A 72,089-nucleotide genomic window follows, 5' to 3' on the forward strand; every position below is an offset into this window, starting at 1 on the left:
TATTTTGACCTGGGACTTCATTATAAAGACATAGTTACTTTACTTGCAAGTCGTCACCATTATGTTGTGTCTCAAAGACATTTAAAACGAATTCTGAAGTCGTGTGGTCTTTCTCGGCGCAAGAACTACACCACTTTGGATCGCGTAGTTGAGTTCATTGAGGAACAGTTAAAAACATCTGGCCAGCTCTGTGGGTATAGGTGGATGTACAGAAAATGCATGAAGAATGGATTGCACGTCAAGAAAGAAGAGATCCGATTAATTCTGAAAGAACTTGACCCAAGGGGTGTTGAACTCAGAGGACTAAGACGTCTCCATCGCCGAAGGTATTTTGCAAAAGGGCCCAATTATATTTGGCACTTCGACTCCTATGACAAACTGAAGCCATTCGGTATCTGTATAAACGGCTGCATTGACGGGTTTTCCCGTAAAATTATCTGGATGAATGCATTCACTACCAGCAGTGACCCAAAAATCATTGGAGGCTACTACATGGAAGCAGTCAAGAGATCAGGTGGCTGTCCAAGGATTGCCAGAGCCGACCGGGGCACAGAGAATGTTAAAGTCAGAGACTTTCAGCGTTTTCTCCGTCGCAACATTCACGACGGCTCTGGTATTGACAGCTACATCGAAGGGGCAAGCACCGCAAATCAGCGAATAGAGAGTTGGTGGGGCTTCCTCAGAAGGGAATCAATGGAATTCTACATTTCTCTGTTCACTGATCTGAAGGACCGTGGTTTGTTCGATGGTACTTATTTGGACAGAAGTCTAATTCAGTTCTGCTTCATGGGTATCATTCAGGTGAGCTACAAATGTGCCATAGGCTATTGTGTTAAACATTCTATCATCTGAAACTTTCCAATGAGCAGGCACTGCATGGTGGTGAAAAGGGCCTACTGTATGGCACTCAAGTGTCTCATCCATGTGGTGTCCTACAGTAATAATTCCAATAATTCATAATGAAAAGCGAAGATGGCTCTAACAGCGTTTTTTTTGCATGGTCTGCGGTGCTTTTCCACGTCAGCTGAGCTACGAACCTGTCCATGGTGCTGACATGGCAAATGCAGCGCGACCAACTCTGATTTCCGATGTTTTGTTTATTACCAATAATTAACTTCATCAACAACTTTAACATTTAACATGATTAGTTTCAAATAATTTCATAATGTATGTAAGGCCCATGAGAATAACGAATTGTATTTTTCTAGGACGAATTAGATGAGACCATCAAAGTGGGATTCACATCGAAGAATAACGGGGTACCCAGTGGTCGACCCCGAATCATGTACATGTTCCCAGAACTCTACCGAAGTGAAGACTGCCTTTCCCCAGTGGACAGAGCTGATGTACAGTTATGTCAGAGTAACTGCACATTTCGACCAGCAGTGCCATGTGACACAGACATCTACAACATCTGCAACGTTCTGATGGTTGAGTCACAGCTGCATCTTTCAGCTGATGCTTATCAAGCAGTGGATTTGTACCTGCATTTGAAGAATGAGATAAGATCTGCTCTCTAATTTTAGATGGAACTACATTTGTTGTGGTATAGGACAGGAGCATTGTCATTGATGTTTTACTTTGACTTTAAATCAGTAATGAACAGGAAACAAACATACCGTAGCAGGTGGTTAAGAGCTGTCTGCTCTTGTGGATTTAGACTATCAGTTGATGGCTTTATCATCTGGGCCACTTTCTTGTTAGTTGGCCTCTTAGATTCGTAAAGCTCCATTATGCTCTCTTTGGTTATGAGTGCTGGCACAGCATTGTGAATACAGGAGTGGAAACAGTCAATTATGAATTTAGGCTCTTGAATCAGAGCTTTGTGCGCCATTGTTAAGATGGCAGCTCGTAAGTTATCTTTAGAGGGCAGGCAGTGTGAGCCCATTCTTGAGAAGATCTCAAGTAAGTCCTCTTCAACAGTTTCATCAATGTTGCCCTGTAGTGCTTTTTCAAGCGATGCACGCTCATTCCCTGAAAGAAATCTGGCAAATGACATCATCAAGAATTCTTCATCCACCGAACTAACTCCTTGACAACAGGCTAGAACAAAAGCTGGTGACAGTCTGATTGGCATGAAATTGTGGTCCAGGTATCCTTTCAACCACACTCTTCCAAGAGCTTGCCATTTCTTCTCGGGATAGTCTGGTTGTAGTCTGGGCACTCGTTCTTCTTCCCCCTCACACTGTTCCAAGAAATTTTCCCAGAACGCGGAGTATGCCTCTCTTGACACACCATCAATATCCACAGCTTTCTCATTTGTAAACTCAATTTTTAGATTAGCTTTCAGTACTTTTGGTTCCATGAAGACATTAAGGACATCATCAACTATGTTTACTCGTCTTATTTTCACAAGGACAAATTCTTTTTCAAATGGGTCTGGTGCAGCTGGAAGACTGCTTGATGATTCAGGTCCGTCATTCAGTGTAGAGTGCTACAAGATTTTAAAAAAGGCAGTTAGGTGTGATTATAGATTGATTCATCAATTAGCAAGTATAAAATGAATAAACATCTTGACAATCAATATATTAATTAGCATGAAAAGGTGTGGTTAGGTACGATTTTAGGTGTGATTTTGACGGCATGTTGGTTTCCAATACCGGAGCCTTCTTCTGGGTTGGCAGGAGTTTTCCTATGGTTTTCCCCAAGCCTCTCTCTTACTTTCTGCATGAGAGAAGACTTAACTGTCTCCACTCCTCCTGACTTCACAGTTTTTTGGCGACAAAATGCACGGATTGCAAGTCGGTCACCATATTGTTCTATATACTCTTTTAGCTGCTCATCAGTCATCACATCTATGACGTCGATGTCGATCTGAAAGGCAAACGTATAAAAATCTATTGAACGGAAGGTGCTTGCACCAGAAAGCTAGAAATAATACTCTATAGTGTATTGCTTACTTTATATTATAAATTAACATTCATTCTCACCTTATCTGCTTTTAGTTGGTTTATTACCCGGTCAGGTATATCTCTTGACTTCATGTACAAGTATATATCTTCCGCCATGGTTAGCACATCTGACTTCTTCTTTTTCTTCTTCTGTTGGGTTTAACGGCAGCTTGCATCCTTAGGGTTGCACTACTGCCATCTTCTGGATGTGTCCAAGTCTAGCACATCTGACGACTACTTGTTTTCGAAATACTATCGCGTGAGCACGAGAAAACTATCGCGTGAGCACGAGAAAACTATCTCGTGAGCACGAGAAACATTATTATTATTATTTTTTTCCCCACGTCCCTTTAGGGGTTCCGTATGCCTATGATACACGAGCAACGCAGCAGGCAACTCTTCGGGATCCTCCAATCAGAATACAGATTTTAGTCATGTGACTATTTTTTTTCGGCTGAAGAAAATCAACGAAGATGGCGGCCAATCTTGGAGAGGCAACTAATTTCATTCTTCTCAGGTAAATTGAACCATTAAAACATGTGGTTCCCATATATTACGAAAGTGTAATGTGTTGTTCATTGTTTTCAGCAACTGTCATGAACTGTATTCTCAGCTATCTTTATTTATTAGCTTAAGTTACTACTAATGTTTTCGTCCGTTTTCATGGTAACTATGGGCTCTGGCAGTAAAAATATGTAATTAAATTGATTATTAGACGGAAATCTATAAAAGTAACAGATTCTGGGTCATTTACATGACCTAATCTTCAAAGCTAGTACATTGAATAAGCGTAGTTTTTACCTAAGAAAATCGATGCTAATCATGATAGCTAGCTGGCTCACAGTCAGGCTCACACACATCTATGTTACCTATACGTAGTTTAACTCTTTCATCACTGACCACTGTGTAGCTGTTTTAACTGACTTTCTGTTTATATCTATTTATTTTTTATTTAATGTATTTGTTGATTTCTGTGTCTTTGTATTTAAGCTCGTCGTCACTGTAAATGAGGGAAACCTCAGTGCCTTACGAGTTGAAATAAAGTTTGAATGTTTGACTAAATTGAATGAATGAACATCTCATCCCTCTGTCTCCATTTTATTGTAGAACACCCATGCCGTTGGAATGTGAAGCTTGAGGTCTACAAAGACAAAGACATCTTAAATGAAGGAGGAGAACCTGACGAGACAGAGGATAACATCCTGTCCTTTTCTTCTGCTTCTAGCCCTAACATGTTAAATCAATTCGAATAAAATGTCATTTCATAATCACCTGTTCACTTGGTTTCATTACTTTTCTATGTGCAATGTGAATTAGAATGAAAAATTATTTTGAATAAATGCGTTATTATAATCATAATTCCTGACTGCGTTAGAAGAAGCTGGATTTCAAGTGAACTGCAACTCTGGAGTCATGGAATCATCTTCCAACACATATCAAGTCATAAACAGGAAACTTGCGTTGCAACAAAAAGTTGCCCGTGTATCATAGGCTTTAGATTTTGAACTTAAGATCACTCTGATCATTACGTTGTTATGAACCCCAAGAGAAGAGAGAACATTATCGATGGCAGTAGATACGTTTCCGATGACACAGTATACCTAGGCTCTGTTACATTGACTGTGGCAATTAGCTGCAAAAACTATTTTTTTCTTAAGAACGCTTTGTGAATCCGGGCCCTGGGCTCTGAGGAGGGCAAGGAAGATCATGGCCGACCCCTCCCACCCCCGCCACGGCCTCCTCACCCTGCTTCCCTCTGAGAGAAGGTTGCGGCTGCCTAAAACAGTAAAGGCCCGCCACAGGCTCAGTTTTTTCCCCTCAGCCGCCAGGCTGCTAAATGACTCTGGCTTCCCCCTCCCCCCCGCCCCCAAGTCTGCTCAGGACTGAATATGCACTGGACCCATTGAAAAACTCTGCACTGCACTTTATATATACGGTATATATAGCACTATCCAATGCACTGTCTGTCCTGTGTTGTCCTGTTTTTGCATTTGTTTTTGTTCATGTATACATGTGAAAAAATGTAATGCCAAAACAAATTCCTATATGTGTCAAGCATAATGGCAATAAACGTTATCTGAATCTGAATCTGAATCTGAATCTGAAGCCAGATATCTCGCGTGATCAAACGTGAACTAACGTAGTACCCTGACTGACCTGTACGAGGCAGCCATGTGCGACAGGGCAAATAAAGTGCAGAAGAACGAAAAGAAGAAGTCAGCTCGCTTCTTGATTGGCTACATTCCATCCACGTCACAATCGGACTCACGAGCAGGGTTGCCAGATGGGATTGACATTTTCCAGCCTAATCACAGTCCAAAACGGCTAATTCCACCAGAAAACTGAGCCCATCTGGCAACCCTGCTCGGGCGTTGTCGGGAGTCGGGAGTTGCCCACACACATGAGGATTTGTGGTCGTAAATATTGAACACGTATAATATTTACGATTGTCGGCCCCGACCATTTTCCGAGCAGATTGTCGGGATAAATTGACTCTTAACACACCTCACACCACAGGATAATCTTGTAGGATAATCTTTAGAGCCATCCGATAATCTTTAGAGCCATCCGATAATCGGGCATTTGCTGTCCTTGGTCGGAAGTGGGAAAATCGGCCCAAAATCGGCCAGATTATCTTTATGTGTGTACCGGGCTTAAGGGAGGATCAAGGAACAGCCTAATAAACACATTGGGTAATTGATTCATATTCAAACCATGGACCCTATGAAGACAAAAATATTAATTCATTCTGAAATCATACAATTCTTGCACTTCTTAACTCATTAATGATTTATATATATATAAATATATGTCCAGTAGGCTGCCGAGTCTCCAACAGTATGTGGAGCTAACCAAAAGTGCTGCTGCATCATCTGAGTTGTAGTCTTGGCCCCCTGGAGTGTTCAAAGCTGATGTACTCAATGACCGGCTCTGATACATTACAGCAGTCTGAGAAGAGGCTGTGCTAATCCTCGCGCTGTGTGCAGCACTGCGGCCGCTAGGGGCGAGAAGCGCAGTGCCACCAGGTCCACTAGGAGGCACTGTAGAGCGCCTAGGAGGAGCAGGGCCAGCAGGTAGCCTATGAAGAGCAGGCTCTGCCAGTTGCCCTCGCGAAGCGCACATGGGCCCTCAGGGTGCAGCAGGCACAGGAACCCCAGGACCAGGCTCTGGTTCACCAGCAGGGTGAAGGAGAGGTCAAAGGGCGAGGCGTGTGAGCCGCCACGACGGCGCTCAGCTTCTGCTGCCTTGCTCAGCCATGCCAGAGAGAGGCTGTGGAGGAAGAGGCCCAATGGGGCATAAACACACTCCAAAGGCCCCACCCCTGGTAGACACGGAGAAGCTGCAGGGAGAGAGGGAGGAAGAGGGGGGGTTGAGGTACAGCGTTACTGCAGTGTAATCAGTAACCAGTGTAATCAATAACATCACTTCCAGGCTGGTTGGAATGGAGAGTAGTCGTTCACACAGTCAGACTGAGATAGACACATTTACCTGTGATGGTGACGGAGGTGACGGTCACAGCAGCGAGGAGGCCTGTTACTGGGACTGACGGGGGTAGTGACAGCCCCAGAACATGGCTCCAGCCCACACAGAGCAGGGGTAGCAGCCTCATGGTAAGGGGGTACAGCCCAGAGTGAGCACTGGCCTTAGCCCACACACTCAGCACGGCCTGCGCACTGCCACAGATGGAGGGCACCAGCAGACGTTCACCCAGGGACAATGAGTAGGGCTTCAGTGGCGCTAGACCCAGCGCATGGAGGAGCAGCACGTATAGCAGAGCAACCAGCACCTGGGAAAGATATGTGACGGCAGCTGGTGAAAGAGGGAACAATTCCTTTAAAATACCTTTAGAAGAGCATTGATTTAAAACACATTGTTTTACTGAAACATTGTTGAACATCAATGACACACTCGTTCAAGCCAAAATATTGCAATGCGATGGATTCTGTGAGTTATATTTTTCAGAATAAAAGTCTGAACAGAGACATGACCGTGCAGTGTGACTGCCGCATCGGCGTAGAGGAGGTGGGGCCAGTTGGCCAGAAGAGTTGGAGGAGTGGAGTGAATGGGCTGATGTTTGGGGGGTGACCAAAACATCAGGCAGTGGTTGATCCTTTTGCCGCCTGGTAGGCGAGCACCAGGGTCTTTGAATCTGATGCGAGCTGCTATCGGGAGCCAGTGAAGGGTGCGAAGGAGGGGGGTAAACATGGGAGAAATTGGGGAGATTGAACACCAGACGGGCAGCAGTATTCGGGATGAGCTGCAGAGGTCTGATGGTAGAGGAGGGAGCCGGCCAGGAGTGTGTTGCAGTAGTGGTGGGGTAGTGGTGGTCTAGTGGATAGTGGTGGTCTAGTGGATAGTGGTGGTCTAGTGGATAGTGAGTTGGACTTGGGATCGGAAGGTTGTGAGTTCAAATCCCGCCTGAAGCCACACCACTACTAGTGTGCCCTTGGGTAAGGCCCTCAGTTACTCCAGGGGGAATGTCCCTGTAATTCGTAATTGTAAGTCGCTTTGGATAAAAGCGTCTGCTAAATGGCAAAATTATTAAATTTATTAGTCAAGGCGAAAGATGACCAGTGACTGGACCAAGAGATGAGCTTACATCTCTGGTGAGGAATGGACGTATCCTTCTGATATTGTAAAGGAAGAATCTGCAGGAGTGCACTGTTGTTGCGAGAGGGGAGAAGTCATGGAGAGGGCAGGCTTTCCCAGGGAGGAAGAGTAGCTCAGTATTGTCACGGTTGAGCTTGAGGTGGTGGGCTGTCATCCATGCAGAGATGTCAGCAAGACGTGCAGAGACACGTGTTGCCACATGGAGGTCGGAGGGGGGGAAAGTCAGGAAGAGTTAAATGTCATCTGTGTAGCTGTGGTAGGAGAACCCATGTGAGGAAATTACAGAGCCAAGGGTTAGGAGGGTTGAGGAGTTTGGAAAATGTGGAGAACAATTACCTAGGGTTAGAGGCAGAGGATAGTATTTTGGAATCGTAGTAGGATGATTTAGCAGCTGATGCAGAGGAGGCGTAGTTGTAGAGGAGAGAGTGATAAAGGTTTAGGTCATCAGGGAGGCCAGTTTTTCTGTTTCCTCTCAGCTGCCCGGAGCTCTATTGTACAAGCATGTAGGGTTTCAGAGAGCCAAGGAGTGCGTGGAGAGGATTGTGCTGGCTTCGAGGTCAGTGGACAGAGAGTGTCAAAGGATAAGGAGAGAGCGGACATGAGGGTGGAGGATGCTGAATCAGTGGATAGAAGGGAGAAGGATTCAGCAGAGGGTAGGGAGGATAAGACAGAGGAAGAGAGAGCAGAGGGGGAGAGAGTGCGTAGGTTGTGACGAGAAGGTACAGTGTCTGTGTAGAGACAGACTGGGAGACACGTGGATTTAAGGGAAGGATACAAAGTGATGATCAGAAACTGGAAGAGCTTAACAGTACGGTTGGAGGTATGGGAGGATCTGGTGAAGATAAGGTCGAGCTGATTGCCTGCTTTATGAGTCGGAGGAGAGGGGGACAGGGTAAGGTCAAAGGAGAGGAGAAGGTTATGTACTCCAGATGAGAGAAGCTTCTCTGACTGGATGTTGAAGTCACCTAGTAATGCGAGCGGTGTTCCATCATCAGGGAAGGAGCTGAGAAGGACATCCATCTCTTCTAAGAAGTGACCGAGCTGACCTGGGGGATGATAGATACTGTAAAAACAATGTGATGTTTGACAGGGCAGGTGACAGAAACAGCATGGAATTCGAAGGAGGATATGTACAAGTGTGACAGTGGAAGGACAATATTATGTGACCACTTAGGCGAGATGACGAGTCCTGTGCCTCCCCCTCGACCAGAGGGTATAGCGCAGGGGTGGCCAACCCACGGCTCACGAGCCGCATGCGGCTCTTTGCCTGTCTGTGTGCGGCTCTTCAATCCATTCATTAAAAGTGTGTGGCTGGCTCTCTGTGTCTCGATAGGCATCGTTTTGGTATGGCAATTTATGGCACTCGCCATACCTGGCTTTAAAAACCTGGCTTTTTCCCCTGAAAATTAAATCTGAAACACGTTTTGTAATTTTTTTTGTTTTATCCACACAACGGTAACTCAAAATCCTCCCGGCTCCTTCTCACCTATAGGCGCTGTAGTGGAGCGGGACATGAGGTTTCTGCTCTGGCTAGTAGCCTAGCAACAGTTCCTCAATAAACAAGCCATGAAGTAATGTTAATGTTAAAAACTTGTCCATGATCCTTGTTCATTCATGTGGGTTAAACAAACTGTATAAATAAACATTAATGATCATGTCTATGTCATGTTGTGTTAATACAAACATGTTCTAATATGTTATTTTAGTGAAAAATCCGACCTAACGTCACCCGCGATTGTGAAGCTAACTCTAACAAGCTAGTTAGTGAACGTTAAAGGGAACAACAGCTAGTTTAAGTACAGTATGTCAACCATGTCTCTATTCTCAATCATTTATGTAATGATTGTACCAAATTGGGGCCAGTAACAATAACTTTTGTGTGAGTAAGTCGTCTCACTTTTAATAGGTGAGCTGTAACACAAATATGCCAGGGAAAAAAAGGAAAATGGACATAACAAGGACCTTTTTTGGTCAAAGGGCAGCAGAGACAAGTACAGGGACACAGGTGAGGTCTTACAATACTAGTGTTTTAACTGTGCAGTTATTGTAGAGTTGAGAATAGCTAAATCTGTAATGTTTGTTTTTTGAGATTGAACCAGGTCCACCTGCTAGTAAAGATGTAGATTACTACCTGAGATGTGTACCATGAGATTACTACTGTAGTTGAGACCTTTATTCATTACCTTAATGTCATATAAGTGTCAAACTAATAAAAGTAAAACAGATTTTTTTTTAAATCCACTGAGAGAGTTCCAGACCTCCAGTGACAAGGAAGTAGTGGTCAGCTGAGCGAGGTGGATAGCTTATATTGGAAGGGTTGTGAGGGGGGGCGGGGGGTGAAGTGCCTGTGTGTCCTCCTGAAGGACAAAATAACAGGAATACGGAGAAAGCACATTGTGATATTGGTCAGTTGAGAGGTAAAGTGTAAAGGTCAAAACAAGATGCTGGTAGCACTCAAAGTAGGCAAAGACAACAATTCATTAAAACAGGGGGAAAGATACTTAATGTTCTGGCCTTCCTCAATGGACTCCCACAGATACTCCCTTGTCTTGTTGTCAGGCGTCTTAGGCTTAGTTCACACGGTAGTGAAATGTGACCCAAATCAGATTTTTTTGCCGGCATGTGACTGAGGTCGGATTTATGCATGACCGTGTGAACAGCGCAAGTCACATGAATTCTGACTTTTTAAATCCGACCTGGGTTGCGTTCAGAGGTGGTATTATATCAGATACATGTCTGATATTTAGCAACGCGCCCGCCGTCTGAACTGTCACGTCACGTTTAATGCGACTTTTACGTCACTCTAGCAGGGTTGCCAGATGGGATTGACAATTTACAGCCTAACCAGTTCATAACTGTTAAATCCAGTAGCCCATTCGGCGTTAACCCACCCCATATGGCAACCCTGCGCTCTAGACGCAAGTATATAATAGCAGCGAGTGCTCTACAAAAAGCCATAGCTAAGCATTTGGCTCTCTTTTTCCTCATCCTTCTTTTTTTGACCACTTGGTCATATCTTTGCCGGCTTCCAATGCACAAAAACTTGAAAATGAAACCAGTTGTAACGTTATCATGTTATCCATGGTTACTTCCGTAAACAGTGCGTGACATCCTGACATCATTGTTATTGTCCTTCTGCACATGCGGGTCTGTTCAGGGCCGTGGAATGTTCACACGGGAGTCAATGTAGGTCAAATATAGGTCCCATTTTAAAAGTAATGTGAACTGCCAAACCAAAAAATCAGATCTGTGTAAAAAATTTGAATTGAGCATCAAGACCTGCCGTGTGAACGAAGCCTTAGTGGCAGGAGGCTTGTCACCCCCTGAACGTCCAGATATAAATGGAGATTCTGCAGATTGCTGATGACTAACAGGCTTGCATCCACTACCACTTAACCATCAGATAATGACCAGACAGGTACCTCCACCCAGTGTTAGGGAACATCACAGATTAATGCTTGTTATATAGAGCAGACACAAGTCTAGTGTGAGATTCTTCTCTATCTTAGTAAAACTGACTAAAAGGGGACTTTTATCCCTATGACTTTTATTCCTATGTACCTTACAGGGATAAATAAATCACCTACCTGGGCAAAGGAAATTGGCACAGCATACGGGTAGTGGTACTGGGGAATGAAGATGCCAGCAACAAAGCAGCGGAGTTTGTCTCCTAGAGCATAGAGCACCAAGACCAGCAGGGCGGCGCTATAGCAGAGGAACGGGACCAGAGGCTTCCATGAAACAGGTGAAAGCATCCTTAGAGTCAGGGTACACTTTCTCCATCGTATCCACCAAGGGCTACACAGGACAGACAAGGAAACATATACTATTAGATCACATTAGATTGCATAATCCTCCAATTTATTTAAACCGCAGACATTAGTTTGGTTTGCTCTTGATTGTTGAAGTGAGTGGTATCACCATGGTGAGATCAACAGAGCTCACTGAGGTCTTCAGAAAGAAGGTTGTAGATTGTGTATGAGTCTGGGAAGGGATTTAAAGATATCTCCAAACAATTAGAAATCAGCCATTCCACTGTCCAGAAAATAATTTACAAGTGAAGAACATTTAAAACAACTGCCAACAGCAGACGGCAAAATGCTTAAAGAAGTCTCCAACAATCCTAAAATGTAATCACGGGACCTACAGGTAGCTCTTGCCACAGTTGATGTCAAATTACATGCATCTACCATCAGAAAGGTATGCAAGGAGGAAACCCATGCTCTCAAAAAAAAGAAACTTTGGGACAATGTGCTTTGGACAGATGAATGCAAAGTTGATTTTTTGGGCACAGTAACATACCACATACGACATGTTTGGCGCTTACCAAGGCAGCATTTGAGCACAAGAATCTCATACCAACAAGAAGCATGGGGATGGAAATGTCATGGTGCTTTGCTGCAGCAGGGCCTGGCCAACTCACCATCATAGAATCCGCTATGAATTATTTATTGTATCAGAGGGTGTATGCGGAAAATGTGAGACCATCTGTCCAAAAATTCAAGCTGAAGCGGATGTGGACCATGCAACATGACAATGACCCAAAACATTCCAGTGAATCCACCATGGAATGGCAAGAAAAAGAAAGAAATGGAGAGTTCTGGAATGGCCAAGTCAAAGCCCAGATATTAATACTATTAAGATGCTGTGGGGTGATTTGAAACGGGCTGTGCATGCAAGACACCCCTCAAACATCACACAGCTGAAATAATTCTGCATGGAGGAGTGGGAAAAACGTTCTCCCAGTCGATGTCAGAGCCTGGTAGACAGTTATTGGAAATGTCTAATTTATTTATTTATTTCAGCCAAAGGGAGCAATACCAGCTATTAGCGCATAGGGTGTCCTAACTTTTTCCTCAGTAGGAATCGGCATCTTTCTTTCTTTTTTGTTAAATAAATTATAACAAAGTTACATTTTCATTGTTTTTGGTGGTGGTTACCGAGGGTTACACAAAGTCAAGGTCAACTAGTCATTATAATATCCTACCTCATCAGACTGTTGGTCCTGAATATTAAGTAAGAATGAAAATGCAACAATGAAAGTCTGCATTGAAGGCCACAATGTGTTTATGAATACTAAAGAAGAGAAAAGAAAAAAAAGACATGACTACCATTCTGTGACCAGGGTAGCCCTACTGACGGAGTGGGATTCCCAGGGCTCCATCCCCATATTCCAGCTGCCTCAGAGCAAGGGGAAGACGGGCTGAGGTCGAACCATCACCCACCTCTACCAGAGCAAGTCATAGAGACACAGCCATCGCTCATCCGTGCCCTAAACATCAAAATAACAGTGAGCACATCCAGATCACAAATCACACTGACATTTGTATTTCTTTACACTAAATAGTGTTGCATTGTGACTCATTTTCATTTATTAGCAACTACCAAAACACTTGAGCAGAACTGCTGTATAAATGTGCATTCATAAAAGACTACTTAAGGACATTGCTGGTAGGAAATATCATGTAAAGGCCTACCATACTGTACATATAAATGTCTACAAAACATGATTTTTCTTTGTGTGTCATTAAAGGGCCAATCTGGACATGCATTTTTGGACTTATAAATGATTTATACATAGCCATTAATTCTTTAAGTTATAACTTATATACAGATATATACCTCATGAGCTTAGTTCAACTGTCTAACCCCATCATAACGCAATATATAAGCTTGTTTTACTGTAAACAAACATTGTATAGCTTCAATGCATTGGTTACAACTATCATATTGATCATGGAGTGTCAGTCCTTGCAGCTCTTTCTTTGAATTTAAGCGTGGCTAAACTCCAGCTTCAACCCTCAGCTGTTTATTAAAAAGAATGGTCGATAGGCTGTGTTATTTCTTTAATCCAAAAATGCGCACAAGTATAAAGTATAAATAATATGGTGGGATTTTAAAATGTATTTCTTCATGCTTTGACATTATTGAAATAATGAAAATGAATATGTGAATACGCCATACAGTATATATGTTATTAGTTACCTTGGTGAATCATTTATGAAGGCACATGTTTGCGTATCAAGTCAGCAGTGCAATAACAATTACTGCGAGAAGGATTTGTTCATCACACGCTAAAGCTAGAAAACGCAAATATGCTATGTAAAATTAGTCATTATTGTTAATGGATAATGGATAATGGATAAATTATAGACTATAAACCCTAAACTATAAACCAAGGATTATGCATCATAAAATGATTTACATTATAATTCATAAACAAAACAAGCAGAAGAGCTTGTATAACTCCTATTTTAGAGACTCTACACTGGCTTCCTGTTAAGTTCAGAAAAGATTGTAAGATCCTTCTGCTTGTTTATAAAGCTCTCACTGGCACAGCACCAGAATATCTTAAATACGTTTTGCTAGCATATCAGCCCAATAGAGCGCTCAGGTCTTCTGACGCTGGCTTTCCAGAGATTTGGTGAGGCTGCATTCTCATTTTATGCACCCAAATTGGGTGGAATGCATTGGGTGGAATGCATTGCCAGTTTACATTAGGGATGCAACCTCAGCAAATATGTTCAAGTCAAGATTAAAAACCCATATTTGTAATATTGTTTAATATGACTAAATAATTAAATTATGATTATATAATGATTAAAGCACTTTGAGTTGCAACGTTTGCAGGAAAAGGGCTATACAAATAAAAGTTTTTATTATTATTATTATTATTATAAATAACTAAATATAGATCATAAATACATATCAATTTTTATCTAATCTCTCTCTCTCTCTCTCTCTCTCTCTCTCTCTCTCTCTCTCTCTCTCTCTCTCTCTCTCTCTCTCTCTCTCTCTCTCTCTCTCTCTCTCTCTCTCTCTCTCTCTCTCTCTCTCTCTCTCTCTCTCTCTCTCTCTCTCTCTCTCTCTCTCTCTCTCTCTCTCTCTCTCTCTCTCTCTCTCTCTCTCTCTCTCTCTCTCTCTCTCTCTCTCTCTCTCTCTCTCTCTCTCTCTCTCTCTACGGATTATTTTAAAAATCTATTATACCAGAAATGGAATCATCAAATTTCGACTTACCGTCGTATCATGTCATTTCTTTTAACCCCTAGAACACCAATGCCAACGTTTCTTCTGCTCTCCAACTGATATATACCAATGAAAGATTGGGTATACTGTATATAATTGTCAATAAAACTCCTTTTCTTGTCCCTTGTTTCAGGTTTAGAATAACATTGTTCCTTTGATCTCTGAAGCAGCTGTTGACTGAGTGAGATGACACTCTGAGTTTAATGTATTCTCCACTATTATCTCCACTGAGCCCTCAGTTAGTTATTGATACCTAGATGGACTTTAGCCTTGGCTTGTCATCCCCTACACGATTAGAGAAGCTATAGAAGGCACTGAAGGATCTCTGCTGCATGGGAAAGTTCCTGAATACACATTCAGGAATTAAAAATGTTAGCTATTGAGGGCATCAAATTTGAGTCATTTATGTCTTTGGATATTTATTATCTGTATAAATTACCAGTCTGGCCATAGTTTTGAAGTTCCAAACAATAACATCTTCCATGATAATAATACAATATAACCGGCAGCCACCAGAGATAGATAGGTGAACATCAGTGAGTCCACTTCGCTAGAACACCCCTGGCCAATTGTAGGGGGGGGGGGGGATTGCACGGCACCGCAGTGACTGGTGCGAAAATCCATGTCTAACTTTTAATTCCATCTGGCCAAAAGATACTGTTTTGGACCGCAATTTCCATTATTTATCATATGCAGAGGATGCAACATTAATGCTTATTAACTGCAACCAGGCCCAGCACCAGGGAAAGGTAACTAAGGCTTCGTTCACACGGCAGGTCTTGATGCTCAATTCCGAATTGTTACACAGATTTTGTTTGGCAGTTCACATTACTTTTAAAATGTGACCTACCTATTGTGTGAACATTCCACGGCCCTGAACAGACCCGCATGTGCAGGACAATAACAATGACGTCAGGATGTCACGCGCAGCGCACTGTATACAGAAGTAACCATGAATAATAATAATAATAATAATAATAATAATAATAATAATACATTAGACTTATATAGCGAGTCTAGACACTCAAAGAGTAGTAAAATAAAAAGAAACAAAAAATAAATAAAAGAAAGTATAGGGGTCTGTTAAGCCTCATTATGTAATAACTGCGCATTATGTAACAAAATCCCCAAATGTAATAAAAGGTCACTTTCAATATGTAATAACATCGCATTATGTAATACCCTGCACATTATGTAATAAATCACCTGAACGCAAAATGTAATAACGTTTGCCTTATTATGTAATAAATGTATTACATATTGTGCAGGTTATTACAAAATGCGGGGGTTGCACTTTTTTGTAACACAATTGAATTCTTTTGGAAAAAATGGAAATGTAATTAATATATTTGACCATGAAAAGCATTTTAATTCTCCAACATTAAAATGTTCCAGAATTGCATGTTGTGTTGAAACTAAATAGTATTTCTATCCACCACTTATATGCTGATTTGGTTGCTTTATTCTCAAGTTATGAAGCCCCCAATGGCAATTTGCTTGTTTAGGAGACTTATTACACAATAAGGCAAACGTTATTCCATTTTGCGCTCAGGTGATTTATTACATAATGTGCAGGGTATTACATAATGCGATGTTATTACATATTGAAAGTGACTTTTTATTACATTTTAGGATTTTGTTACATAATGTGCAGTTATTACATAATGAGGCTTAACAAGGCTGTAAATTGTCAATCCCATCTGGCAACCCTGCTAGAGTGACGTAAAAGTCGCATTAAACGCTACTTGACAGTTCAGACGGGGGGCGCGTTGCTAAATATCGGATATGTATCCGATATAATATCACCTCTGAATGCGGCCCAGGTCGGATTTTAAAAAGTTTGATTTCATGTGATTTGCGCTGTTCCCACGGTCATGCGTGGCGGGTGGTGCCAATAGCAAAGGGGGAGGTGCCCAAATTAACGCACATAGGGGGAACGCCAGAGCGCAGCTGGGTGATCAGGTCGGAGGTGAGGCAGTTGCACACCTTACTCCATGCTGACAGGCAGGGAAAGCCACTGGGCAGAAACCAAGAGGTCACCTGCTCCCCTGCTGGGTAGTCGCTGGTAGATAGGACGTTGCCATCGACGTCCCCCACCATTGCCACTCACCGGGTTAATCCCAGTCCGACCATCAGGGCAGGTTTAAGTGTGCCATATTTATAAATGATTGCAGTGAATCCTATCACGTGTGTAAACTTGTTCACCCAGAGTGCCAAAGTATTTTCCCTACGGGTGTGTGCAGTGAACAAACTTTTCCTACAGTGTGTAGCCTACTGGTGTGCAGTGAATATAACCCCTGCCCTGGTAATAATAACTGAGGTTCTTTGGAAAGAGGTCAATGTGGGCCTGGATTGTGAAGCTGAACTAATGTAATAAAACTATTTGCTATTTAAAAGTACATTCTCAATTGTCATTCTTATGCTAGGGACCTATATGGTGGGTGTAACACATAAATCAAACCTGGGGGGTATTCCACGTACGTTGATTAGTATATCGCCGATTAAAATAAAAACCGCGTTCAGGCAACTCGTGATTGGGATTCAAGCCTCAGGTGATTCCTCGAACGAGGATCAGGCTTGTGTCATCAGTGTTCACAGAACACCGGTTTAGAAATCCTCGATAGGGGCGCATGCACGCAGACATGAAGAGCCCCAAAGAGTCGAACTGTCGAAATGAAGATACTACACTCCGCAGCGGTCCTACTTTTTGCGCAGCACTCCTACTTCTTGATCTTTATGAAGACGAAAAATAAGATGTAAAATAGTGCAATACTGCCGCAATTAACAAGGCGAGGGAAATGGTTTGGCAAGAAATTGCTGACCGATTAAATGCGTAGGTCATACTAGCCCCAGTTATTGTTATATGTTCATATTTTAATAAATGAATATTTACTACTGTGGTGATATCAGCAGCAGGCTACATACAATCATTTGGCCATGATGGCATAGTGGTATTGACCGCTGCCATAGTATTTATTTGTCATTTTAAGACGGTGGTTCAAATCCCTCTTCTGACACACTTTGTACTGCATTTCTTTGTCTGAATCTAATCTAAAATCTAATCTAAAAAAGTATGTAGGCTATAAAATGTTGGTGCAGGCTAATTTACAAGAACTGACACGATTACAATGGTGTTTGAAGCCTTTCTGAGTAGTAAATTATGTTCTTCTAACTCAGTGGTTCTCAACCTTTTTTGGGCCAGCGCCCCCCTGTCCATTATCCAGGTCTCTTACCGCCCCCCATCCAAAAAAGTAGGCTTATTTTCTTCCCTGAATATTAATGTTGACTAATATTCTGTGTTATATCACAGAACAACAATAACACAGCAGCAATTTCACACATGTCCGGTGCTGAACAAACAGTAGGCGACAAAACTGTACATTACAACTAACATTGTTTGTTTTTTAAGTGTGCTGGTGTTGCATTTCGCCAAATTGCTGTTTTATGATGCTAATATTTATTCATTTTTGATTGGACTTTGGGGGGGGGGGGGGGGGTCACAATATGGCGGCAAATGCTAGGGGGCTATTATTTAAATATTTTATTTAGTATTCTATGGTATTAATTTCATAAACTGACCACTTAGTTCGAATTTCTCATATCAAAACATAACAAAGTTCCAAAGTTCAGAGCTCTGCGCTCCGGGAGCGCTCAGAGATGGGTGCTCTGACTGAAAACACGGTTTTGCCCGAGCAAACTGACCGTTCGTGCATTTACGAACGTACCCGTAATAACACTGATGACAGCTGATCAATCGCAAGCAGAGTAGTGGTTTCCAACAAAAGACGCTGACAGCTGTTCGGAGTGCTTATGTGTTCGTTTCCAGGACATCACAAGAGGAGCAACATATCACAAAAAAGCGATCGTATATTTTAGTTTGTAAACGTTAAGACGAACACATCGCAATGCTAACCTCAGAATGGCACTAGGGATAACATCCACAACAACACTTAACAGTAATACATTTATGTAATATACTGTAATGAACCTGCGAGGGGAGGGGACATTCGTAGCTGATTTCTCTAGGTTCGATTATTGTTAAGCGACAGAGAGCTTTCCGGACTGGTTACAATACGATCGCTTTTTTGAGATAGGTTCAGGGTTCGAGTTATGTGGGAGCCAATGGGAGCTGAGCTCCCATAAGGAAGGTCTGAGCTCCCATGAAAGCAGTAAAATCATACATCTGTGGGGGTCGCTAATAATACATTACCACAACCATTATTTGATCAAAAATGTCAATGTAATGAGTATTATTTATATTTATTTATATGATAAATATTCTAAAATAAACACGTTTTCCAAAAGAACTACGCGCACCAGCATTAATCTCCTGTGAATGATAGTATGCCTTTGACTGCCTGCACTTTACCACCAAGACACTATGGGGCGCAGTAGAATATTGTGCAACAGCAGAATATGATCGTTGAGAGCTTGCAAACGTGATTATTGAGAAGAAAACATTCAGTAGCTAGCTATCATGCCGCCCCAAAAAAGGCCACTGCTGCCGACCGAGTCGACAAGCCTGGAAAACCCCCCCCCAAAAATGGCCGAGATACCCGTAACTATCGCTTATAGCTGTTGTTTCATGTGGTGCTGTTGATGTGGTGAAATGAGTAGCCTATGCTATGGCTAATTAAAACGTGTAAGTCCCATCGCTGTGTGGGCATGATTCGCGAGCGTGCATGAGAACATTTCGCACTGTTATTTTGGAGACCCCCACAAAGCTCAGCTTATAACTCGAACCCTGGATAGGTTGTTCCTGCTGTGATGTTCTGGTATGGTGGTATGGTATTAGGAATTAGCACTAATTTTAACTAAATTAAACAAGCTGTATTGAAAGGAAGCGAACGCATAAGCGCAGAGGGTAGTGTGTATACGTGGGGAGTGAGTATTTGGCACGTCACTGGCGGGGACATGGACTGAGTATCACAACTAAAATAAGAAATGTTTCGCTTATAGCTAACAATTACAATGAGCCCACAAACTGAAACATATGTCACTCAAGCATGGCCTACAAGGAAAACACTCATAGAAGTTGGGCATTGGAAGTTGGCTTGTGCTAGCATTAGCTATGGTGCATCCATAGCCAACATGACGTTACAGATGGGATGAACCGGGGTTCTTTCTATCGTAGCCTAGCATAGTATTGCAATTTCTGCACTGTACATGAACTGTCAAGATTCTTCTACAATGCAGCTTACCCAGACACATTGGAAACTATCAAAAGCTCTGCCTTTGCTAGCTGGGTTTTTTAGCTTCTCCATCTTCTTGATGACACTCACTTTTATTTTTTTGGGGCGCTGCGCTACATATGTTGTTACGGGTCTACTTAGATCGATGCCATCGGCTATCGACTTGTTTGGTTGTTTCTGCATGACCCGTATGTAGGTGCTTGTTCCCTCCACTTTGATATTACATGGCTGAACTTGATAGACGTCTCTGTCATCATTGCTGCATCATACCATACACAAACATGGTGTCAGAAGCTGCTGAACTCACGTTAGCTGAATATTAGATAATATATTTTTTTTTGTGATCAATTTTTTATTATTATTTCACGGAGTAAAACAAGGGGAGTGGTAACATACAAATAAACAAAGGAGAAAATAGAATAACACAAATACGGTTTACCAGTACAAATACAAAATGCGCATAAACCTTTCAACCCCCCCCCCCCTCCCCTTCCCTTCCCAATCTCCCTTTACCCCAATAATTCCCCACCTACCCCTCCTCCCACAAATGTCCCTCCCGCCAGATACCTCCCACCCACCCGCCCAATCACAACCCCCCCGCCACCCACCCCCCCCTATCACAGCCCCCCGCCCACCACCCCCCACCCAATCACAGCCCCCCGCCCCCCCCCCCCCCCCCCCCCCCCTACAGGACCCTATGGAAGGAGCAAATCGATTAGCCTATAATAGTGTCTTGAGGATGGTTATAGTTTGGTCCCAGCATGAAACATTGTCCGAGATTGCATGATGCCTGTTGGCTATCCAGTGTTCCATGCTGGCTATGTCAATGAAGTCTAAAATCCATCTCTGCGTAGTCAAGAAATGGGGTGACTTCCACCTGCAAGCTATAAGCCTTTTGGCTGCTGTAAGGCCGGCCAGCCAGATGCGTCTTTGTTTGATGTTTAGATCCAGGTTTGAACTGTCATTTAACAATAGGACTAATGGTGAGTGTGGAATGTGTTTGGATAGGATCAGGGACAATGCATCACAAACTGTCCTCCAGAAATCAGCCACTCCCGGGCATTCCCATACCATATGAAAAAAGGTGCCAACTGTATTTCGGGTGCAAAGAGTACAGTTAGGTGAAGGTATGGTCTTTATTTTATGTAGCAGATATGGAGTGAAGTATGTCCTATGAGTAAAATTGAAATGGATAACCTGGTGGTTGGGATTTCTGGAGGAAAGGGATATGTTTTGCCAAATTAATTGCCAATTTAAGTTATTGTGTGATAAAGTATCTTTCCACACTCTGTCAATGTGTAATGGTTTTAAAGAAGCCTTAACCAGGATGGAGTAAAGAGCTGAGACCTGACCCCTGGGTCTGGTGAATGCTATGTGAAATGGATGTATGTCTAATGAGCTATTCCAGGGTACCCCGTATGTGCGCATAGCTGTACGTAATTGAAGGTAGAAAAAAAAGGACGTACCCGGTAAATTAAAGTTTCTCTGAATGTCTTGGAATGAGCGGAGACCCTCAGCCCCAAATAAATCTGAGAATGTGTGAACTCCCTTGTCACTCCACTGGGGAAATGAGATTGGACGGCCTCCCAGCTGGAGAATTGAATTTTTAAATATAGGCGAATGGAGGTACCATTTGGTTGAGATTTTGCAGAGCTTTTCTGCGCATCGCCAAACTGAGATTAATTCAGTGATGATGGAGCCGAATTTCAATTTGGACTGTTTAATAGAAATGTTACAGTATATTACATCTTGTAACCTATGAGGATGGACAATGTTTTCCTCTAAGGGGCGCCAAGAAACACGAGCAGCCGGATCAAACCATGTGGAGAGAGGACGCAGCACAAAGGACCAATAATACCATTCGAAGTTTGGTAGCGCCAATCCCCCTTCGTTTTTTAGCCTCTGGAGGGTTGAGAATTTGAGTCTGGGCTTCTTCCCCCTCCATATAAAATGAGAAGAGATAGAGTGTAGTTTCTTCCAATAACCACTTGGTGGGGCTAGAGTGAGCATGGAACTAAATAAGTTTATTCGTGGAAGAATATTCATTTTAATAACTGAGATACGGGAATGAAATGTGAGGGGTGAAGTTTTCCACCTTTGTAGATCAGAATCTACCTCCTTCAGCACATTCTTATAATTAATTGATACTGTGTTTGAAATTGAGGGGTAGATAGTGATACCTAGATATTTAATATTCTGGACCACTGGGATGTTCAGTGAGATATCTAACTGTCTAGCTGAGGCATTCAGTGGCAATAGAGCTGATTTTCCCCAGTTAATTTTGTAACCTGAAATTCGGCTAAAATTATTAAAGATGTTTAGAAGGTGAGGGAGTGACTGAGGGATATTCTGAATAAAAAGAAGGATATCATCAGCATACAGAGATATGTGATGTTTGGTGTTCTGGACCGTAATAGGATCATGGGTGACTGACTGGCGAACGGCCTGGGCCACAGGTTCCAGAGATAGGGCAAACAGCAAAGGAGAGAGAGGGCAACCCTGGCGCGAGCTGCGGGATACTGGGAACTGTTTAGAGCATGTGTTCCCTGTTAGAACCATTGCTGTCGGGTTAGAATATAGTAGTTTTATCATATCCACATAATGATCTCCAAAGCCCATATAGCGTAAAACCGCCCATAAAAAGTGCCACTCGAGACGATCAAAGGCTTTCTCAGCATCAAGTGAGAGAATAGCATTTGCTGAATCAGTAATATTTGAAGAGTCAATAATATGGAGAAGGCGGCGAACATTGTCTGAGGCAAGGCGATTTTTAATGAAGCCTGTTTGGTCCTCATGCACTAAGGTAGTCATAAATGGTTCCAGTCGAGAGGCTAGAACTTTGGCGTACAGTTTAGTATCTGTATTTAAAATTGACAAGGGGCGATAGCTTCCGCAGTCAGTAGGGTCCTTCCCCTTTTTCAAGAGCAAAGAGATTATAGCTATATTGTTGTTTTTGGAGAAGGAGCCATTTTTGATTGCAGAATGAATCATTCCCAATAGCAAGGGGCCAACTTGGGGCCAAAAGGCCAGATACAATTCAGGTGGTAGACCATCTAACCCTGGTGACTTGCCTTTATTCATGCATGAAAGAGCTTTGTATAGTTCAGATAGCGTAATAGGAGAATCTAAATCAAGGGAGTCATTTTGGGAAAGCTGGGGGAGCTGTAAGGGGTTCAAGAAAGAACTAACAGCTTGATCATTATAATCAATCTCAGAAGTATATAGAGCCGAGTAGAATGCCCAGAAGTTATTGTTAACCTCTGTTGGATCAGTGCACAAAGTACCTGTAGAACTTTTAATTGAAGAGATGTTTGCTAGTTGATCATTGGTTTTAAGTTTTGAGGCTAGTAAATGGCTTGGCTGTGCGCTGTGCAAGTAATGGTTTTGTCTAGTTCTATGAATGAGGAAATCAGCTCTATGTCTGAGAAGATGGTTAAGATCTTTAAATAACACTTCTCTCTCAAGAACTAGCTCAGGGGTAACATTTCGGAGTCATTGTGATCTCCAGTTCAGCAATTTTCTTTTCTAAGTCTTGAATATGTTTTAATCTGGATTTGTGTAGATTAGAGGCAAAACCAATAGTTTTATCCCTAATGAACCCCTTCACCGCATCCCAGAGAATACCAGGATCATCCACAGATGGCTTATTAATTACAATAAACTCATCAAGTTGTTCCTTCATTTCCTTTAGGAATGATTCATTCTGCAAAAGGGTGGAGTTAAAGCGCCAGCGAGGAGCCCTTTTAGGCTTCAGGGAGATCGCTACTCTGCCAAAGACCGCCCTGTGGTCAGAGAGAGACATAGGAAGTAAATTGAAGTCTGATGTCTTATCATACAGATGTTTGGATATAAAAATATAACCTATGCGAGAGAATGATCTGTGTCGAGAGGAGAAACAAGTGAATTCTTTCACGGAGGGGTTAGAAGAACGCCAGACATCTACCACAGCACAGTCACTAGCCCATTTCCTTAGTGCAGAGGACGCCAGGTGTTGCTCTCTCCCCTCGTTAACCCCAGTTCTGTCCATCGTGTGTAGCCATACAGCATTAAAGTCACCCCCTATTATTAAACCAAAATCAGATAGATCAAACATCAATTTAGTTAAGTAGTCATAAAAGCCAATATCAAAGGAATTTGGTGCATATACTGAAACAAAGGCCAGTTTCTTATCATTTACCATCATTTTTATATAGCTTACTCTGCCCTCAGAGTCTTTCCCAGATCCAAGATCTTTAAACTGAAAACTGCGCTTGGCAACGATCACTACTCCCCTTTTTTTGGGGGGTATTTGAGGAGGAGGCAATTACATGGTAATATTTATTCTGTAATCTACTAACATCTTTTTCCAATAGGTGAGATTCCTGAAAGAAGGCCACATCTATCTTTTTTCTCTGTAGGAAGTCTAAGGTACTTGTGCGTTTATGAGGGATATTTAGGCCCCGCCCATTCCAAGACAGAAGTGTAATGTTAGTCATAGCTATCTTGGTAAAAGAAAAAAGTGAAAGATACTAACCGAAGAGCTCCAACCATAGGATCCTGTCCCTCCCCCCCAACCCCCCCATAAGCCCCATGATCATAGCCCACCCACCCCTTGCCCCCTAATCCCAATCGGCACCCCTCTTCCCCAACCCCCCCAAAAAATAAATGGACAAAAAGGTCCATCCAGAGCCCACCCAACCTCCCCCCTCCCCCCCAAAAAAGTGACAGTGAAGAAAAGATAGTCAGATACCCCTCCCTCTCCCTTGTAGCTATTCCTTGTTTGAGTAATTACCATATATAATAAAAAATAATGATAATACAGAATTAGAAACCAAAGAAAAAAAGAAATAATTTTCAAGTATCATTTGGGGTTATAAAGCCATCAGCAATGAAATTATATATTTATTCAGTTCTATTATAAAAAACAATAATTGTGTTCAAGCTACCTATAATGTCATACGTAAATTGGGACACCCCATATGTTCAAAATACTCAAATAAGCAAGGTTGTGTGGAACAGGCAAACTTAAAACATTAGGCTATTATACCGCTATTCAATCTGATTAGTCAGCAACCTATCATAGAGTTCAGATTGCGAAATGTGTCGCACACAGTCAGCCACCATACAGCTGGATCAGCATTTACAGTAAATAGAAAGCAAAAATAATAACTATAGTGGTTTTACAGCGATGTCAGCCGGATTTACACTCACTGAGTTGCTACACGATAGAAATAAACAAAGAGAGTCATTGGAGTGACGTCCTCCGTGAGTAACGCCCCACCAGGAAGTAAACAAGTCCAGCATGTTATCGTCAACAGTTATCGTTTGAAAAACAAAGTCTAGAGCGAGCTCTTGTTAAGAGCCTTACCCCGATCAGGAATTGTCCTCAAGTGAAGAAAAGAACTTCTCTGCCTCTGATAGTTCGTGGAATAGATGGTGTTCAGAGTTGTGGATGAGCTTGATGACCGCGGGGTACAGCAAGAATGCCTCACAGCGCAGTACCCGAGCCCGGTGCATGACCGGATAGCAGGGCCGTCTGAGTTTAGAAGTGTACTCGCTGTAATCCGCTGCAAAACGGATGGTGCGCCCGGTGATCTCCACGGGAGTTTTCCTTGATTCTTGGAGGATGCGGTCTCTGTCTGTGAAGCGAAGGAATTTAATGATCAAGGACCTGGGATGTGGTGAAGACGCTCGAGGAGACCCGGTGCGGTGAACTCGCATGATCTCCAGCGGCTTGTCAGCCAGGGAGGGGAACCATATTGGGAAGTTGGCAGTGAGGTAGGACATTGCATTCCCCGATTCTTCTCCCTCCTTTAGATTGATCATTCGTAGGTTGTCCCTTCTGTTCCTATCCTCGAAGGATGCCAGTTTGGATTCGAACTGAGCTAGGGATGTGGTGTGTTGAGAGGTAGTGACCTCGGAGTCCTTTACCCGCTCATGTAGCTTGGAGGTGAATGTGCGTTGTGCATTAATCTCCTTCTCGTGTTTGGTCAGGGTTGCCTCCATGGATCCCAGTTGGGTCTCCAGCCGGTCGAATCGATCGTTGGAGTTTTTCTCTGCTATATTAAAATAGCGTTTAAGTGTAGCCTCGAGAGAGGCCACTGTGAGAGCGCTCTCTGAGGTTTCGTCGCCGTCCATCGGCATAGCCAATGTATCTTTGTTTTTGCGCGTACGACTAGCCATTGTGGACAGGACTAAACAGACTAATAAACGTTCAACTGATGTAGCTTAGTATCAGATTTCGTAGCATAAATATAAATGTTTGCTTAGATAAATTGAAGGGAGAGTAACCGCGAGGCTTCTACTCCGCCATCTTGTTCACGTCACGTCAATTTATTAGATAATATGAAGTGAGTACAGGTAGAGTATTCAATGTCAGGATCGGAATCAAGTGATTTGGATACTTTAGAAGACGAGACAAGTCAGCGAGCAACGATAGCTAGCATGGCAGCCATTACTTTTCCACCCCCTTCACCCATGAGCTTCACGGGCGATTGGAGCGTCAATTGGGACATATTCATATGTCTGCGTCACAGAGCCCGGCCAAGTTCAGAGCGCTCAGAGATGGGTGCTCTGACTGAAAAGACAGTTTGTCCAAGCGAACTGACCGTTCGTGCATTTACGAACGTACCCGTAATAACACTGCTGACAGCTGTTTTTCAAGAGAAAAATACTTTATGCGTGAACGCCCCCCAAGAACACCTCAACGCCCCCCTTTAAAAAATATTTGTTCCAGCGCCCCCCGATGTTGTCTGAACGCCCCCGTTGAGAAACGATGTTCTAACTGGACCCTGGATTTGGCATAGATAATTTTTTCTTATGATTACTGATGGATAGATGATTCACTTAGACAGATATATATATATATTGTAAATCGATTTGCATGAAGGCTTTAGTTAAATGTAAAAAAAACAACAACATTAAATTAAATCAAGTATTGAACCGGCAACCTTCAGACCTCTAGCTGGCTGCCTTAACCCCTGCACCAACCACAGCACTGTGATGATGGCAATGCAAGTTGATAGACATACCTATCTTTTTTTACACTTTTTTATTTATCTATCTATCGATCGATCACACTTTCAAAATATCAAGTTATCTATCACACAATCAAACTATCTATCTATCTATCGATCGATCACACTTTCAAAATATCAAATTATCTATCTATCACACAGTCAAACTATCTATCTATCTATCTCGTAAAAAGTGGGAACTACTATTTCCTAAAAGACACTTGACGGAACTGTCGTTCGGGATGTAGTTTCCGCCTGTGAGACATTTTTGACTCACGCATTACCTAAACCAACCTGTAAACCTGCTTGCGACCAGGTTTGCTCAGCGAATAATTTGAGCCACATTGATGGATCCGAACGCAAGCTGAAATTAGCGCCCGGATCTGATTTAAACCTGGATCAGAGTTAATTGCGCTTCGAGGAATAGGGCCCTGAGTCGGATTTGGGTCACATTTCACTGCTGTGTGAATGTAGCCTAAAAGTAACTGCTGTGCCTTTTTCACCACCTGTTTTGTGTGCTGTCCCAGATGAGGTTGTCGGAGATGTGTACGCTGAGGAATTTAAAACTGCTGACCCTCTCTACGGTGGACCCTTTGATGGTGATGGGGTCCTATTCCCTTGGTGATGGGGTCCTATTCCCTTGGTGATGGGGTCCTGTACCCTTTATTCCTGAAGTCCACCACCTGCTCCTTGGTCTTGTCAGTGTTGAGAGAGAGGTTATTCTCGTGGCTGTACTGACCCCTGTGGTCAAGCTCTCTCCTGTAGGCCATATCATCGCCGTCAGTGATCAGTCCAATCACTGTTGTGTCCTCAGTGAATTTAATCACTGTGTTCTGTCCGTAGTGTGTGGTCCTGTGTCCTTGTTTGTTTCTTGTGTTCTCTCCCAGGTGATTGTCCTTTCTCCTGCCTACTGCCATGGTGACAGCCTGATTGGGCACACCTGTGCTCAATCCACAATCAAGGGTGGAGGGAGGATAAAAGGCTGGGAGAGACACTTCAATGGGCCAGACGACAACTCCTGAGTTGTTTTTGCGTTGGTTTTGTTTGATACAGCTGTAGTTTTGTAGATCGTAGTTTTGTAGGTTGTGTTTGTTAATCTTATGTTTGTAGCAATTTAGTCTTATTTGTATTTGGATCTGTTAGTTAGGGTTAGAGTTAGGGTTACCACTTGGTCAGTGAATTCATTTACTTAATCCTTCATTTATACATTAGATTCATCTCGCTTTTTATAGAGTCGTTTTCAGTTCATGTATTTCTCTGAAACCTGTTTGTTACCTTTTTACAATAAATCTTGTTTATTTTATATTCTTCCATCTCCTCTGGTTCTTGTCCCCCCGGTTTTATCTAATTGTTACACCCTATATCCCTAGATCTTATATGGGGTCGTAACACAGTGAGTTGGAGCCGTGCATGGCCACGCAGTCGTGGGTGTACAAGGAGTAGAGGAGGGGACTCAGGACACAGCCCTGGGGGGCTCCTGTGTTGAGGGTCAGAGGGGTAGAGGTCTTTGAGACCATTCTCACCACCTGTCATTGGTCCGACCGGAAGTCCAGGATCCAGTCGCAAAGGCCAGGGTTAAGGCCTAGGTCTCTGAGCTTGGTGTCAAGCCTGGAGGGGACAATGGTGTTGAATGCTGAGCTGAAGTCTAAGAACAGCATCCTCTCATAGGAGTTCCTCTTGTCCAGGTGGGTGAGGGCGGAGTGCTGTGCAATGGCATCGTCGTGGATGTGTTTTGCCGACAGGCACATTTGTGAGGCTCCAGGGTGGGTGGTAGCATGCTGCAGATCTCAAAGCATTTGCTAATGCGGTAATCGTCCTGTTCAGTTTTTCAAAACCTGGCTGCCCACTGTGCTTGGCTTGGAACCACACTGGACTGGAATAAAAGCCATATCAAACTCGCCCGAGCACACAGCAGCCTGGGGCTGTGGAGTGCGCGACCTTGCCCGGTGATAATCAAACTCCAGGGACAAACCAACGATCATCATCAACGATGCCTGCCAGGGTCCCATCAACAAGAATTACAGAATTATAGCCATGTGCTCAGGGCTTGCGCTAGGCAGCTGGCCGAGGTCTTCACTGACATTTTTGACTTGTCACTGGCCCAGACAATTCTCCCCACGTGCCGCAAGTCAGCAACCATTGTGCCAGTGCCAAAGAACCCTGCTGCAGCAGGCCTAAATGACGTCTACCCCATTGCACTAACACCCATCATCATGAAGTGCTTTGAGGGGTTGGTCCTGCCTCACCTTAAAGACCACCATCCCTCCACACTGGATCCTCAGGAGGATGCCATCTCCACGGCACTACACTCTGCCCAGACACACCTGGATAAAAACAACACCTATGCAAGGATGCTGTTCATTGGCTTCCGCTCAGCATTCAACACTATCATCCCCTCCAAGCTGGTCACCAAGCTCAGTGACCTTGGCATCAGCACCTCCCTCTGTAACTGGATCCTGGACTTCCTGACCAACAGACCACAGTTTGTTAATCTTGACAACCACACCTGGACTCTGGTCAATTACTATTGGTGCACCATAGAGAGCATTCTGATTAATTGCATAACAGTGGAATCGCAGCTGCTCCGTCTCTGACCGGAAGACCCTGGTGGTGAAAGCCGCCCAGTACATCACGGGTGCCCAAGTCCATGCTCTCTGGGCCTGCTTGATGCATGGAGAACTGTAAATCCAAAAGAGAGATTTAAAAAATGTCTCTCGCCCTCACCATTCTTTTTCAAGGATCGACTACCTCTTTGTCTCAAGATGGGCCCTAGACAGAACCAGGACGTACATTAGACCTTGTCCTCTTTCAAATCACTCATTTAGCATCGAACGAGTTTCTGAATGCATTTCGTTGTCTCTGTACTTGTACTATGCCAATGACAATTAAATTGAAACTGAATCTGAATATGAATATTAACTTCTACGACCTTACTATGACCCTCTATCCAGACTGGTTGACTCAAAAAGCAGAGTTGGCCAAACATAGATTATTCTGGCCAGGGGCAGGGCGGAATCTAATGTGAGCCCATCCCTTAAAGATGACAAAGGAACACAACAATTTGAAACTAAGCAGATGAGTAAGATTATGAAGGAATTCAGTGGCGGGCCGTGTATTTTACACCTAGGCCTTCAGTGCTATCCTCCCGCAATTAAACCGCATTTGAATAACCTCACCATGACACTAGGGATATAGGCTACTGTCATTCAACATAACCACCCCATATTCAGTGACAGAAACCATTAGCCAAGTGGAATAAAGTGATTTAACACAAGGCTCAATACCGATGAGAGTTACAATACACTAATTGCAGAGATATGAATGACATACATGCTTATTTGAATGTTGGTACACCTCAAATACCAGAGAAACTCGCTCTGAAATCAAAAACAAACTGAAAAATCAAAACAAACATGTTTGCTACCATCGCGTTGGTAGTGAATAGCAGCTAAGAAGGAAAAACCTCTAGGAACATCTATGTTTAGCACATCACAACATGCTGATAGAGCATCACATGTCTCTGTGTGTCTTGCTGACATCTCTACATGGATGTCAGCCCACCACCTCAAGCTCAACCTTAACAAGACTGAGGTACTCTTCCTCTCTGGGAAAGCCTGCCCTCTCCAAGACTTCTCCATCACAGTTGATAACTCTACTGTAGCCTCCTGCCATACAGCCAAGAACCTTGGCGTGATCCTGGACAACCGCCTATCCTGTGCGGAGAACATCGCAGCGACAGCACGCTCCTGCAGATTCTTCCTCTACAACATCTCACACCTTGACTACTGCAATGCATTCCGGGCCGGGCACCCTGCCTCCGCCATCAGACCTCTGCAGATCATCCAGAATGCTGCCTCCTGTTTGTTTTTGGTTTTTTTCCCCTCAGCTGTCAGAACTATATTATCACTCCCCATCTTCTGTTGTGTAATTAAGTATGTTTGTTAGCGAGAGGCGGTCATAGACTAGTGACAGAATCCCCACTCTGAAGTCTGAATTACATTTTTCAAAAGTAAATTTATTACACTGTAATCCACTTTTCTGAATTTTCTTTCTTTCCATGACAGTGAAAATGCAAAAGTGTATTACAGCGTAATGGAATGATTTTCAGAAAAATAAGTGGAGTATCCCTCTACCCCTGTATTTTATACAGTTTAAAATAATAAAGAGATGTGTACAAATGCTATTAAAAATACATTGATTGAATAATAATTGAATAATTGATTTCTGAACTTTCTTTATTATTTCTTTATTCATGGTTTGTCATGTTTCTTGTTTTAAACACCATAATATAAACAAACAATAAAAGAAACAACATTTTACCTTTGGTAAGAGTGCAAAATAACAGCATCCGCACACTCAAACACTGCAAAAAAACATCAACAACCGTTTATTGCAAGCTTTCGGTCATAGACCTTCTTCAGGCATAAAGCAGACAAGTGAATGCAGTGGTTTTAAGGGTTCAAACAACATCTCTTGATTTAGCCAATGCACAACACCTGTGTCAAAAATGTACCTAGTGACTAAGCATCAAGGGAATTGTAGTCTTAGATTTAGTGGACTACCAAAACATACACAAGTGTTCATGAGAACAAGTTGTAAACTTTCTAGGGTATGGATCCAAAAAAGCTCTCTGGCATAACCTCCTGTCAACATCACCCCTTCTCTGAAGAGTAATCTGCTCTATGCCTTGGAACCTTAGAGTAACAGTATTATACAAATTACGGTATGTTATCTATTGTTCTTTTAATAGGCCAGAGCTACAAGAAGAGCACATACACGTTTGACTAATGTTACTTTACGTTACAACATTAAATAAATATACAAACAAGATTCAGAGACTGAAGTCCTCTGCTTTGGACCTTTCCTCCTTTTTTGCAGTATTTTGATTCCATGTCAGACAGGAAGGAGTTAATGTTCTGCTGGCTGGACTTTAGTATTTGCTGTAGGTGGAGATAAATGTCACAATGACACCAGTGACACTATTGGGACAACAAAACGGCCTGGACTTTCTCAGTCAACGGGGGTGGGGTGTGCTGGCTGGACTTTCAGCCGACGACTTCATCATCACAATGATGGACGCAAACATGGTTGCTGATGACAACAGATGTCCTGGGGCGTATTCCATCAAGGAAAGGAAAATCCAGACTTATTTCGTTCAATTTCGCAACATTTAACAAAAGATAAGCCTAAAAAATCAGCCTGGATTTTCCTTTAGCGACGTTGATGGAATACCCCCCAGGGCTGACACCTTGTTCCTTCCAAATACAGAAACAAACCTGAAAATAACTAAGAAAGAAATATGGATAGACACATTTTAGTCAGATTGTATTTCGGTGGAGATTTATAAATATTGTGTTTTCCATGTTTACTGTCGCCTAAATTGCTATAATAGCTGCTGAACAAATAAACCATTTCCATAACATGAACATGTTACATTGGTCCATTTTCAAAATCATTATGGTTCTCCATTATATGGTGCCATGCTGACCCTGGATAATGCAACTAACAGACTGACACGAACATTAACAAATAAATACAAGTCCTGTTATGTAGGACTGATGAAATAGTGTGCATATTGTGTGCCATCTGATACCACCTTGTGGCCAAACAGTTGAACTGCAACTCATCCTCCAGTTGTAAAATGCTAATTGCCTGTCATAAATATATTACAATAGTTAAAATACTATAATTACTATAGTATTTTAACTACAGGGTTTTTGTGAAATGTGTTAGTATTTACTATTTACAATACTGTATGGTGTGTACTGTTTGTAGTATTGGGAGCCTACTGCAGTGTTCAGTGTAATTTCTATGCTGGGTAGGCTATGACCTCTCCTGGGTGGAGGCTGGGTAGGCTATGACCTCTCCTGGGTGGAGGCTGGGTAGGCTGTGACCTCTCCTGGGTGGAGGCTGGGTAGGCTGTGACCTCTCCTGGGTGGAGGCTGGGTAGGCTGTAACCTGTAGGTTGTGACCTCTCCTGCTTAGATGGCTGTTTCTAGGCTGAGTCTGGGCTGTTTCTAGGCTGAGTCTGGGCTCGTCGTCCTGAGAGCAGCACGAGGCTGAGGCCATGACTGTGTCCATGTCCCCCAGGTGCTGCAGGTAGAGTTGCATAACATCCTGTCTCTCCTCTGTGCCTTTACACCCCCTCTCAAACTCCTGGATGTCTCTATACCCCCTCTCAACCTCCTGGATGTCTCTATACCCCCTCTCAACCTCCTGGATGTCCTGCACTGTGGTCAGTAGAGACAGGAGAATGTCGCCCTCAAATGTCACCCTTTTCTTTTTTATACTGTGTGTATCTGCGTATCTGCTGACATAAACATAATACAGTTTAAGAACAATAAACTAGCCATATCATCTAAATCAGGGTTGGGCAAACTTTCTGGCTCATGGGCCACATTTGTGACATCTTCTAGTTTTTTAGTCTGCATGTCGGCATCCGATTTAATGTTTTGACTTTCCTTTAGAAAAATGTGAATACATTTCCGCTTTGTTGAAAATCAATGATGGATGCTGTCCCTATTTCTCCCTCTTTCACCTTCTCTGTCTCTTAACCACTTTCATTAACTTAAGATATCACTGGAAAAACTATTCTGCTATGACTAACATTCTTTAATAGAGAGCTGCTACTGCCAGCCCAATCTTTGTACATTGAGTTTGCCTTTGATAACGGCTGTCAATAATATAATGCGGTTCGAAAAGGTTCCACTGGGCCTGGTTTCTGACCTGAGGGGCCTCTCTCACCTTTGCCATGGCCACGAAGGCATATTAATTTAATTAATGATTTCGCCTCTACTTTCGACTTCCAGGGGACCACCTTCAGTACCTGGGGGGCTGGCCTCTCCGTCCTGCTTTGGGTGGCCACTGGGCCTGGTTGTTGTCCTGGAAGGCTGCCATGACAAAAGAGGCATATGTGGCCTTGTTAACGCAATGGACCTGCAGGAGCCATAACAGAGAACTGGTTATCATTCATGGTTACACAACACTAGTATAACTGCAGAGATATAGAAATAGGTCTGTCCTCCACCAACCTATAGGCCTCCTGCCATGCCAAAGAATACATCATGGTTTACATTGTTTCTCCAATGCATATTTTAGGGGGGGAATTTTTTTTAATCACATATTCATGAGTAATGAAATTAAATGACATTAATTTGTCATACCTTCTCTTGCTTCCTATGATGCTTTCAATTAAAACCAGAAAGAGAATATTAAATTACTTATGAGTTCCCCTATCAGTTCAGATTGAATTATAAGTTGTCATGACAACAGATGTATTATGCCAAAAAGCAGTATCCTTGCCATTTACCATACCAGTGCCATCATTTGACTGGTTGTTACTACACTTACTACTACTACACACTGAAATGCCATGAATGATATCCAGAACTTAGAAGAAGTTAATAATTAGCAATGATGATGCCATGCACCTCAAACAAGACTTTGTTATCATCCCCAGTCAGTGATCGTGTTCCAGACAGATGTTGGGCTGCTGCACTGTGGCTGACCCTGCCAGGGTCACATCACTCATGTCAGATCACATGGCTCATCTGCCCTGCAGCCCACAGATCCACTGGCCCACCAGGGTTTCCAGATGGCCAGTGCTACTGCCCTCTGCTGCTCTCAAAAGTGTGTGCTTGGGTGTTGTGTGGGGTTGAGACGAGAGCAGAGCATAACAGTATTGACCTGCGCAACAAACACCCAGAAACTGTCATTTAGTGTAAGAATGTATTACATGCCACTAATTGGCTAACATTCTTTTACATTTTTGGCATTTAGCAGACGCCTTATTCCAAAGTGACTTACAATCGATACATTTGACTAAATAAGCAATTCACCAGTTGTAGCAGGAAGAGTATTCTAGCTCAGGCCAGGCAGTCGTTGTGATAGGAAGAAAAAAAACATTGGACAGACACCGTCTGTTTTTATTCTGGGCAACTTGCTGTGAAATGGAGCAATTGTTTTAAAGAAATAATAGGCTACTTCTGGCCTTATCTTTATTATAAAACACGTTTCAGCATCCAAAACATAAATGTAAGACAAATGTTTTTTCAAATAAGGAATTATTTATTTTATATAAAGCTCATTATGCAATGATACAGCGTTTACAGCTGTATATTAAACTTAAACACATGTCATTTATATATGCATGTTTACTATAAGTAAAACATATTTTAAAAGAATACAGGCCTCTCCAGAAGTAAAATTAGATTTACTGAAACAAAGCTATTATTTGTCATTTCTGTCAGGTAAGCAGCTTTTTCAACAATCACAGTGCAAGTATATTCAATCTGATCTCTTTGCTGGCACATGATCATCTATAATCCAATACAATGTCACAGTTGGATTAACACCTTTTTAGAAATGTTATGATCAGATAACTGAAAAATGTCCATAAAAGATTTAACAAAAAAAGTATTACCGTCAGAGTCTCAAGAAGTACAGGATCCTCAGGTCCTGTACCAGCAGGCTCTAGAACAGCTTCTTTCACAGAGCTGTCACTCTGAACAATCCCCACATACACACTGTTGAACAACCCCCCCCCCCCCCCCCCCCCGGTCAATGTGAACACTCTACCCTTTGCACATGCCATATTTTTGCTCATTTGTACATACCTCTGTTTGATATAGCCTTTAATTTATACATCTGTATACACCATACTATACATAGCTACCTTAACTGTACATATCCTACTGCTATCCATTCCTGTACCTCTAACTACTGTACTTGCCATACTGTACCTATCACTTATCATGTTTTATATTACTATTTGCACTTCTGGTTGGATGCTAAACTGCATGTTGTTGTATGGTACTTGTACTCTGCAATGATAATAAAGTTGAATTTATCAAAAAAAAATCTAATATGTTGCTTTCACATTGGACGATTTTACAGTAAAGGACGGTACATGCTCATGTTTTACTCACGTTCAATTTTCTTTCTAAAACTGCGACATAGGAATCTGATAAGCGCAGCAGTAGTCAGCAGAGGAAGTAGCACTATAGTTGTTAAGAACACAACGGCATCAACAGAGTGGTAGGAGTACCAAGGCATTTTGTAGGACTCTGTGCGCAGGTGAGCAGCACCTCTGTGTCTCATGACAAACTCAATCCAGAAGAGGGCGCTGTCTAGTGGTTTTATTGGTGTGTCCCTGTGTAACCTGGAAAGCCTCTGCATGTTCATCCTGTAGGACGGCTGATCTAGTACTTCCTTTACAGCCTCAAGGAAGTTATTGTCCTTGTCTACTGTGGCCACAGATAGCATCTTTGCTGCTCCTCTCTCTTTCAGACGAATGAGGTTGTCAAATTGGTCAAAAAGCAGAGGTAGGCCCACAACCGGGACTCCATGGTAAATGGCCTCTTGAAGTCCATTTGTTCCTCCATGAGCTACAAACAGCCTCATCTTGGGATGTCCTAATAGATCATTCTGTGGCATCCAGTCAACTAGTAAGGTATTGTTGCCCAGAGTAACAGGCTTGTCTCCTGTGTGCCTCCAGACGACCTTCTGAGGCAGTTGGGCAAAAGCAGCAGCAATCTCATTTGTTATGTCATTTGGAAGTTGACTGATAAAAGTCCCCAAAGACATGATAATGACTCCATGTTCTTCTGAACTCTGAACAAAATCTTCCAGGTCCTGGGGAAGAGGCTTGGCAGGTTTGCATTGAAATCCTCCCATATAGATAACATTGGGCATCGTGGGGCGAGGGAACTCAAAGACAAAGTCAACTCTCATCAGCCAAAGGTCAGCCCCCTGTAATAACTCATAGTAATCCACACCTGGAAAAAACTCATCACAAACAGCCTGGTAATGTGGTCGAACTAAGAACCTGTTCTGAGCTCTCATCATCATGTAGAAAAGCATGTTCTTTACTCTCTCTACGAAGGTCATTTTGTCAGAGAGTCCTGATCCAGTCATTGGAATGTAAGATACAGGGGAAGGTGCAATGGCAAAATGTCCCTCTCCACTGGTTACCCAACGTACATTATAGACTAGAGGAAGCTGAAGATAGTGAGCCACCAAAATACCTGTTCCCCATGCTGGGTCAGCCAGTACCAGGTCATACTGACTCTCTGTCAGACGGTTCATCAAATCCTTGTCTTTAAACATATTTTTGGACATTTCACACACCATTTCGGAGACTTTAGAGAGGAAATTGAAGAACTCCATCTGCAGATTAAAAAATGCAAATGGAGAGCTATTACCTCTCTCTATGTCAATTATTTTCAAAATCATTGGCTTCAAAAAGTCATCATCAAAGCCCTCCATAACAGGTATTGTAATTGAGGTGTAATATGTAGATTCCTCTTTAATGTACCAGCTTTTGGTTGTCCGTATCACAGTAATTGCGTGTCCGTGAGAGTGAAGCATCTTGATGACGATGTCCATGTTCACCCAATGACTTCCCTCCAGAGAAAAGACCAGAACCTTCCCACCATTGCAGGCTGGCCAAGAAACCATGACACATGTCACGAGAAGACTTGACATGAATACACTCCAAAGATGGTCTGCCATCCTTCATCTACAGTGCTGGGAACGAGGAAATATCGTCACATGATTTACATAGTTAAGTATTTTCATACATATTTTTAAAACAAATTGTGCAGCAACTTAAAGTTCCCTTTTTATGCCAGGGCCTCACATAGAAGATGAAATAATGTCTATTGTGTTGGGGTGTTGATTACTGATTATGTCTCCCTCTACAATTCCTGATGAGTAAAAAGGTCTGTCAATAAAAAGTATGAAAGGAGGGTGTTCACAATATTCCCCTATCATTGTATCTCTTGTGAGACGCAAGGAATTGATTAATTTAAAATGTTACAACATTAATTGTTTTGGTTTTGGGAGGAGATTAGTGTTAACATCTGACCTATGTATCACCTTGAGTAGGCTAATCACATACATTGACTGCTCTTTTTACAGTAAATCAATAAAATGCATGATCAGGTTTACTCACAGGTGAATCCGTCAATGTTTGAACAGCCTGAACAAACTGAGTCTGTGTGGTTGGTTCCCCTTTATTTCACAGTAGTTGAAGTTCAAAGTCCTGCTCTTATAAACACATACGTATTTTCTTAAAGAGATATACCTTTTTACAGTTGATTTAATGTACCTATACCACAACATATTCCATGTAATATTATGGGTTGGGGTTAGGGTTAAATGGTTAAAGCTTTGGAAAGTCACAACTTCATATTTTCCAGAAAGATTTATGTTACTACTACAGTATACCTTCATCGCCACCACCACCATCCTCCATCATCACCTCTTTTCCAAAGCCCTCAGCACTGCCTCAGTGCCTGGTCATCTCAGACACCAAGCTTCAAGTTTCAAGTTTATTGTATTATTACACAAGTGTAAGAGAGCAAAATTCGATTCCTGACATTGCAGCACAACACAATAAGGCAATAGGCATAATTCAAGATAATAAAAAAAAGTGACAGTAGTACAGGACGTAAGTGACAAAAAATAATAAGGATATAGTATATAAGGATATAGTTAGCAGTATCTGGACAATTTGCAGATAATAAGGCAATAGGCATAATACAAGATAAAAGTGACACAGTACAGGTAAGACAGGATACACTAGTGGTGTAATAGTAATAATAGATAGTTCAGTAGTAAAGTGGCTGTGAGCTTAAGGTTTACGTAGCCCGTATACATGGGGTGTGCTCGGGGATGATAGTCAATTGTCTACAGTGGGCTTGTTCATGAGCCCAGCAACCTTACCTGTACCCAGCCCCCTGCCTGTCCCTCCTCCCCTCCAGCCCCCCTGACTCCGATGGCCACTGTGTGCCCACCCACCTCTACTCCAGCCTGTTGCCCCACAGACACACACACACACACACACACACACACACACACACACACACACACACACACACACACACATACACTCGTCAAGTACGCTGGGGTACCACCCCTCACCATCCTGCATTATCTATCTTTATACCATGTTTCCACAACAGAATAGCAGGAGAGAGAGATGGATGTTAGTAAAATGTGGGTGGACACCTCCCTCTAGTGGTTGAAGTGATAAGTGTAATATTTCGGGCCGCTTGGTTGTCGCCCCCAGATCTCTTTGTGCTATTAGCTAACTCCTATCGCTGTTGTTGTTTTTGTTGTTGTTGATGTGTTCCAGTTCCATGTACCCTCGTCACCTCCGGGGATCTAGCCACCGGGGAGGGGTCACCTGGTCAACTTAATCTTAAACTTACCTGTAATACCTTCACTATAATCTTAAAGGAGTGCAAAACACTGCCCACCTTCAAAACCACTCTCAAAAAACATTTACAGGACGCTGCAATCCGTAACTGGACCCTCTAAATCAAAAATCAGATTAAAAGACCCGAACTACCCACTGTACATACTTTGTGTTTTGTCCCCCGCCCCCACCTGTGGTGTATGTCCCCACCTGTCCTACCCGCTGTACATACCTGATGATTTGTTGTATTGTTCTTCACATGATGGATGTATTTTTATCTTGTAGATAGTAATAGTTATTTGTCTGTATTATCTTGTAGATAGTACTAGTTTGTTTTGTCGGTCTTACATGTAACGATGAATTGAGAATCAAGGACCCCAATTGAAATAAGCCAGTGGCTTTCTTGGGTTTTTATCCTGTTAGTTGACCTTGTATGTAATATGTACTTTCATGTACCTACTTCTGCAAATCTTCTAATAAAGTTTTCAATCAATCAATCAATCACTTTCACTGGTCAAATGTCAGGCTATACAATGACTGAATTCATTAATTCCAGTAAGCCAAAGAAATTTGGTCCACGTATATCTCACCTCATTATTTCCTAGTTGGTGTTTAGTGGAAAAAACATCTAATGACTCCTAACTAGGTCCGTGTAAGTCTGTGTATCATCCGTTCATTTGATTTTGGTATAAATCCCAAATAAAAAATGGAAAACTCCTAGGACTAACACAGAAATAAAGGTATGTCACTGCAGAGATCAGCCCACACAATTCTGACAATGCATGCCTAATGAGTTTAACTACTTTTCATTTCAGTTTTGAAAGTACTTAAGAGTAATGAATAAAGCGAAGAATCATTAACATATTTTGAAAGAGCACATTTTAATTAAGAACATAACCTAGTGCTGTCAATCGATTACAATTTTTCACAATAAAAGGGTGTGATTAATCAAGTTTAAAATACTAGTAGCCTATTTACAGTGCCTTCGGAAAGAATTCAATACAGAAATACCTCATGTACATATAAGTATTCAGACCCTTTGCTATGACACTCATAAAATTAGCTAAAATTCAAAACTGTCACCAACAAATTGCTCAATAACTTGAAATCAGTCCATCTTAATGCAAGGATAATAGTTTATGTAATTTTGGAATTAATATCTCTGTTTTTATAGGGTCTCGGAATAGGGCATAGGAATCAATTACATGTAAGGTTTGGACGATAGATAGATTTTCTGGGTAGTTGAAAGAAAGTGAGGATGTGGATGGATGGTGAATGTTGTTGAAGTATACTCCATACGGAATAATTGGAATAACATAATAATAATAATAATAATAATAATAATACGTATGACTGTATATAGCTCATAACTGTAAACTAAACTGTTTACAGTACTACCTCTGCACATATATAGTTACCTATCACTACCATTCTAGTTTTATTTATATCATGTGCTTATATCACTATTTGCTGAAGCAAGCCCACTAACTAGAAAAACAAGTTCTAGAAGAAACTTTGTGGGCTTGCAGTCTTATGTTGGTAGTGTGAAAAGTTTAAAGATGGTTAACTGTGGACGATAGATGGATTGATTAGCTGGGTAATTGATAAAACAGAGACAGCTAGAGGGTAGGATAGAGTTCAAGGTGGGTTTTATTGGGGTTTAGTGGTTGCAAAGAGAGTGCGGTCTCATGCTGTTTTTATTTAAGATTCCTGATAGTTCCATGGCCGTTGCAGTAACAGTACCTACTTAAATAATTCTAAGATGTTAAAGCAAATTAGATATTAATTTAATTGTTATGTAATGTAGTGTATGTTTATGCTAAAAAGTCATCTGCAAAGTATAGCCTAATCCAACTACTGTATATCTTTGTTTGTATTTCCAGTTTTACAATGTTTACAATGTTGAAACACCAATTAAACCACACTGAAGAAGTTGAAGCTTCATTCTGTTCACTATCTGTCTAGCCTTGCTCAGAACGCAATTGTGAGGACAGAATAATAACAACAATAAAGAGCAAGAACAATAGTTGGACTTGCAGAATATTGTCTTTGTTATGTTTTGCATCCAAATATATAGTATATTTCAGAATTTAATGGAGAGCTGATGCTGCTCAATCAATTTCTATATAATAATAATAAAAAAAAAAAAAAAAAAATCATCCCTGAGGGACATAGTCAGCAACAAACAACAAACAAAAACAAAAACATGACAGGAAACATACCACATGACAGAAAAATCATACTATAGCAACAATGAAAGTCCATACAATGCTGAGTGCTTAGGTTTACAACAGGGATCATTCCATTCATAAGTAAGTTGCACATTCACGTTAAGATTTACAACAGTTTGCCAACTGCTGACTGTATGACAAACACATGCTCCTCCCCTGCAGCTTTGTCCAGCAGCCAGGAATTTCCTCCTTCCAGAACACTGGGAAGCAGAGAAGCTTCAGTGAATGTGGAAGGATCACGATAAACTAACCCAAATCCTTGACTGGGGTCAAATTGGGGTTGGTTGGTTTAGATGCCATGCCAGTGGTATCATATAATGCAGACTGTAAATATGCTGGTACTTTGTCTCTTTTTCAAGGGACAGATATTCAACTGTTACAGCTCAAACCGTTATCTTAGTATTTCCCATGTGCTTGGGTTCATAAGACAGCTGCCCAAAAGCAGGAATCAGAATCAGTCAAATATTCAAAGTATGAATTTGTTATCACAAGACGTAACTGCATGAACATTGTTCACATTTAAATAAGGTAAGCCAAACCAAACCAAACAGCAGCTGGTACCAAGCCACATATAAACGCTCGCATTAGTGTGCTGAAACGCACTGGAATGTCAGTCACAATGCCAGACAGACGTTCACGTAGATCGGAAAATGTAACATTTAAAATGTTATATTTTCATCACGTGCATGAGTCATATGGGCAGTTTTAAGCAGAGTCGTTTAGAGTATGATGACACAGCATGTAAAGGGAAGATTTCCGGCAGCAAGAACGCAAAATAGTAAACGCATGCTCATAAATGCTCCACTGGTACCAAACTCCGGTCGAGTGCGTATGTGATCCTCTGCACGTAGCATTCTAGGGACCACCGCCTGATGGTGAGCCGAATACCTACAACGATAAAAGTCAATAGGAAGTTTCGGCTGCCGTAAACGGTATCAGGCACCGAGCAGGGAGCTTTGGAGAGACTGCGAGCGGGACTCATCGCAGGATAGATTTGGACAAAGCGACTTCTGTTGTGCCAAGCTTCCAAGACACATTTCACTCATCATTTCGGTAGGCAACTTAAATTCTACGTTCAATTCAAGATTCTTTGCATCTTGACAATTGTTTACAATTTTACATTAGTTGGTCTAAACATTAGTTGGTCTAATTTCGATATTTGTGTTACTCTGCGCATCAGAGTTGACACCTGAACAACTGCGCATAAGTTATCGATATATTATTGATATGATCAGAAGTTTTCATCATGTAGCCTAGCCATTCAAAGTAATTTCTTATTTAGCTTGAACAGTTTTCTACTGTAATAAAGTAGACTTATTTCAAGTTGCTGGTCAATTAGCCTGCAAATGACTATTTGAATGTTGTTTCGTTTGCTATAGGCTGGTTTTATTTATGGTATTTCAGTTATTGCTTATTTGTTTAATTAAAATGGTTTACGAATGAATGTCTTTGAATAGCAGGCTAAATCAAACCCGACACTCATAAAGACTATTATATATTAGAACACAATATCTGTAACAATTGTTTGTGGAAACCATGTTTCAAACTAGACTTGCAGCGCGCTGATGTTAATTACAGTAGTAGGCTATAAGCTCACCTATAGTGAAAATTAACAAGCGGTCAAAATCCCCAGGGAAATAGCCAAAAAATCCATTCTGTTTGGTAACAGGTTGGGCTAATTTTTAATACATTTGAAGTCGAGCGCAGGTAGAGCATTCACTCACATCCAAGAAGTTTCCTTGCGGGGGAGGGGCGAAGACGTGGCAGTCCATTCCGTATCCTCTGAGTCTAGATAGAACTTTCAGTCATAACGAAGCCTTTATTCTCATAGAGAAAAATAACAGTTATGTTATTCTAACATTTTAGGGGTCTTTTTTTTCGCCGTTTTTCTTCAGGTTTCAGGCCTCTAGCAGCCGCTCGAAATATACTACAAACGTGGTTGGAGCTACCACAGTGATGGTCACTGATGTCAAATTCGATATGTGTGCCCAATTCCCACCAGCATTACCAAGCTCTACCTCTCATTATTTCCACTGATCCAGTAAAGTCTATCATTAAAATATAAGGCACATAAGATGCTCATTCTTTGAAAGAAGTACATAGTGTGACATAAGATGTGGTATTCCGAGACTAGGGTTTTCTTTTCCCATGTTTGTGGCACGATACCTCTGTCTCCCAATGCAATAATTCCCTACACACCCTTGCTTCCTTGTCGCTGACTCTCTCATTGACTGCTGCCCTCTCATAATCATGATCAGATTGGTAACTAAAGGTAATGACAGACTAGTGTAAGTGCAGGGACTGGGAGAGAGAGACCATTGACCTCAAATCATGGATGAGTGATTACCTGACTGATGTGTTACTATTTCCTAGGTAAGAGAGGGTTTTCATAAGGGCTTAACCCTACAGCAGCAGTTATACCACCAGTAAGCCCAGGTGACAGGCCTGCGGGCACATGACAAGCCCAAACGGATTAGTAGTCCAGTACTTCATTTTGGGAAGTTTTCATTTGTTTTCCAATACAGTGATGAACTGGTCTCTGCTGGGTTGTTTTTACCCAGTCTGCAGGCTAGCCATTTGAGATGTGTGCACACAAGCCTCACTTAAGAGTAACACTGTTTTGAGAGGCTCCTTATATAGTACTACTGTCATGACATTATCTTAAGAGTGACATGTCACAGATCACACTGTCATTACTGTCATTTTCTGTGATGACAGGGTTGTCACAGTTTTATGGCTGATATGTAGTATAACAGTTTTTCTCAATTGCTTGAGCACATTTCTTCAAACATGTTTCCCTTAACTGTGAACACTTTTGCCAAAACCCCACATTTCTTTAGCAAAATGCACTGCAACTCTCAAAACTTAGAATACATGTCAGAAAAAGCAAATCAGTGCATCAAAACAGTATCATTTGTCATGTAATGAAAAATGTATTTCACAATTCATGTTATTGTGGTGAGCATGTCAACTCAAATTGTTTAAGTGATCGAGACAAACTGTAAGTCACTACCAAAACACATGAACGTCAGTATTGAGCAGAGCACTCTACTGTGGTGTTGTGGAGTTGATATGCACAGTACAATTGTGCAGTTTCCCTATACAGTGATAACATTTGATTTAAACAGTACAATAGTGTGTTGTGGAATAACTTTACTGAAATACTTAATAATAACAATAATAAAGACCTGAGCTGTTGGATTTTCCCATACCTTTATTGCCAGCGAAAAGGGAGCTACTCTGCCGAGACACCGCAGCTCCAGAACACATCTCAGCACAGAACTTTATACCATTTCATAGTGACTCCTCATAAAATTATCATTTGCATAGCCCACATTCCTGCTGTTCCTGTATCCTCTCCAAACTCTATCCCCTGTCAAAAGCGCTCTTCCCTTGGTCACAAATGGTTCCCCCTTTTGTCTCTGTTCCCAGAATTCTGATCTGTCCCTAAATTCCTTTCATCTTGAGTTCAATCATGAGGTCATTTCAACATATACAATTCAACACAACTTGAGCTCTTCAACATATGCGTTTTTTAACCCAATTGAAATAGAAATCCACCATAAGTGCAGTTTCCCTACACAGTGATAACATTTGATTTGAACAGTACAATAATGCAGTTTCCCTACACAATGTAGGAGTAGGAAGAGTGCTTCAGTGCACCTGCTGCTGAGCAGAGGCATGTTTGGCAGAGGGCCGCCTAGCAGCAGTCATGCCCCTGCCAGCCCCAGTGCCCCAGTGCCTCTCTGTTTACTTTTGTCTCTCACTTGATCTTTTTCCTCTATTTCTTTTGTACAGTATGTGTTTGTGTGTTTGGTAGGCATAGTTTCCCTCTGACCAAAGTAGTCAGTGTTCAGTGTTGATTGGTTCCCAAGGTCTGAGACTGTGATGATGTTTTGACTGATGCAGGGCAGCAGTCTCTCCCTTAAGGAGTGTCCATTCTTAAGGAGTGTCCATTCTCAAGGAGTATCCATTCTTAAGGAGTGTCCATTCCCACGGCTATTTAAAGCAGGGTAGCTTCTAAGTGGGGTCTTTGGGATGACCTAATCCTACGACCTTAAGTCTTACTCTTACCCTTAAACTTAACCATAATACTTACCTAACCCTACCCTTAACCCTAACCATAACCATTTCAAATCTCAACATCAATGTGGTGACATCAGAGTCGGGCCGTCCCAAGCATCCTAGTTAGCATTAACCCTTAAAGCATCCTAGTTAGCATTAACCCTTAAAGCAGTGGGACCAGAGGGAGCAGAAGAGCTGAGTTCTCTTTCAGTCGTCTTGGTTCGACATCTCACTATGGGACACGTGACTCCTTATGCAAGTCTTTCGCTGAAGCCCTATTATTCAATCGTGCCTAACAGGCTGGAGAAGTCGTTTGAAGGAAAATGCTCTTCCTTATCCCCGATTAAAATACCTTGCTTAGTCCACTCCTGCTCATTCTTCACCTCTTCACTCACATTTGCATTGGCATCAAGCCCGTTTCAGTATTCTCAAGACTAGTGACTTAGCCTAAAGTCGGACTGACATGTAAACCACTAAATGACGCTCATAGTAATGCCTTGTGTAGCACCCAAGTACCCCACCTAAAGCCCCCGGTGCAACATCAACACCAGCAGGGCTGCCTTTACCACTGCCACAAACAGCCATGAGGGGTCGATGGGTCTGTCAAGAATAAGCTTCCTCTCCTTATCTAATAGTTAAGCTTTGTCAAGACAGAGAGTCCTCTGGTGAGGGTAGCCAGCCCCATTCCTCTGCCAGTAACCTCAGCAAAACACTTGAGGGTCCTGGTCGCATGGTCAACAAGGAGGCTGGGCTTCATTATTTGTTCACACTCGACCGTGGCCCCATCGGCCAGGAATTCAAACAGCTCCTTAACAAACAGGTCCTTAGACTGCTCCGCTAGGTAGATTTTGTGCGCCGTGCTTCCTGCCCAGAGGGCAATCCTGTAAATGCTATTACCACAAGAAAACCTTTTCTTCTTGCAAATGTTCAACATATACTCTGTGTTACAGAATGTCTACAACCTCAAGGAAAGTATTTCCCCATGTTTCTCATTTCCCTGATGTGTAATCCCAATGAACCCCATTGTTACTTTTATGCAGTAGTGGACTAGTGGCATTGTGTAAAGAATAATGTACTACAAACCAAAAGGCTGTGGTTTGGAATCCCAAACAGTGTCATAAAGAACAGTGTTTATTCAATCGTAGTGCATGGAGAAAGTACTCTTATAGCTCATGTCAATATTAAATAAAACATTCAAGTTATATTAATGTAATTAAATGTTCCCCTTCCCTCTCTCTCTCTCTCTCTCTCTCTCTCTCTCTCTCTCTCTCTCTCTCTCTCTCTCTGTCTCTCTCTCTCTCTCTCTCTCTCTCTCTCTCTCTCTCTCTCTCTCTCTCTCTCTCTCTCTCTCTCTCTCTCTCTCTCTCTCTCTCTCTCTCTCTCTCTCTCTCTCTTTCTCAGCCTGTCCAGGATGGAGTTGCGGTGTTTGTGGTGTTTCCTGGTGCTGAGCTGCCTCCTCCAGACACTCTCAGCTGACAAAGGCTTCTTCACTTCCATTGGTGAGACTCTACAACTTCTACATCCATCCTCATCCTACATCCTTTTCTCTCATTCTGTCCATCCTTTAGCATTCATACTTTTTGCAACATTTTTTTTAACATGTCACTCAGAGATGTCCCTTAACTATCAATGTCTGTCTTTCTGTCTTTCTGTCTGTCTGTCTGTCTGTCTGTCTATCTGTCTGTCTGTCTGTCTGTCTGTCTGTCTGTCTGTCTGTCTCAGGTCAGATGACTGACCTCCTGTACACTGAGAAAGACCTCGTCAGCTCACTGAAAGATTATATCAGCGCAGAGGAGAGGAAGCTGGGGCAGGTCAAACAGTGAGTGTCTACACACACACAAACACACACACACACACACACACACACACGCACACGCACGCGCACACGGACACACACACACATGCACACGCACACACTCGCACACACACTAAGACTAAAAAGCTTTTTGCTAAACTAAAGCTAAACAAAGTTAACAATTAGATAAGGAGAGGAAGCTTATTCTTGACAGACCCATCGACCCCTCATGGCTGTCCCATCGACCCTTCTCACACACACACACACACACACACACACACACACACACACACACACACACACACATACACAATTGCTAAATCTCATTGACTTCTGCTTTGCTATAGCAGATTACAGTCATTCTACATCCTTTCTTCTTAGGTGGGCAGAGAAGCTCGACTCACTGACGGCAACAGCGACGCAGGACCCAGAGGAATTCCTAGGGCACCCAGTAAACGCTTTCAAACTGATGAAGAGGCTGAACACGGAGTGGGGAGACCTGGAGAGCCTGGTGCTGAGAGATACCACAGGGGGTGAGAGATGATTGCAGTACTCTATGTGTGTCCTTAGAAAGGTTAAAGACTGAAGAGAAGTTAAAAAGTAGTCAAAACAGCAATGACAAGTATTTGTAAACAAAGAAGGTATGGGTTTGTCTGACTCTCTCTCTCAGGCTTCATCTCCAACCTGACTCTCCAGAGGCAGAACTTCCCTACAGATGAGGACCAGACAGGAGCAGCCAAGGCCCTCCTCAGACTGCAGGACACCTACAGGCTCGATGCCAACACCATCTCCATTGGAGACCTGCCTGGTGAGGGACATGACTGTTACCTGACATAAGTGACACGGTCTGGTGAAAAGGGCGGCATGTCAGCAATTCTCAAGTCGCGCAAATGACCAAAACGTTTTCCGTTTTTTTTCATATTACGAAAGTTTAAGTGTTGAAGAACCCACTTGATATATCAAACAACAGTTTTAGGATCTCTAAATACTCATAATTTGCTAATTGGATTCACTGTATCGTCTGCAGTAGGCTACTGGGTAAGTGATACATGGCTTATAAACAAACGTACATTGTAGGATGTGTTCAAAAGGACTGAATAATCATTTAATTAGGTGTAGTTAAGTGTTTTTAGCATGTTTATGTTCTATCAGCATGTTGTGATGTGCTAAACATGCAGTTAGATCAGTGGTTCTCAACCTTTTTTGGGCCAGCGCCCCCTGTCCATTATCCAGGTCTCTTACCGCCCCCCATCAAAAAAAGTAGGCTTATTTTCTTCCCTGAATATTAATGTTGACTAATATTCTGTGTTATATCACAGAACAACAATAACACAGCAGCAATTTCACACATGTCCGGGGCTGAACAAACAGTAGGCGACAAAACTGTACATTACAACTAACATTGTTTGTTTTTTAAGTGTGCTGGTGTTGCATTTCGCCAAATTGCTGTTTTATGATGCTAATATTTATTCATTTTTGATTGGACTTTGGGGGGGGGTGGTGTCACAATATGGCGGCAAACGCTAGGGGGCTATTATTTAAATATTTTATTTAGTATTCTATGGTATTATTTTCATAAACTGACCACGAATTTCTCATATCAAAACATAACAAAGTTCCAAAGTTCAGAGCTCTGCGCTCCGGGAGCGCTCAGAGATGGGTGCTCTGACTGAAAACACGGTTTTGCCCGAGCAAACTGACCGTTCATGCATTTACGAACGTACCCGTAATAACACTGATGACAGCTGATCAATCGCAAGCAGAGTAGTGGTTTCCTATAGCAACAAAAGACGCTGACAGCTGTTCGGAGTGCTTATGTGTTCGTTTCCAGGACATGACAAGAGGAGCAACATATCACAAAAAAGCTATAGTATATTTTAGTTTGTAAACGTTAAGACGAACACATCGCAATGCTAACCTCAGAATGGCACTAGGGATAACATCCACAACAACACTTAACAGTAATACATTTATGTAATATACTGTAATGAACCTGCGAGGGCAGGGGACATTCGTAGCTGATTTCTCTAGGTTCGATTATTGTTAAGCGACAGAGAGCTTTCCGGACTGGTTACAATACGATCGCTTTTTTGAGATAGGTTGTTCCTGCTGTGATGTTCTGGTATGGTGGTATGGTATTAGGCATTAGCACTCATTTTAATTAAATTAAATAAGCTGTACTGAAAGGAAGCGAACGCATAAGCGCAGAGGGTAGTGTGTATACGCGGGGAGTGAGTATTTGGCACGTCACTGGCGGGGACATGGACTGAGTATCACAACTAAAATAAGAAATGTTTTGCTTATAGCCAACAATTACAATGAGCCCACAAACTGAAACATAATGTCACTCAAGCATAGCCTACAAGGAAAACACTCATAGAAGTTGGGCATTGGAAGTTGGCTTGTGCTAGCCTTAGCTATGGTGCATCCATAGTCAACATGACGTTACAGATGGGATGAACCGGGGTTCTTTCTATCGTAGCCTAGCATAGTATTGCAATTTCTGCACTGTACATGAACTGTCAAGATTCTTCTACAATGCAGCTTACCCAGACACATTGGAAACTATCAAAAGCTCTGCCTTTGCTAGCTGAGTTTTTTAGCTTCTCCATCTTCTTGATGACACTCACTTTTATTTTTTTGGGGCGCTGCGCTACATATGTCTGCGTCACAGAGCCCGGCCAAGTTCAGAGCGCTCAGAGATGGGTGCTCTGACTGAAAAGACAGTTTGTCCGAGCGAACTGACCGTTCGTGCATTTACGAACGTACCCGTAATAACACTGCTGACAGCTGTTTTTCATGAGAAAAATACTTTATGCGTGAACGCCCCCCAAGAACACCTCAACGCCCCCCTTTAAAAAATATTTGCTCCAGCGCCCCCCGATGTTGTCTGAACGCCCCGTTGAGAAACAATGAGTTAGATGTTCATAGCGATGTTCCTTTTTAGCTGCTTGCTACAACCAGCAGTTTTGCCTGTGTTTTTATTCAGAGCGAGTTTCTCCGGTATTTGGTTTAAGGTGTACCAACTTTCATATAAACATCTAACATCTAACTATTTTCAGATTTCAATGTATGACACATCATTTGAAAGCTGCACTACAGCTACAATTAGATTTATTTTTTTTACCTTGCCCTACCCTAGTTTTTCACCAGACCCTGTCACATATGTGACATGACTGTTACCTGGCATATGTGACATGACTCTTACCTGGCTGTCACCATGATTTTCTCTTTCTAGTGCTGGCCGTATCATTTACATATTGGGTTACACCTTGGGTTACAACTCCGAACAGAACATTTTTATTTACTATATGCAGCTTTTCATTGTGCTGGCACCCCACTGGTGGAACAAGCTTCCCATTGCTGACAGGAATGCAGAGTCACTACCTATCTTGCGCCATAGACTGAAGACCCATCTCTTCAGGCTACACCTTAACTGTCCATCCTGAGACATCTTCATTCCCTCTACCCCCCTTTACAGTTTCTGTAAAGAAGAAGAAGAAGAAGAAGAAGAAGAAGAAGAAGAATTATAGCTATGCAATCAACTTGTCAGAATTTGGTATTTTATGCTCTAGGCAAGGGGTCGACCCTGGAGAAATTAGGGGTTCAGTGCCTTGCTCCAGGACACCTTGATATATGGCCAGCTGGGGTTCGAACCGCCAAACTGCCAACCTTGTGATCATTAAACGCCGGCTCTACCTCCCGAGCCACTGCCGCCAATGATGATTCTCTTACTTAGACAAATATTTATTGTAAGTTGCTTTGGATAAAGCCGTCTGCTAAATGCCAAAAATGTAATAAATAAATATTTATTTGTCCTCCCCAGGAGTGACCTATAAAAGCTCAATGACGGTGGAGGACTGCTTTGAGCTAGGGAAAATCGCTTACTCAGACTCTGACTACTACCACACTGAGCTGTGGATGGCCCAGGCCCTGAGGCAGCTGGACCAGGGAGAGGGATCCACTGTTGACAAAGTCACAGTGCTGGACTACCTCTGTTACTGCATCTACCAGCAGGGGGACGTGGACCAAGCCCTGGAGCTCACCAAGAGGCTGCTTAAACTGGGTGAGTCATTACAGAGATGCTACATGGAGATGTAAAACTGTATACGTCATCAGCTAATACTTTCACCCGCTATACCAGAAGCATGAACAATTGCATGCGTGGATGCAACATAAATATCTCAGAAAGTTGAAATGTACCCATTCCTGATGTTTAACTTATTTATGTACAGTGCCCTGCGTAAGTAATGGGGCAGTAAAGCATTTTTTCTTCTTTTAGCCCTACACTCCAAACGTTTGGATTCAAACAAACAATTACCGTATTTTCCGGACTATAAGTCGCGCTTATATATTTTTTCATAGTTTGGCTGGTCCTGCGACTTATAGTCAGGTGCGACTTATATATCAATATATATATATATATATAATTTCATACTGACTGACATGAACCAAGGAGTAAACATTACCGTCTACAGCCGACAGAGGGTGCTCTGGGCCGCTCTGGGCTTGTGACAACTATATGCTCCTCCTCCTATACCCCTGAAGAAGTTATCTAAAACATTAGCTTGTTGAAGCTAAGCAAACGGTAGCTTGGTGAACTTGCTTACTGGTAACTTGCTTGTTGGACTCGCTGGCTTGTTATGTTCATTTAGCCTATTCAGCCTCCCAGGCATGTTCTTTATGCTATTGTGTTGCTGAATAACTGTTAATGTGTTATGTTAACATACCGGACTTCTATTCAGCCTGTTGTTCTGTGTGCTATTGTGTAGTTGAATAAACTTGCCTTTCCAGATTAAATGTCTGTTCTTGGTCTTGGATTTTGTGAAATATATTTCAAAATAAATGCGACTTATAGTCCAGTGCGACTTATATATGTTTTTTCCTCTTAATGACACATTTTTTTTACTGATGCGACTTATACTCCGGAGCGACTTATAGTCCGGAAAATACGGTACTAATTATGAGGTTAAAGTGGAGATTATCAGCTTGTATTTGATGGTACTTGCACAGATTGGTTTCACCATTCAGAAATTACAACACTTTTTATGCATAGTCATCCTGTTTCAGGTTACCCAAAAGTGGTGGGCCATTTGGCTTGACAGCTAGTTAGTCAGATGTGTTCCATCACATCATTTGTGCAGTCATAAGAGAACTCTCAATGTCTAATAATATGGATTCTAGGTGTCAACATGAGGACCAAAGAGATGTCAGCAAAAATCAGGGAAGTCATTATAAGGCTGAATAGCCATAGCTATAGCTCAGACATTGCAAACAGCCCGATAGGCCAAGATGATGTCTACAGTGGATGACTGAAGAATGGTCACCATGACTAGGAAAACCCCCAAAACAACAGTCCCACAGATCAGGAACACTCTCCAGGAGGTAACTGTGTGAGACACTACACCAGCGGAACTACAGAGGCTATACTGCAAGGTGCAAACCACTAGTCAGGATGGCAGGTTACGGTTTTAGTTCCAAGAAGAGACAGCAGAGTTCTGGGAAAAAAACGTATTGCGGAGAGATGAGACAACTATTAATATGTACCAAAGTGATGGCAAGTGGTTCTCCAAGTGTGGAGAAAACAAATAATTGTCCAATGGAGGGGTTTATGGCATGGCATGTATGACTTCTACTGTAAGTGGCTCACATGACTTTATTGATGATGTAACTGCTGACAGCAGCAGGATGAATTCTGAAGTGCACAGAAGCATGTTGTCAGCCCAAGTACAAGCAAATGCCTTCAAACTCATTGGACGGTGCTTTATCATACAGCATTTATAAAATACCCAAATTAAGCACACATTTTTTGTGACAATATGTTTCTGTGCACATCCTTTGCATGCAATAACTACCTGTAATCTGGTTCTCTGGTGATGCTCTGCCAGGTCTGTACTGCAGCCATCTTCAGTTGCTTGTTTAGAGGACGTTTTGCCTTCAGCAAATTATATGCATGTTCAATTTGATTTAAATCTGAAGACCCCCTTAACACCTCCAAAATACTTCCATAGCAGCTACAGATTTAAGGGCCAAGAAGTGGAAAGTTGTTGACTGGCCAAGGTAATACATTGAAATTAAATTGAACATGCATTTAATTTGCTGAAGCCTTAAGGCAAAACGTCCTCAAAACAAACAGCAACTGAAGATGGCTGCAGTAGGTTGAACATGAGATGACGACTTGTTTTTATTTGTTTCGTTTTTTACTTCAGATCCTGAGCACCAGCGCGCCAAAGGCAACCTCAAGTACTTTGAGTCTGAACTGGAGAAGCGGAGAAAGGCAGAGGAGGCTGGGGGTCAGAAGGAGGGCGAGGAGGGAGGGAAGAGACAGACAAGTGAAGCCCCCAAGAAGAAGAGATTCAGGGAGCCCCTCCCCGAGAGGAAGACGTACGAGAGGCTCTGTCGAGGCGAGGGCATTAAACTGGTGAGAAGGAGTTATATACACACACACACACGCACACACACACGCATGCACACATACGCACTTGCACAGAAGCTGAGGTCAATGAATTAGTGTGTGTTTGTGCTTGTTGAAGAGTGTGTTTGTGTACACTGGTGTGCACAATGTGGAATGTTTGTGACAAGTAGTAGGGATGGCAATGTTGCATTAGTGAGATATAATTTTGAACTTCTCTATTTTCAATCTTTTCATCTCTGCCTTGAAGACCCCCCGCAGACAGAGCCGCCTGTTCTGCCGTTACTACGACAACCAGCGCCACCCCTGGTACCTGCTGGGTCCTGTGAAGCAGGAGGATGAGTGGGACCGTCCCTATATTGTTCGTTACATTGACATCATGTCCCACAGTGAAATAGAGAAGATCAAAGAGTTGGCCAAGCCCAGGGTGAGTCTCTTTGTGTGTGATAAGATGAATGTCAGATGAAGGGCGGCAGGCCGAGATGTGTTGCTTCCTTATGATAATTAATTAATGCTCGAGGTAGACAATTAAGATAAAGTTTATTCCACACACAGCGCTGGGCAGCCTCTCAACACACGGCAAGCAAGGAGGAGAGACCCGCACCTAATGACACTTTGCAGCGGCTTGATATAGGCAAAAGTTGCTGATCAAGCAGCCAGCTGTTTGTCATGCAAATCATTCCCAAAGACAGGGCTCCGTTGAGTCTAGGTAGGGTTGTTGACGAGAAGTCCCCATCTCCCAAAAGTGGCTGATTGTCCTGACAACCCAGCTACCTGACCCTGGTCAGCTGACTGGCTGGTCCTAAATATACTGACCTATTGACCCAGGTTCTATGCTGGTCCCCACTAGCTGTGGTCTCTATATTTGGCTCAGGTCCAGTTACAGACAGAGAGTTTGCAGTCCCGTGCTGATACAGCAAGAGAGGCTGGCTCATTTCTCAATAGTCAGATGTTACAACTTGCTGATAATCACTAATGATTAAAGTATTCAGGGTTTACCTAAGCACAATGTCAAAAACACATCATATCAGTGTGTGTGTGTGTGTGTGTGTGTGTGTGTGTGTGTGTGTGTGTGTGTGTGTGTGAGTGAGTGAGTTAATATTTACATGTGTCTCACAGAAGGGTTTTATAGCTATATTTACTGTAGGAGGGTATGTTTCTGATGAAAAGCTGTAGATCAGGGTGTTTCCTGGTTCAAAATAAGGTTCAGGTGGTAGAAGTGGAGGTGAATTTCGCTTGCGCAAATTTTTTTGTGTGCGTGCAGACTGGTGCTTGTTCTTATTTTGCTGACATTCAATCTCAATCTCCCATCACTTTTTTTGTACCTTACCGTTACCGCCCAGTCGTGTGCATGAGTGAAGAGCGGGCCTATGTGTTTCATACCACAGATATTGAGTGATTTCAGTCAGTGTAAAAGTGTCCAGATAAGGCTCAGGATTACGGAATAACAGTGTTATAAGCAGGGGTGCACATAACTGGTGCGCCAGTGCGCATGCGTCGCCAAAATGCATGCTGCGCGGCAGATCAGCCGCATGAAGGCGCTCTTGCGCACCAACAGCTTTTTTTTTTAAATTTTTTTTTTTAAAGTTGATTTCAGTGTTTACAGAACAGAGCAGTGCTTAAAGAGATGTCTGTTTATATCAGTGTGTTTAAAGAACAGACATTCAGTTAGTGCTTAAAGAGATGTCAGTTTATTTCAGTGTGTTTAAAGAACAGACATTCAGTTAGTGCTTAAAGAGATGTCAGTTGATTTCATTGTGTTTAAAGGAGTCGGACAGACTTTCATTCTTAAAGAGCAGTCATTTGATTTTGCATTTGTTTCTTTTGTTTTGCACACAATAATTTGGTCGTTCATCTTTATTTATGAATAAATGTCGTTTTGCTAATAATATATCCATGTATCCCTTTTTTATCCATCCTGTGGGACGGGTCGTGACTCGCGAGCTCGGGGAGCACCAAGCAGCATCCCTAGGTGCTCCTCTGAGCACTGGCCCCAAAAAGTTATGTGCACCCCTGGATAAGCCCATGAATTGTGTTCGTTGCTGCGGACAAAGTCTCACAAAGTCCGACCAAATGTTCAGACTTTTATCCTGAACAATTTAAATAAATGTCAACATTGTTGAAAATCAATGACACACTCGCTAGTCAAGCCAACAATTATTATTATTTATTATTTATAATTATTTATTTACATTTTTCTGAATAAAGGTCTAAACATTTGGATTGGTTGCTGACTTGTTCCCCCTTTCACTAGCTGCCATCACATATAACATAATGATAGTCTAGCTGCCATCACATATATATATATATATATATATAATAATATAACATAATGATAGTCTAGCTAGCAGCACCTCCCCTGCTGGGATATCCAAATTACAGCAATAAATGCATGAACAAGTTTTTAGCGTTTATACATGGTTTATACATGGTTTATACATGGTTTCTCGTGCGTGATTTCTCCTAGAAGGCTTAGGTGGGGCGAAAAAAGCCTTAGGCGAGCCATGTAGATGTAGATGCAAGTTGAAAAATGTATCTACTGTACCAATTGCCCCACTAAGGCCACTGGTAGACAGAATGGATGCTAAATTCTGATGTTAAACATGGAGACACACAGACACATGAAAAAAGAGTGCACGTATGTATCAGTTGAAGTTTAAGCTATTTGATGGTGGCTATAATAGTGGGAGTTCTAGCACAATTACTTAATTACTTCATAGTGGTTGCCTATAGATAAAGAGGAGGAAATAGCATGCCCAGTGTCAGCTGTTTACAACAACTCCTTTTGTATTCGCTCACCTTGACGTTTAAAAATGGTAAATGGTAAATGGACTGCTGCTCCAAAGCGCTTTACAACAGCCTCTCATTCACCCATTCACACACACATTCACACACCAATGGCGGCAAGCTGCCATGCAAAGCGCTGGCCCGCTCACTAGGAGCAATTTTGGGGTTCAGTGTCTTGCGATCATTAGACGGCGACTCTCCATCCTGCGCCACAGCCGCCCCCCAAATCCGTTTAAGTAAACACCAATGGAGTAGTTGTACACAGCTAGCCCAATGCTTGATGCTGAGGTTCTCCCTGCAAAAACATTTTGTGGGATGAATTAACGCAACAACATCCTCCCTCTTTTTCCTGTCTCCATAGCTACGCAGGGCCACCATCTCCAACCCCGTCACTGGTGTTCTGGAGACTGCCCCCTACAGGATCAGCAAGAGGTAAGTCACAGCCAGGTCTGGCGGGAATGGGAAAGAAGAGGGGGGGGGTGACAGGAGAGAGATGAGGGATGGGGGCCTCTCCTCTTTCTCTCTGTCACCTCAAGCCCCTTGTCTCTTCTGCCCCTGGCCTATGCCTCCTCATCCATCCCTTTACATGTTCTTAAGATGTACAGTATAGTTGCTTTAGGCCAATTGCAGTGTACAGGGTGTGTCAGGGGCAGTCCTATTCACAAGTCTACAGTCTGTAGGGTGTTCACACATATCATTTTGCTTTCACTTTAGATTACAGGAAATGTATCCATCACTTTGAGAATTGTATGAGAAAAACAATGGTCCAAACCCCATGGTTCTATCATGTATGGTTCAAAAGTTATCAAGGTTTACCTCTTTACATGCCAATTACAGGAATTTATCTCAATAGAATCTAGAGATTCTAGACCTAACAAGTGGTCACTGCTATGCAGAAATGGAACGCAGATTATGAAATTCAACATTATCTTTTAAACTATTAATTTTTATTACACAACCCTATATATCATTATTTTCTGTATTTTAAGACCAATATTAATAGCAAATGGGAACATTGATCACATGAGCCAGCTGATGTTACAAGTTAGCCAGACCATTCACACAAACAGCGTCTAGCGGGCGAGAGTAGACGAGGCTCCGCTAGAAGTTATAACCGGAGCTTGAGGAGGCGACATTTTCTAATCAAAAGCCGCTGGCTACAAGACAAACATGTATCTATATGTATATATTTTTAGATAGAAAACAAGTTGAATTTAATAGAAAACCACCCTCAAAGACGATCAGATTTCAATAACGATGCGTATCTTTCAAGTGTCTCCTTAAAATCGCCACAGGAAAAAACCCTCTGATGTGAGGAGAATTGAGGGTAGACCAATAGGAAGTAAAAATGCCTTCGATACATAGTGTCCATTAAATTGATTACTATTGGTCCAAGCCGTGGAAATTGCAAGAAAGAGAGCTTGTAAATAGTCGAAAATCACCGGAGATAGGGATTAGAACGCCGCCGCTGAAAGCGGTAGTGAGTAGTAACGGTAACGTTGGAATTACAGTCTTAAAACAATAAGTACATCGAAAACAAGTACACAGAGTTAAAACTATATTACATATGGACATGTATGTTGACACATGTCAGACAATCTCTTTTTTAATGGGAACAATGTAAACAATGTAATACTTTTCGAACCCAGGGGGGTATTCCATCAAATCTCTCAATACTTTTTTCCTTTAGCAATGTTGATGGAATACCCTCCAGGTCTGCTGGAAACTAGAAAGTAAAACCTAACATTTGGTAGTTATGTAATGCATGACTTTGGCTTCACCTACCATGTATGAAATAACCCCTTGACCTAAGACGCATCAACCGCTTGTAGTGTTCTTCTCTTAATTCACTTCCTCTATTTACCTCTATTCCCTCGTTGTCTCTTGTTGTTTGTGTTTCAGTTTCTATCCTAATGTCTTCTCTCTCTCTCTTTTCTCTTTCTCTCTTTGTCCTTGTGCCCCTGTGGAAACTAGTTAAGACGTGTCACGGTGCATGACCCCATAACTGGGAAAATCAACATGGCCCAGTACAAAGTCTCCAATAGGTAAGGGGTCATACCATAGACCCCTACTGTTCTTTACACACTTCACCAAGACCTGCCCTGAAATCCCAAAACACCCTGTACTGGTGGTTGTATACAGGGTCCACAGGGGGTTCCACATTTCTCTAGTGCAGTTTATTTTTATTTTTATATATATATAGAAACTGGCAGTGCCAATTTGGGCTACAGTTACACCGTTATCACAGTTAAGATGTGATTACCAAACATGATTACCAAACATCAGGAAGTTAGGGTGACTGTACTGTGTAGGCCTAGTTTAACTGCAATACCGACACTGACATCCATGGAGTAAATGTATTAATTTTGTAAAAAACAGTGGTGGTTTACCACTCCATCTTGCATTAGCTGCATTGCATTCTAGGTTATCCAACTTTTCAAATGATCATAGATAGAGGTCTGTATTGCAGAGGGTATGAAGAGAGGAGCATGTCAGAGCTGTGCTTCAACAGCCATTTGTGCTTCTCGGCAGGGCCGCTTTAAGGGGGGGCTAGCTGGGGCGGTGGCACAGGGCCTCGCGCTTTGGAGGGCCTCGCGTGAGGCAGGGTAAAAATAAAAAATAAAAATGTTTTATTTTATTTTTTACTTTTTTTTGGTACCCTGGCTGGCGAGGCCCTCCAAAGCGCCAGGCAAGGGACCATATTATTATTTTTGCCTTTAATACATTTCTAAATGTTCACACATGTGATAATCATAGTCAATCATATAGGTATAGGCTATCTAAAATCTAGCATACCTGTAGGACAGGGAGATTCTTAGCAACAGAAAAAAGTAATTTCCCCCTATGACACCTTACGTCAAATGTGAATTTTGGGCGCGCGTTGACACTTGTTGTGCATAGTGACTGCTTAGTGCAACAGACAAAATGCAGAGGGAACGAGACTGAGGAAGAAAATGTTAATCGGGTGCTGAAAAAATAAATAAAAATAAAAGGCTTCAGGGCCTCGCTTAGAGGTTCGTTCGAAACATTTCTAAAAACAAGTGAGGCTCCCGTTAGCACCGAAGAAGCTAACGTTACTGCTAGCACTAGCAATGCTAGTAGTAGCACGGCACAGCCCCCCCTGAGAGGCAAAGATGATGTCTCGGAGGTGGAGGAGGACAACAGCTACACCGGCAGGCAGCAGTGGGGCTGCCCAGCCCCAGGTGATGATGGTCAGGAGTGGCGAAGTAGAGGATACGGAGGCGGAAGATGGAGCTACTCAGAGCAGCAGCAGGGCTGAGAGTGATGGAACGCAAGACGAGCCTACGGTGTCAGATATGTCATGTATGATGATCCTGGTAAATTGGCCGGTACATATGGACTCTACAGTTACAGAAGTGATCATTAGAAGAGGTCCCCCAAAGATGAAACCTGGATTTAGTTATCCTAAAAATAATGAGAACAGAAACTTTAGTGAAACTTTATTTCTCCGAAAACTACCAAATGGGGAAAAAATAGAAAGAAAGTGGCTTGTGTACTCTCAAAAACGGGACATGTCTTTTTGCTTTTGCTGTAAGCTTTTCAACATAAAGGATAGGCCTAAATGGTGGTGAGTAACATCTCTATTCATGTCAATAATGGCTTGTGCGTATTTAATGTTGGGTATGATGACTGCTTTATCCTAAATCCTAATCCTTTACGAGTATAAAAGGTTTGAAATGAAACAAACATGGTTGTAAACTATCTAAATAAGTAGATAATAATAATAATAATAATAATAATAATAATAATAATAATTCATTCGATTTATATAGCGCTTTTCCGAGGCTCAAAGACGCTGACTATGGGAAAAAACGGAAAAAAAAGAAACAACAAGCAACAGATAACATGAGCACATAGAACACAGAGTTAACGAACGGGGAAGGGGAGGTTGTATGCATGTCCATGGGGGGAGCGGGGTGGCAGGGTTAGGGGAGATGGTTAGGGGTAGGGGAGGGTGTATGGATGTCCAGGGGGGGCGGGGGTGGTAGGGATGGGGGAGATGGTTAGGGGTAGGGGAGGCTGTAGGCATGGGAGAACAGGTAGGTTTTGAGGTGGGATTTAAAAGTGAGGAGTGAGGGTGAGTCTCTGAGTGGTTGAGGGAGAGAGTTCCAGAGGCGGGGTGCGGCTCGTGAAAAGGCACGGTGACCGAAGCCTTTGAGTTTTGAGGGTGGGACAGTGAGGGGAACAATGGATGAGGATCGGAGGGTACGGGTAGGGCGGTGGGGGAGAAGGAGGTCAGTCAGGTAAGGGGGGGCCAGGCTATGGAGGGCTTTGTATGTGAGGATGAGGACTATTGATATTCTATTGTCTATCAGCACAGCATGTGAGCGCATTTCTTGCAATATATCGGTGCGTGCGTGTCGCGCGGTTATAATAGTTGCCTACATCATTATAAAAGGCCTCGCAAATCTGACTTCGCACAGGGCCTCGCATATCTCCGAAACGGCCCTGATTCTCGGGTTGGGGATTTCACTGACACGTCTCTGTTTTACAGCAGAACTTGAGTGGCCCTGGGCCATCTGTGTGCTGGATTAGATTAGCCTTGGTCGCAGATTACATTGTCATGTCTACCAGTGGTACACTACTCTCTGGAATCTGCTGAGCAGCCACATGTGCCTGTGCGTCAACTCCAGTATGTGCTTAAATTAGGGGTGTAACAGTACACAAAAATCACGGTTCGGTACATTCTTCATTTTTCAAGTCACAGCTGCACTGACATCCTGACATCTTAGGTCATGTTCTCACATGAAAGTCTGAATCAGGACCCGGAGCAAGTGGATGAGTTTGCAACATTGTTGCATAAATAATTTCTTCAGAGCAAAGCAAACTTTATCCTAAACTCCGATTCCAAGTGAAGCAAATGTTCTAGTGAGAACACACCCTTACGGCCAAGCTCCACCATGGCCATCGAGCGTTGCGTCAGCGTTGCGTCTAATGTGCGTTGCGTCCGAAATTGGGATCAAATGCATTGTAATCAATGAAAGGTGCTCCACCTGCTGCGTTGCGTCAGCGTTGCGTTGCGTCAGCGTTGCGTCCGATGGCTGCGTCCAAAGTAGACATTCCAAAAAGTTTGATTTTTGACGGTGGACGCACACGTCACAATGAGACCAATTGTATATTTGCCCCACGTGGGGCGTGAGATGTATATTTACAATTGTAGTTGTTGGTTATAATTGTATAGCCTATTGGTTGTTTTCTGGTGTTGTTTTATTGTTTTGCTCTGTTTGTAGTGCACTTGATATTATGATATATATATTATAATGTTTTTATCAGCTGTTAAATCACCACAGCGGTTAATAGAGATAATACCAGATTGAAAATGCTTGTAGCCAACTACTCAGCTATTGCGAATTGCTATTCACGCGAGTCAGCTGTCAATCACCACAGGTGCTTGAAAGCTTGTTGCAGGAATGGACGACGAACGGCTGGTCCTTGAGGTCGAAAAATATTATTTTTTATATGCGACTAGTTGTTGCTGTTGATATGTAACTAGATTTATGGTTAAGGATAGGGTTAGATTTAAGGTTAGGGCAAGGTTTAGGATTAGTGGTTAGTTAGTTGAAATGTTGTTGACAGTTAGTTGAACATCTACTGAACTAACAACTATCTATTTGGGAATATGTAGATAAAATATTACCCTGATTGGAAAATGTTCTGTATGATGTTGTTATTGTTGTGGACATATTGCAGTCAAGGGTGAAATCACTCCCGTATACAAAAAATGCCAGTGGAGCTAGAGTAGAACGTTGACGTTGACGCAACGCTGACGCAACGCTCAGGTGGAGCTTGGACAACGGGAAGTTGACGCAACGCCGATGGCGAGTTGACGCAACGCAGCAGGTGGAGCTTGGCCGTTAGACATCCTAAATGTATTTTTACAACTGTCCTATTCTGCCCGCTTCTGACCATAATGGTTTCTTCATGTCCCACCCTCATCCTAGTGCTTGGCTAACTGGAGATGAGCATCCAATGATTGACACGATAAACCAGCGGATTGAGGACCTCACCGGACTGGAGATGGACACTGCAGAAGAGCTGCAGGTGAAGTGGGCATGTGCATGTGCCCGTGTATGTGAGCTTGTTTGTGTGTGTGTGTGCCTGTGTGTGTGTGTGTGTGCATGGGTGTCTGCTTCTTGACAGTTACCATATCATCCTCTTTCTTTTTGTAGGTCGCAAATTATGGTGTTGGTGGTCAGTACGAGCCTCACTTTGACTTCGGACGGGTAAGTAAGGCCCTTTAACACAACCCCCCCCCCCCCCCCCCCTTACACACACACACACACACACACACACACACACACACTGAAAATAGGTTACAGTATGTGATGCCATCCTGACCTGTCAACAGAAAGATGAGCCTGATGCCTTTAAAGCGCTGGGGACTGGAAACCGCATCGCTACCTGGCTCTTCTATGTGAGTGTCCTAACCACCTAACTGTTCTATCCCCGAATGTTCTCTAACCAAAACAGAGAACAGAGAAGTGACTTGCCATTGTTGGTGTGTCTCTTCTTCTCTGTTGTAGATGAGTGATGTGGCAGCAGGGGGCGCTACTGTGTTTCCAGACGTGGGTGCCGCGGTATGGCCGAAAAAGGTAATTAGAAAAATAATGCAAGTGTAAGTGTGTGTGTGTGTGTGCGCTTGTGTTTATGGAACAAGCAGTTATTATTGCTTCCTCGCTCACAAGTTCACACGAGACTCAAGACGGAGTATTTGAGGAGTAAGCTTACCACTTCAACTAGGTTCAATTTAGGTTGTCCCTCCTAACCACATATTATGTGCTGTGTGTATTGCAGGGCACTGCAGTGTTCTGGTACAACCTGTTTCCCAGTGGAGAAGGGGACTATAGCACGCGGCATGCAGCCTGCCCAGTACTGGTGGGCAACAAGTGGGGTGAGCCTCTCAACATAAAGCTGTTTAATGAATGTCAACAATCACTGTTGTGAATGCCACTCTTTTAAGAGTAAAGTCACTACTACTGTATAGCATAAGTTACTACTGAAATCTGACATTGCACGGATTTCTACGGATGTATTATTATACCCAATTTCTTGACTGTCTGTTTCTACGTCTCCTCTTCACTCCTAGTGTCAAACAAATGGATCCATGAAAGGGGGCAGGAATTCAGACGACCATGCAGTCTCCGGGAGACAGAAAGATGAACCATTCCCACATACACACCTGGGTTTCCGTTAACCGGCAATTACCGGTCTTTGTCCGGTAAATTTTGTTGAAGTCCGACAAATTGAAAAGTCGTCGGACATATTGTCCGGTGAAAATAATTCCCTTTGAATACAATTCGCTAAAGTTCACATTCTGATTCATTCTATTTTTAAAAAGACGAATATATAGGCTATGTATTTCTTTTATTATGATATGATTTGACACCGGCATGATGATGACTCCTAATGTGTAGGCCGGCCTATGCGAAACAGCGCACAGGTGCCACATGGGATTGATGCCAGATGGGATTACAGTTTAACCAGTCTATTACCGCTTAAACACAGTAGCCCATTCGGCGGTAACCCATGCCTATCTGGCAACCCTGCCAACCCGTCCACCATAGTAATACGGTTTCTTGATTTCCCATCTATGGGTGCGTTCGTAAACACGCTCTGGAAATCCGATCAGCACTCGCGGAACGCCTCTCGTCCAATCGAACGACTCGGTCGCTCTGTGACATCGAAGCCAGCGTGCGCTCCGGCGCTCTCAGAGCGTGTTTACGAACGCACCCCTAGAAGTTTCTAGCCAGCTAGCTGAAGCTGCTACACACACCAGAGCCATGGCGACCGAACGGCAAGTTAAACAACATACTATAAAAGTGACATTGTTTTACTCATTACTCATACATTTGTTGTCATTCAGTTATACAGTTATGTTCTTCCCATTGTCATACTCCCGAGCTAAACGAAATGCCTTCCCAACCAGCGAGACTTATAGAAATGACGTTGTTTTATTGATTTTTAAAAAAGGGTAAAACTGGAAAGAGAAAATAGAAAACTCACATTAATCCCAAACAATTTAACAAACTTCAGTTAACGTAATGTGGAGTCCGTTCATTGATCGATGCTGTCTGTTCAGTTCCCAGTGAGGCGCCCGTTCAGCGCTGGACCCGTTCAGCGCTGGATTTGACGCATGGCATAGCGCGCATGCGTCAAATCATGTTATATTATTATATATTATATAGCTCGCATCTAATCGTATCGGATGAGAAATAGACATTAAATGGCATATATAGGCCGCTACACAACAGTAATCACCGCGACAAACAGCTATATTAGATTTGGAAAAAAAAAAAATGATTTTGATTTTTTTTTTTTTTATTATATTTTAATATGATGACCGGAATATATCACGTTTGTCCGGTAAATCGAATTCTTCCCGGACACGATGTCCGACGGCAAATGTTTCTAACGGAAACCCTGATACACACACACACAACCACACAATCCCCTCCTCCCAACCCTTCCTCCATCCCTTCTCACATCACTCCTCCTTCACCTCACTTGATTTCTGAGCCTAGATCATTTCAACCTGAACTGTATTAGATGCTCTGGCTATGTTCTACTTCAAGGCTGTTGGATGTGTCTTAAAGTGACAGTCTGGGATTGGTACATCAATGTTTGTACTTTTAAATGATTGATATATAGCCATTGATTCTTGAAGAAAGTCATTTAATAAATGCCCTAACCCTAAGCGTGTTATACTCTATTGTTGTAAACAATGTACTTGTAAACACACTGTATAGCTTCAAAGCATAGTTAAAGCAATCATTTCGATTTCATGGATAGTCCTTGCATGACTATATATTTAAAGGTGCTTACTTTTTTGTTATTGTTTGAATCCCAGATTGCCCCTTTATGGAAATGTTTTCTTAGTTGTCTGTGTTTTTTGCACTCTGTTGGGCCTCTGTGTATTCAAAAGGATGGCTCAAATGGAAACTCTGGAACACAGGTTTTGTGGAACAGGTTTGTGACAGTGTAATTTATATGAATATGTTTTACATTACTCTAATTTACAGCCTACATAGTTATTGTTCTATTGCCCCTTTTTGCCATTGGCTTTTTAAATTATGTGTGCTTATATTGTTTTATGTCCTATGCACCAACCTCACCATGTCAATTTCCTGTATGTGCAAATATACTATATAATTCTGATTCTGTTCAATTGGTGGTCAAGTCTAGCTGTACGCAGCTGTACCTACATGTTACAACCCCGTCAGTGGCGGACTGGCCACCGGGCAAGCCTGGCAAATGCCAGGAGGGCCGCGAGACTCTGGGCCGCTCAGAATGTATTATATTTAAAAAGATATATATATATATTTGTAATTTTGTCTCTGGTGATTTTCATTGAAAATAACTTATTTCAGCAGACCGCGGCCCAAAACATGTTATATCGGCCGGGCCATCCACGCAGTTCTGCATCGCGGATGCCCAAGGCCCTAAACCAATAGGAGCAGAGCTCCCCTATGGGGCGGAGCTCCACGATCTAGAAGGATAGTTATGGAGATATACTCCAGTTCTAGGGCTTTCACACCGGCAAAGAACCGTGCCGGTTCGCGTTCGCGAACCAAGTCTGGAACCGGCCGGCGCGTTCAGACCGAAGCTCAATTGGTTCGGAACCTGAAAAGTTGGTTCGCAGCGGGCACCAAAAAATAGTGGTTCTCAAGCGCGAACCAAAACGTAGAACAGTCACGTCGTCAGTGGGTGTGTCCAGTGGTGTAGTCTACGTGATACGCAGGACTACGCCGTATACCCACTAGGAAAGGCCAAGGATTTGCGTATACCCACTTAAAAATGTGCGAGGATACGTAACGGCGTTTTGTGACAGAACTTTCAGACTTTTATTAATAAAATTCACCCCGTCTGTGTTACGAAGCACTTACTTCGAACTTTCGGACATGTTTGTTATCACATAACCAGTCGTTCTGAATGCTCTCAGTATTTCCCCTACGATTGCCTTGGGGTGGGCGGGCCAGACCTACCTCCACACTTCGCTTCGTGCTGTGCCAGCGCTGGAGAATGGTTTTGTTTTTGCGCGAGTGTGCGCGTGCGACGCAAGAGAGTTTTTGCAGGGTGAAAGCTCTGCATAAGAAAGTAAGCAAGTTGAAACGTTAGCAAATATAAATGACTGTGTTCTGACAGAGAAAGTTGGTTCAAATTAGTCGTTATTATTGTGACTAGAAAATGTCTGATTATAGTTTCATATGTGAAACTAAGGCCCTTGCACACATGCCAGCTAAAGAGCTAACTGGATGCACTTCATTATTTTACTTAAAGTAGATATACAATCTTTCTTATTCTGCTAGAATTGGGCTTTATGGTAATACCATAATGGTATATTTACAGTATAAATAGAAGCATTGGAACAAACATTATAGTAGAAGCATTGGAACAAACCCTCACTCATTGGAAATGTTTTTTGTAGTTGGACATACGATTTTCTTACAGGTGAGAGAGTAAGTAAAGACAGTATCTGACTGCATTGGCCACAGCCTATCTCCTGTTTCTGTAGCGTGAGGCAGCTTGATGTACAAGTACAGTCCATGCCACCCCCCCCTCCCAAGGCAGCAAAGACTGGTGTAGATGCATACTGTATGCATAAGTGAGTGTGGTGGTGCTTATGGGGTGTCGCTACGGGACAGGTGTCGCTCTGACTGGGAGGGCAAAATCACAGTATACCCACTAGAAAAAACTAGACTACACCACTGGGTGTGTCCTATTCTAGGCTGCAGAGACCAGCAAGGACGAAGTAGACAAAATGTAATCTAATCTAAATCTAATCATTAGTGATCAAAAACAATATCAAAAGTGTCATTATTCCCTCTATCTTCCTCACATGCTCAGCAAACACACACACGCACACGCGCGCGGACATGCGCGAACGCGAATTTCGTAAGCCATTTCTATTCCAGTAACGGAGCAGCTGATTAGTAAAAGAACGCATATAGAAAGTGTCTTTTGTTTTGTTTCACAGAAAATAGTGTTTATTTCAGATACTGTAGTGGAAGATATTATCCTCTTTTCCAGTGAAGTAGCTGCCATCTAGTTGTGAAATGTTTGTTTATCCCGCCCCTTCATCACCCAGCGTTGATGACGCGGATGGTTCAGGTTACACTGGTATGGTTCGCCAGACAGCACCAACGTTCGGAGGTTTCCGAACGCGAACGCGAACCGGCACGGTTCTTTGCCGGTGTGAAAGCCCTAGTGGAGCGGAGCCCCATAGGGCTGCTGGCCCACTTCGACTTGTTCAAACCCGGCTGGATTGTATGTTTGGGAGAATGAGGGAACGGAGGACGCCCATTTTATAGCACCCCAGGGTGGGCGTGGACATCGAACAATTCAGTCAATTGCTACTTTAGGTAGCGGGGTAAACCAATAGGAGCAGAGCTTTAGGTAGCGGGGTAAACCAATAGAAGCAGAGCTCCCCTATGGGGCGGAGCTCCACTCATAGAACTGGAGTATATCTCCATAACTATCGTAGTCAGCTCTGTATCGCCAGTGGACACGCACCTCATGTCATCATTCCGTTTATAATGTTGTATATTTTCATCTTCTGATGATTGTCAAAAATGAGGAAAAGTTCTGAGCAAAGATTAAGACTGTTTATTCAAAAAAGTCAGCAATCAGGTCATCACAGGATCAGGTCATCGACAACAGGCATCACGGTGGGGGTTTCCGAGGACAAAGAGCATGATCCTTCTGTCTCTCCAAGTTTTATACCTCCCCAGCTCACCTTTGAGCCAACCCCTTCCTCCTCAGCTTTTGCCCCAATAAGGAGCTGATCGATCGTTCCTCAACCTCTGTGTGTGTGTGTGTATGTGTGTGCGCGTGCGTGCCTGTGTGTGTGTGCGTGTGTGTCTGACCATGTGGTCTGTCGCAAGACCCCCTTGTTTCAGAGAAAGGGAGCAGTCAGGCAAGTACTGCAAGTATTTACAAGAAAGTTGCCTTGGGACAAGGCGTCTGCCAAATGCCAACATTGTAAATGTAAATATTACAAAGCCCCATACAAATTCATGGTATGTGTGTTTCAAGTAATTTAAACTTAGTCAGGAGGGGTGAGACTCAAAGTATGTGTGTGGTTGCTTACAATGGTCCCAACCCGTATGGGCGTCTTGCTGGCTGCCATACAACCCCCCTTGGGCCCTAATGCAATTCATGGTAAAAATACACCACATATTCCCCCCTCGGAACACCCAGAGGGTGTTTCGAAACTAAACGATCACACAAAACAAAACAAAAACACAAACCCCACATACTGCAGCTAAGAAATAAAAAATAAAATAAAAAATAAAAAATAACAACAACAGACAGAAAAACTATATCAACACCTAACACAAGAAGCACAATAACACAGACCAACCCAGGACCAGTATTAGGAACCAAAGATATCATATACAAAAAATAGAAAACAACCAATAATAAAAAGAATCTTGAAAATAACAATCACAATTAAAGTAAACACAGTTCATCATGCACAAATCAATACAGAAACTTCCAACGACCGATGTTTTCTCTGTCCTTGAAGCGTCAGGGTCAGAGGTTACTAGCACGTGAACCCAGTTGGAGAACAGCCTTTACCGCTGTCTCAGATTGATAACACTTTCATAGTCAGGAGCTTCCATTTTCGTTGCGCTAGGAACAGAACCTCGCTCCTAGCTTCGCGTAACCATTACATCACTCCACAACCGACATCAATCACATGATATAGAAAGAAACAAACAATACACAAATAATGACATTCAGTTATCATAACACATAATTCCCCAACAGTAAGCATAGGACAAAGGGAATGCATTAATGCATAGATCTTCACCTCAGGTGAGGACTAGTCTTCTGAAAAGTTCATCAACGTGGACTGAGTGACTGATTTTCCAAAAACAGTCAATGAGGCCCTGTCTCCTGAGAAAGTCAAAAATCATGTCTGCTATAATAGGTGCTCCTATCTTAGCAAAATAAGTTTCCCATGCCCCTAAGACCGTTTCCAGCCATGCTATCATCTGCTGTCCATTCCCGTCGTTCCCTTTGATCTGCTGCTTCACTACCCTATGCGTTAATCTCTTCTTAACTGGTCGTCGTCTGTCAGTGTCATTCAGGTTCAGGCAGTCGTCTGGTCCCCTCCCACGCTGATAAAGGTCTGGGGAGTCGCCCTCAGCATCATCTGAAGCATGATGCAGGCACTCGTCAGCATCCCCAGTAGCACAGGTGTCCAGGCTTTGGACACTCCCATGCTGGACCTCCAGACTGTCAATACTCTCTGCTTCATTGGTTTCTGGTTCATTGGCATCTGGACAGCTTTCCACTGTCCCCTCGGTTTCAGGCATTGCCGGTGATGTCACTGGCTGTAACTCTGGCATTGCCACTGGCAATTCCACTGGCACTGCCACTGGCTCTGGCAACACCACAGCATCTCGTCGTAGCTCCTCCTTCTCAGGTTCTCTGGGGACCTCGGCACCTGTTGGCACAACATCCTGCCTACTCTGTACATCCACCCCCCTGTCCACCACCCGTGGCCCTATTGGGGTAGGGATATGCCCGGACACCATTGGTGTACCCACTCTGATGTTGTTTCTCCAACAGACCCCACATTGACCTAAAGCATGGTCAATCTGTTCCATCAAATATGGACTCCAAAACCCATATTCCTTGGTGATCTTGCGTCTTACCTCCCCCCTTGCCACATGTGCTAATCCATGAGCTTCCCGTATTAACATGCCTAATAAATCTGAGGGTGCTACAACCAACCCCTCATGATTCCTCCATAGACCTGTGTCATCCTGACTTGCCCCCCTTGCTAGCCAAACGTTCTTGTCTGACATAGTTGCTCTACTCTGTAACATCAATAAATCCTCAAGTGTGACCATGCCCTGTAATTGCATTTCATGTGCGACCAGAAGACCTTTACCTGCCTTGTCTGCTCCTGTAATGGCTTTGGCTGCATCCTCTGCAGCCCTGTTACCTTGTGTGACATGTGATGAGTCAGACCTGTGTGTGGCACACTTCACTATGGCTAATTCCTTTGGCTTCATCATGGCTTGTAACAGCTTCATGATCTGTGCGTGATGCTGTATAGGCGTACCATCAGTTCTCTTAAAACCCCGCCCCCTCCATACAGCTCCATTAAAATGACAAACATTATGTGCATAGGCAGAGTCGGTGTACACTGTCACTCTCCGTCCGGTTCCCAAGTTGCATGCTTCTGTGAGGGCAATCAACTCAGCCAACTGAGCTGAGCAAGGCTGAGGAACTGCCTCAGCCTGTTCTACAATAAACTTTGAATTCTGTGCTTTAACTAAGGAATACCCAGCGCACAAAGTTTCTCCTACCCGGTAACAAGACCCATCAACCCAATATTCTATATCAGCTCCCTTTAAAGGCAAAGCTTGTAGGTCTGTTCTATGCTTAATCACTCTGGCTGTCGATGGAATCTGAGCACCGGATGGCACCGTCACCTGACAGCCGTCAGGTGTGCATTTTACTGTACAGTTCAATTGGCATTGAGCATCTCTCCCTAGCAGCCCTGTTGGCGTGTGTTCTGACACAAGTGTTGGCAGAGTTGCTCTCTGTCCCTTGTACTCTAAGTCTACAAGCTCAGTTGTAGGAATCAGCTGTTTAATTCCCTCAAATCCGATTGTCTTCACATATTCTCCAGACATAGGAAGGTGCGTGGCGTCTTCAGGCTTCTTTGTCACCACCAGCTGGCACCTCCCACTCGGATCTTCCGGGCACCCCTATAGGCCAGCTGCTGGGCCTCCGTAAGGGTTCATCACTCCTGGAGCAGGTGTAGCAGGAGGCCAATATCCTCCTCCTTGGCTCCCCCCTGCGCCCCCCTGGGGCCTGTTGTAGCAGGTACAGGCTAAGTGTCCATATTGGCCGCATTGGAAACATGGTCCTAGCATCTTCTTCCCTGCTGCGGTCCATCCCTCTTGTGGTGGTCCTTGGCCAGGCTGGTTGTATGGCTGGTATGGAACCACTTGCACCCCTGGTGGCCCTTGTGGGTATGGATACCCCCCTTGTGGCCCCTGTGGGTAGGACTGGTAAGTAGCAGGATACCCCCCTTGTGGCCCCTGTGAGTAGGACTGGTAAGTAGCAGTCTGCACTCCAGGTGGCTGTTGCTGTGGGGCTAAAGCCTGCACTCCCTCTATGTTCCTCTCGCTTTCAGTCAATTGCACATGAGTCAATATTCTGAGTGACTCTTCGTCTTGTGTCTTCTGTATCTGAATATTCTTTCGATATAACTCAACTTGATGAGCTACGTGGTCTATATAAACAGCTTTGTTCATGTGTCGTAGCCCCACCACTTCTGCTAGCTTATCCTTAACTGGGGTAGGAAGCCCTTCTTGTATTTTTTCCCTGATTATGGATTTTTCTAAGGGGTTATCTTCAGCGTCCTTCCCTGTCACACTTCTCCATTGAGAGTGCACACGGGCAACAAAACCCCTGGGATTCTCATCTCCCCCCAGTGGCTTCACAATGATATTGTCTGGGTGAATGTGAGTAGGGTAAGTCTCTCTGATTGCCCTCCACAGCCTGCCTCTGTTTGCTGCGAAGAGCTCTGGGTCATAAACGGATGTATCGATATATCTATGAAGTCCTGCCTTCATCAATATTTCCTGCATGGTGTCCAATCCTGTAATGGTAGCTAAGAGTCTTTTCAGGTCTCCCATTGCAGCGTGCGTTCCTGTCAGTCTCACGTCGACTTCCGTCGTCCAGGGGTGGCCACCATCTTCCAGGACTGGGAGTTTTTCTATCACTTCTGACAGATCTGTATGATTCCAAGGACGATATTCCATCTGGTTACCCCGAATCAGCACTGGACAGTTCTTTAATGTATTTGATGACATTCGATGACAATCTTCCTCT

At 42.8% G+C, this 72,089-nt stretch overlaps 3 protein-coding genes across 4 annotated transcripts; 1 reads left to right on the top strand and 2 right to left on the bottom strand.

The window, feature by feature from the left end:
* Positions 1–5,617: 5,617 nt before the first annotated feature.
* On the bottom strand, positions 5,618–14,678 carry LOC308160317 (uncharacterized protein). Of its 2 annotated transcripts, XM_080534233.1 has the most exons (5): positions 14,520–14,678; positions 12,614–12,774; positions 11,090–11,300; positions 6,381–6,678; positions 5,618–6,231 (listed from the first exon to the last, which is right to left on the bottom strand). In XM_080534233.1, the coding sequence occupies exons 2-5, from the start codon at positions 12,670–12,672 to the stop codon at positions 5,831–5,833; spliced, it is 969 nt and encodes a 322-aa protein (XP_080390359.1). In that variant the 5' UTR covers positions 12,673–12,774; positions 14,520–14,678; the 3' UTR covers positions 5,618–5,830. The 2 variants fall into 2 exon arrangements, with proteins under 2 accessions (XP_080390359.1, XP_080390360.1); XM_080534234.1 differs by lacking the exons at positions 12,614–12,774; positions 14,520–14,678 and adding an exon at positions 8,468–8,548 and having other exon boundaries at positions 6,381–6,701; positions 11,090–11,158.
* Positions 14,679–35,287: 20,609 nt separating this feature from the next.
* Positions 35,288–37,116, bottom strand: LOC308175840 (UDP-glucuronosyltransferase 2B31-like). The gene has a single exon (XM_080550394.1). It carries the CDS (start codon positions 37,099–37,101, stop codon positions 35,635–35,637), a length of 1,467 nt encoding a protein of 488 aa, XP_080406520.1. The 5' UTR covers positions 37,102–37,116; the 3' UTR covers positions 35,288–35,634.
* Positions 37,117–42,150: 5,034 nt separating this feature from the next.
* On the top strand, positions 42,151–63,400 carry p4ha1b (prolyl 4-hydroxylase, alpha polypeptide I b). Its single transcript, XM_080550393.1, has 15 exons — positions 42,151–42,201; positions 46,615–46,712; positions 46,936–47,032; positions 47,390–47,541; positions 47,679–47,816; positions 50,835–51,074; positions 53,218–53,429; positions 53,671–53,847; positions 56,569–56,639; positions 62,171–62,270; positions 62,399–62,452; positions 62,578–62,643; positions 62,753–62,821; positions 63,024–63,120; positions 63,316–63,400. The coding sequence occupies exons 2-15, from the start codon at positions 46,625–46,627 to the stop codon at positions 63,387–63,389; spliced, it is 1,635 nt and encodes a 544-aa protein (XP_080406519.1). The 5' UTR covers positions 42,151–42,201; positions 46,615–46,624; the 3' UTR covers positions 63,390–63,400.
* The last annotated feature ends 8,689 nt before the right edge of the window (positions 63,401–72,089 follow it).

This window comes from Nansenia antarctica, assembly GCF_963989245.1.
Source record: "Nansenia antarctica genome assembly, chromosome: 1".
NCBI classification, from domain to species: domain Eukaryota; kingdom Metazoa; phylum Chordata; class Actinopteri; order Argentiniformes; family Microstomatidae; genus Nansenia; species Nansenia antarctica.

Coding starts and splice junctions, on each gene's coding strand:
- LOC308160317 (XM_080534233.1), bottom strand. CDS start 12,672: ATGGGGATGGAGCCCTGGGAATCCCACTCCGTCAGTAGGGCTACCCTG. Junction 11,301..12,613: donor GCTACCCTGGTCACAGAATG/GTAGTCATGTCT, acceptor TGTCCTGTGTAG/CCCTTGGTGGATACGATGGA. Junction 6,232..6,380: donor CACCTCCGTCACCATCACAG/GTAAATGTGTCT, acceptor CTCTCCCTGCAG/CTTCTCCGTGTCTACCAGGG.
- LOC308175840 (XM_080550394.1), bottom strand. CDS start 37,101: ATGGACATCGTCATCAAGATGCTTCACTCTCACGGACACGCAATTACT.
- p4ha1b (XM_080550393.1), top strand. CDS start 46,625: ATGGAGTTGCGGTGTTTGTGGTGTTTCCTGGTGCTGAGCTGCCTCCTC. Junction 46,713..46,935: donor AGGCTTCTTCACTTCCATTG/GTGAGACTCTAC, acceptor TGTCTGTCTCAG/GTCAGATGACTGACCTCCTG. Junction 53,430..53,670: donor GAGGCGAGGGCATTAAACTG/GTGAGAAGGAGT, acceptor TCTGCCTTGAAG/ACCCCCCGCAGACAGAGCCG.